We start from the raw sequence: 72089 nt of genomic DNA, 5'->3' as shown, positions 1-72089 counted from the left end.
GTGTTCTTGTGCATGCCTATGTACATGCTTGTGTCTGTACCTGTCTGTGTACCTGCTTGTGTGCGTGCCTGCCTGCGTGCAATTGTGTGTGCGTGCGTGCCTGTATGTGTCTGCATGCGTGCAAGTATGTGTCTGCGTGCGCGCCTGTGTGTGTCTGCGTCCATGCGTGCCTGTGTCTGCGTCCATGCCTTCGTGCATGTGTGTGCGTGCCTGTATGTATGCCTGTGTGTGCAAGTGTAACTGTGCATGCCTGTGTGCTTGCGTGCGTGCGTCCCTGTCTGCGTGCATGCCTGCCTGTATGCGTACCTGTGGGCATGCGTGCCTGTGCGTGTGTGTGGGCCTGTGTGTGTGCGCGTGCCAGTGTTCTTGTGTGCATGCCTGTGTACATGCGTGTGTCCGTACCTGTGTGTGTGCGTGCCTGCCTGCGTGCAATTGTGCGTGCGTGCGTGCCAGTATGTGTCTGCGTGCGTGCCTGCTTGTGTGCGTGCCTGTATGCGTGCTTCTGTGCTCGCCTGCCTGCCTGTCTGTCTGTGTGCATGCGTCCCAGGCTGTGTTTGTGCCTGTATGCATGCCTGTGTGCGTGCATGCGTGCCTGTCGTTGTACCTGTCCGTGTGCCTGTGTGTGTCTTCTCCGGAGAGTCGCCACCTTGTCGTGGTGGGGAGGCTTGCGTGTGCCAAAGATCCCGAGAGCGATACCGTCTGGAGCCACGCTCCTGGTAGGGTCACCCTTGGCGGTAAGGTTGAGGGGGAGGTGCCAGACAAAGTGCGACTCAAGAAAGACCTCAACAGCGGAGCAGGCGGAGGATTGTGTCCAGGCATGCAGGTGGATCACAACAACGGCTGTGAAGGTGGAAGAAGGCTGCAGCAGAGATGGACCTTCAGCTGTCTTGGAGTCCATGCCGTTGATAATAGGTTTGTCTCTGTCAAGGACCGTGTGGTGGCTGTTTATGCCCCAGTCTCCCCACATTAAAAGAAGCCACGCACCTGTTGGGATAAGGTTTGTGGTTCGAGAATTGGCCTCTTCAGCCATCTGAAGATCCACAATAAGGACCCCCCAGGTGGACCATCATACTCGATTCCGAGTGATCGCCGATAATGCTTGTGTGTCTCTGTGTGCATGCATGCCTGTATGCCTGCGTACGTGCGTGCCTGTGTGCATGAGTGCCTGCCTGTGTACGTGCGTACCTGTGTGCACCATTCACACCTATGGTCAACTTGGTAACTCCAATTAACCTCAGTATGTTCCCAGAGGTGGGTGGCACGGTGCTGCCTTCTACGGGATTCCGTACACCAATCATGATATGGCAGTCCTAAATCAAACATGCTCCGGCTCTTTGTCCGTCATGGCTGCTCTGCTGACTGCGTGCCTATTCACGGAACAGACGGTCTCTTAGTCGAACTGAGCAATGGTTTGTGGTTTATTCCATCCCTTGGTGTAGCAGACCTTCAGACAGAGGTGGCTGCCCTGCAGACTGCAGTTGAAAAAGTGATCAGTCAGACACTTGACACTGTAAAGACCGTTAAAGGTGAATTATCCACAGTGAAGCAGGTAGCTCTGCAAAACCATGAGGCAATGGATCTCCTATTAACTGAGAAAGGTGGTGTTTGTGCTATAGTGGGGAAAGAATGTTGCGCGTACATCCCTGATTCCTCTCAGGCTGTGCAGGATCTAGAGGACGCAGTGCACAAACAGCTGTCTGAGATGCATGAAGAGCATGGCCTGTTTGAGTACAGCTGGGACAATTGGTTCTCCTCACTGATTCCGGGTTTATCCGGGGTGATTAAACCATTAACTTTTAGTATATTGCTTTTGCTTGTAGTGTTGCTACTAATCATATTGCTAGTTCTGTCTTCCCAGGCAAAATCTCTTATGTTCCTGCGGGCTCCCTCTTTTCCATACGTGGATGATCCTCCCATTCCTGCCTGGCTCTACGGACCTCAGCCCCCGGTCGTCATCAATGTCACCAGCAACACCAACACCGCTGGTGACTCGTGTTCCATCCAACCGCCACCGGCCCGCTTCTGCCCGTTGCGCTTTCGTCCGGAGGACTACTACACCGTGGACTCTGATTATTTGTGAACAGCGCGGATCTCGCGTGTTCAAAAGGGGGGAGTGTAGAAGAAAAATTGGACATTGGTAGGCCCGGGAGGGGAGGCATATTGGGTCTGTTATGTCTTAGGCCTTAGGCAAGAAGAGATTGTTTTGAATACTGCTCTACGTTTGAGCTCCATTTTTTGGTATTTTGTGACCAATCAGGACTTACTGTAGAAGTCCTTATAGGGAATTGGGAGTTATGCTTTATCAACTGGTTGCTCTGTGTGCTCGGGGTACTTGGTACCGAGCGCCAGAGTGTGACGGGAGCGTTTGTTGGAATTGCTGGAATAAAAGAGATTTTCTTTACTCACCAAACTGAGAGGTCCAGACTTTTATTCTAGGTAACTCTCTGTGTTATCACACTGTATAAAAATCTGTAAATTTAGCCGTATATTTAGTCAGTGAATGAATTCTTTTAATGCATCATTATGTTCACTTTTCTACAGATGCATGTGAGCGCCAGGCTTAAAATGAAAAGGTCTCCAAAATCAGTGGCATTAAACAACGACAACCTTCAACCCTGTGATAATTTCATGAAACATGCATTAATCCATGTGAGGTTGGAACTTCCTTGGTCTCTAAGACCCCACCTTAACCCTTATCTGTCAGAGTCTCCCTTTCTTACGAACCCTCAGACAGATGTCACTTAGCAAAGGCTCTAAACAACAAAGCTCCATAGACTGGTCCAGTGTTATCGTTGTTTTTGTTGTGTACATGAAAACAAACCTTTTCAAAGGAAATGATTCATGTTGTTTTAAAAGGCTTTTAAAAAGATGTTTCTAAAAAGTAGTCTCTGTTGAATTGTTGCTTAGAAATTAAAAATGCTTTGAATTTTTGAGGATTCTGTGAATTTTGACAAATATTTAACAGAATTACAATTTTTGTGACTTTTGTTATGGTGAGTCAAATAAATGTTCTGCTTGGTTTATAGGCAAACCGAGGTAAGATAAGGAGCATTTACTGATTACAACGTACTGTAATCAGTGCACACTCCTTACCTTACCTTGGTTTATAGTGTCTGTTCAAATTACTGCATATTAATGCAAGTTACTGTAATGTAATTAAAAATAGTATATTTAATTACAGTAATAATCTATTCGGGGAATAAAGTGCTGTAAAATACATTTTATTTGGTAACTATTAACTGCTAAAATACAGGAAAAAGTACAAAAGTACATTAATATCCTGCATAACAGATTACAGCTAAGTACTGTAAGTTTTTATACACAGTAAAAACACTGTAATTAAACTGGTTTTTACTGGCAAAACTGCTGCCAGTATTTTACTGTAATTTTACATGCCTTTTTATAGTGTAGGTTGGGGAAATATGCGCCTCTTCTTACTTATGTCACCACTGTGTGGGTCTAGGGCTAATTAACACAATAAAATTCCTCCAAGTTAAATATAGCTGGGGGGGAGGCTAATATAAATTATAAATTTATAAATTTTATTATTTGATATTCAGAAAATCATCTTGCACCCCACAGTTTCAGAGTCACTAACCTGTACAGTGTTCCTGGGAAGATTTAATAAAGATCCATGGAATAAGTTTAGATATCGGTGTTCACAAGATGGTGGCTGCAGTCTACATTTTTGCTCTCAGCTGCCTTGAGGTGCCAGTTTACAGACCAGAGACTATGGGACTTGTATATTGACATTGGATGGGAAAAGAGACACAGGGGGCTGAGCAGGAAAGACCGCCATGGGCTTAGCTGTGGAATACACAGGTGGGCCAAGCAGCGGCGTGGCAAGAGCTGTCACGGACGGAACTGAAACAGTCGTAGACAGAACAGGGTTAACAGTAATCTAAAGTACAGTAAAAATAACAAATAGAGTGATCCTCAAAATTTGAAAAGGTTCAGATCTTCACCCTTAGAACCTTCAGATTGGAAGCATGCTAATATAACGCCCATATTCAAAAAAGGGGATAGAAGTAATCCAGCAAACTATAGGCCAATCAGTTTAACTAGCATTACTGGAAAAATAATGGAAGCTATTTTCCAAGTGAAAATGGTACAGTAGATTACCTGGATGCAAATTACATTCTTAGGGATAGTCAACATGGATTTAGGAGAGATAGATCCTGTTTAACGCATCTACTTGAGTTATTTGAGGAAGCTACAAGTGAAATTGATCACAAGAAGGCTTACAATGTGATCTACTTAAATTTCCAGAAGGCCTTTGATGTTGTCCCCCACAAACGGCTCTTGCTAAAGCTCAAAGCTGCAGGGATTTTAGGAACTGTAGCTGCTTGGATCAAAAACTGGTTAACTGACAGGAAGCAGCGAGTAGTTATTAGAGGCACAATGTCACAGTGGGCCTGCGTTCATAGTGGGGCACCGCAGGGTTCAATTTTAGGACCACTATTGTTCCTAATTTACATTAATGATATTAACACCAATACATACAGTAAACTGGTTAAATTTGCAGACGACACCAAGGTGGGTGGTGTAGCAGATACTGATCTAGCAGCAGAGAGGCTTCAACGGGATCTGGATTTAATTAGCGACTGGGCTGATACTTGGCAGATGAAATTTAACACAGATAAATGTAAGGTAATCCATGCAGGGAGCAGAAATATAAAGTACAGATATTTTATGGGTTCCACTGAAATAAAGGAAGCTGATTAGGAGAAAGATCTCAGTGTGTATGTTGATGCTTCCATGTCCCACTTTCGCCAGTGTGGGGAAGCAATAAAAAAGGCCAATAGAATGTTGGGTTACTGTATATCTCTAGGTGTGTGGAGTTTAAGTCAAGGGAGGTGATGTTACATTTATATAATTCCTTGGTAAGACCCCACCTAGAATATTTTGTGCAGGTTTGGTCACCATACCTTAAGAAGGACATTGCTGCCTTAGAAAAGGTGTAATGGAGGGCTACGAGAATGATTCCTGGTCTTAGAGGAATGTCTAACAATTTGTCCACTTTAGTTTCAGCAATGTCCCAATTAAAAGCATTCAGCTGGAATTCACTGTCTACAACTTCTATCTCCACATCCATAATTTCCAATTCAAATGCTGAATTAAAACCCCTCTCTGCAGTCTCCTCCAATTTGACTTCTCCAATTTCTATTCCTACAATTTCAAATTTACCATTACTTTGATTTACATCATCAAGCTTAAACTGGCAGAGGTATGCCAGTATGGCTCCTATTTTCAGCCTGTCTTGGTGGTCGTCTGCAGGCTTTATGGAGACTGTCCTTTCATTTAACACAAAGACCTCTAACCCATGCACGTCTAACCCCTTATCCTCCCCAGGCTGGTTGGTGGGTGGAGTTGCTGGGGAGCACTCTTTTGCTTCACCCCAGCAGATGATTTCATCCCATTTGTCCCAGGCCGCCCAATACACATCATCCGTCCAGCTAACTGCCTTGGCAATTGGCTTTCGGGTGTGTGAGACGATGGAACCGTCAGCCTGGTCAGAGGGTGATTCTGCTGCGGAGCACAGCTCTTCCTCTTCTCCCCAGTCAATCGCCTCTCCCCACTTGTCCCAAGTCGCCCAGTACTGGTCGTCGCTCCAGCTGACAGCTTTCGCCATTCGTCTAATTCTGAATGAGGAAAAACAACATACAGGCAATGCAATGGAGCTGTCAGTCACTCCAGACACATGGAATACAGGTCTGCACTCACCCACACCTTCACAATCAACAACCGCATTACCGCATAGGAAACTAGCTATCTTTCACATAAAATTTAAATATAATCAAAACAGAAGCCTGGAACAATATTTATTGTATTTAATAGCAATATACCAATTTTACTCACCAAAGTTTACCTGGTTCGCTGCACTGCCTTTATTTGTGTTTGTTGCAATAGATTTGCCCTCTCCTGGTCTGGTGGAATATCACTGCTGTAGGCAGCACCGACTGGTGTTCTGACGAGTTCAGCTACCTATCTAGACGTGTTATCCTGCATTTCTGTGCATGTGCAGTTCCACCGTTTTGGGATTAGGCTTAGGTTTTAGGGCAGGGGTGGCCAATCTTATCCGCAAAGGGCCGGTGTCTATGCAGGTTTTCGCTGCAACTCCCTAATTAGGTCACTAATTAGAGGACTGATTGGCTGAAGAGTCCTCACACCTGGGTTTGAACAGCTGACCTACAGGTTATCCCAAAAACCTGCATACACACCGTCCCTTTGCAGATAAGATTGGTCACCCCTGTTTTAGGGGTTAGGGTTAGGGTTAGGGTTAGGATTTTAGGGGTTTTTTTGGGGCTAGCGTTAGGGCTATCTATTAGCACTATCCTCCTGACTCCCGGGCTTTTGTTTGGTGTGCATGTTTTATTTCCTTTAGCTATTTGGGATTAGTAGGACCTCATAATCATAAAAACGAAACACTTTTTTGAACAATTAATAGTTTTAAACAAAAATGATGTCCTTATATGAGGACGTAGGGTCTCAGGAGGTTAAGGTAGCTTGACAAAGTAGCTCAACTCGACAGAACACCGGAACCATCCGCATCCACAGCCAAATGTAACATGAAAGTGCAGGAAAGCACGCGCGGAAAAGTTAAATATCAATAGGAAACTATAGCTAACTTGCACATAAAATTTTGATAGAATTAACACAGTAGCCTGAAACAGTAAACATATTTTAATATACATGCAAGTTTGATAGATACTAAATAATAAGATAATTTATACGATAATATGGGAGCAGAAACTTAACGTACCTCGCCATCTTGGTCCAGAAATGGAAGTGAGGCTGTGTGTTCCAAACTGGCAGCGTCCCCCGTGCCATATGATGCCTAATATGTAACCAAGCAAAGCGGCCATAATATGATTAAATAATAACATACCAATAATTTGCCTTCTTATGTAATAATAAGAACAGAATTCTATAACATGAATTTTAAAGATTAGTATACAACAGCATAAGCATGATGATGCTGAAAGGTTGATTAATCACACGATCAGCTCTGGATAACATCAAACAATGACTTAAAGAGATACGTGAAATGAACGCTATTGTCGGAGGGTGGCTCTCCCCAATGCGATATGCAACATAACTTCTTAAACACGGAAATTTAAAAAAATGACAGAATTTTAACACTTAAAATGTTGTATTGCCATACCGATATAAAGTGATATCGGTATGTCAAAACGTTATGTCACACACACTGCCCAACAATTCAAGAAGCTGTAGCTAGATTAAGGCCGTATTCACAATTTACCCATGTGCCTTTTACCGTAACTGAGCACGATTATCCCCGGCTGGTCTGCACTCTCTACATTGCACTTAATGATCCTGGCCTGAGCGATTTTTTGTGTTGAAGAAAACGAGCGAAGGGAAGTGCTGTGGCATAACTGACTGAAATTCATGATTAATGCCTTTATTTTGCGGCTTATCTGGAGTCGTTTTGAGCACGATGTCACACATAGATTAATTGACTATGCAATGCAGCGATTTTTATTTATTGACATTTACCAAAGAGTTTTTGCAGACTAGCTGCATTTTATACCGCTATTGAAACGGTACCATGCTACTGCATTTTTGAAAGCTCTTGTGTATTACATTTCATTAGTACCGGTGTTTTGACATTATAGCATACCTATCAGAATAGCACACTCTCAGTTAAAGCGCATGCGTAGAACAGAATTACATGTCCACTAGCCCATAAATTTAGCATATTGCTGCAAGAATTTTCGACAGAAAGTAAGCAATTATGTATTCCGGTTATTACGTGTAGTTACAGTTATAATAATAATTGATACTTTTATTGATCCCTGTGGGGAAATTGTCTTCTTTACACCTCCCTCAATTTGCTCTTTATAAGTCAAGCTCTATGTGAAAGGCAGTCACCTGTGTGGGCCCCCAGGAAGCTGGGTGTTAAGGGCCTTGCTAAAGGATGTGCTGAGGTTGGGTTTGAACTGGTGACCTTCTGATTACAGGCACAAGGACTTGAGCCCATGTACTGAGCCACACGCCCCCCCAATTGTGTATTAGTAGCATTTATGATGTTTCTCTAATGTGAGCTAGAACATAACCCAGCTAGTACCAACCGTTGCAACAATACTCTAGTTTTCTGTCATATTCATTGTTTTATTTTCTTGCATTGTCCATTTTTGTTCATAGTCTTTAATATTCCAAATAACGACAATTTCAGATAACTACTGGAACAATGAGTTCTGGAGGGGAGCAAGCTCCGTTACATGCTATAGATATGTTGATCTGATACCTTTCCTTATCAGATTGTTACCACTGTTAAAAACCACAGATATTTTATTCTGATTGTATGTATTTCCTTATTAGGGCACATTAGTTACTCCTGTTAAAAAATCAGTTTATTCTGACATTGTAAATTTCCTGAAGAGTTTACCCTCTTTAAAATGATGGAGTTCCACTTGTGCCAAAAATATGCCGATATGCATATGAGCTTTCCGTTTCTGCCAAAAATATGTAAACAGCACACAGTCCATGTCGGCTTGTGCTGACAAAACATTTGTCTGTGACGACTCTATTTTGTCAATGAGTTTGTCTGTGGAGCCCCTGAAGGAACCAAAAGGTGTCTGCTAATTAGATACCCAGGAATAAACTGTGTGTCCCTGCCCAAGCATTGCTGCCCAAACAGCAGTCTCCTCCTTATGCCGCCGAGGGAGGAGTAGCAACTGGTTCCCCTGCCACTTCCCCTCTCCCCCCTGCAGATGAGGATCATAACCATTCAGCGCCCGACTCCACCTCCTTCTCAGTGACGACGTGCCGCGGTCAAAAACTCAGGTAGCAGGACGAGGCAGAAAAAATTCTTGCCCCTATGTTGTTATTTACAAATCCTCAAGAGGGAGATAACTTTGGTCATCTGACACTGTAGATGAAGGAGTTGGACATCGCCAGTGACCTGCTGGATCCCAGGCAGAACAGACCTCGCTATGTGGCAGCCCTTCAGATACTGGTCGCCCCGCGCATGGACTGGATCATGATGCATCACTTTAAGCAGGAGCCTAGTAAATCCTGCGAGTGCTACACCGAACGACTGATGGCAGCTTTCTCCAACTACAGTGGGATGGACCGCCCAGCGAACCAAGAGTGTATGTGATGTAAAATACACTAAGAGAGCTTAGTTCCTTTAAAGAGAGGTACTTATAATACTCTGTATTAGTTTTCGTGAGCTGTCCTCTTAAAAAGTACAACACCAGTACTCCATATTCAAATTGTCCCATGAAAAACTACAACCTCCAAACATCAAACTACATGCTTCTATGTCACCTACACTTCAGACTTCATCCTCAAAATCAAAGCAGTATGAACACAAGCAACATCCATCACTTAAAGCCAATATTTTTTTTTAAATAAAGTCTGCTACAACTGGACTTATATCTAAGCAAAACAAACATTTTATGTTCAAGTTTTCTTAAAACTACTGAAACAAATAAATGGCTGCACTGCAGTTCCACTGTTTTGTTTGTCACCCTGAATTATGTCCTACATAGTGTGGAAAAAGCTGAAGGCTGAGGAATGTTACGTAACACAGCTAGAATGCAATAACTCTCTCTGGTGTAATTCACTGTGTAAAACCAATGGTCTTAAGTGTGGTGTCTTCTTCATAACACTCCCTAACTCTTGTATTCGTGACCATGAGATAGGGTGGGCTGCTTTACTTCCTTTCTTTGACTAGTATTCCTCCCTTTCCTCCCCAGGCTTGGTTGGTGGTTCAGGCAGCATCACCTTGTTTTAGTAGACCCAGGTGCCATACATTTTGAAAGTAGGCTCAAGTGCACAAAATGTTCTAGCAGAAGTCTTAGACAATCTCTGAATTACAAAGTAATCTGACTCCTTCTGAAGCTGTGAGAAATTGTTCATCTGTATTTGCTGCATTGTCACTTGTTGATCTGCGTGTGCCCTGCTCCAGCAGTAAAGGGGAGATCGCGTGCAGAGCTGGTTTTCTGTAGGTTCTTAGTCTGAGTAAAAATAAAATATCCTCTTCATACAAGAACAAAGTCTATGGCTGGAAATTTCTGCAACAGAGCCATTTAGTTATTTCTAGAAAAACATATAGAGCCAATGAAGAAACCTGATGTCATAGTAACGCAGGTCACTGTCCGTGGTGCTGAATTCTCTACTTGATGGGCTGGTGCTGAATGAATAGGACAGCTGGCCAACGTGTCTGTGTTCTTCCACTGACTGGCACCCTGACATATAATGGTTTTTAACAACGAGGGGGGAAAAGTTCATGCAGGAAATTAGTTAACTGTAATTAGTAATCACTTGTAATTCTCATTCTTAATGATGTAAAATTCAAAAACTTTTTTTAAGGATGAAGTGAAATCGCGATTTAATATAACCCTTCCGCTCTTAAAGTCGCAAATTATGTCTCACTATTATCAAATCAAAGTTTATCTATAAAGCACTTTTAAACAACCAATGTTGACCAAAGTGCTGTACAGTGTCACATCATTAAAATATATATATATATAAAAAATGAGAAACATAAAATGAGGAACAACAGACTTTTTATGCCAACTTATCCTAAATCAAATGCCATTGAGGAAAGATGTTTCTTAAGAGAAGATTTAAAAGTTTCGAGAGTGGAGGCAGATCTAACATGCCAAGGTAGGCTATTCCAAAGTCTAGGAGCAGCCACCCCAAAGGCTCGGTCGCCTCTGGTTTTCAGCCTGGTCTTAGGAACTCTTAGCAGAAGCTATTGAGACGACCTAAGTGCTTTGGCCGGAATTTAACAGTGTAGCAGTTCAGTGAGATATTCGGGTGCCAGCCTGTTCAGTGCTTTAACACTAGAAAGACTGACTGGGTCAATTGACCCAAATCAAACAAAATCACTGCTATTTCTCATTGAAGTTCTTGCTACAAAAATCTGAAAAAATCTGACTTTTATTTTTTTTATCATTCTTGAACAGAACATGGTAACACAAATGAAGTTGCTGGTGAAATTAGTATTTTACAGCAGTATATACCTAGAAAGACTGACTGGGTCAATTGACGTAATGTCATGCAAATGAATTAGATAACAAAGTCATAATAACAATAACATAATAGTCATAACACCATCACCGACAGGGCAACTTGAGAGAAGAGTCAGCTGTCAAGTCACGGTCGCTTGTAAACGCAACAAAACTGTCACTACCTGTGACAAGTGCAAGCGTCCTGTTTGCGGCAAATGCTTGGCCAAAATATGCATGAGCTGTCAAACGAAAGCTAACTGAAGCTAACTTTTTTCAGATTTTTGTAGCAAGAACTTCAATGAGAAATAGCAGTGATTTTGTTTGATTTGGGTCAATTGACCCAGTCAGTCTTTCTAGTGTTAAAAACAATCAGCAACAATTTAAACTCAATTCTAAACCTTACAGGTAGCCAGTGAAGCAAGGCCAATATAGGAGTAATATGGTCATGCTTACGCTTACCAATGAGGAGGCGACCTGCTGCGTTTTTCACTAATTGCAGATGATGAATTTGTGATTGATAAATTCCAAAATAAAGTGAATTGCAATAATCCAACCGGGAGGTTATAAAAGCATGGATAACCTTCTTGAAATCTTTAAGGGGGAGGTAACCTTTAACCTTAGCTAAGAGTCTCCTTTGATAAAAACTTGTTTTTATGACAGAGCTCACCTGATTATCAAATTTAAAAGCGCTGTCAAAGGTCACACCTAAGTTCTTGACAGATGAACGAATGTAAGGAGAAAGAGGGCCCAAAAGACCAGAGAAGCAATCAGTACACTTATGGCCAAATAGAATAATCTCGGTCTTACTATCATTTAGGCTTAAAAAACTACTGCTCATACAAGATTTGACCTCATTCAAACAATCGAACAATGGCTGAAATCAATCATTCCTGCTTAGACTTAGAGGCAGATAAATTTGTACATCATCTGCAAAACAGTGGAAGGCGATATTATTTTTTCTGAATATGGACCCCAGTGGCAATAAATACAGTGAAAAGAGTATAGGGCCCAGGACAGAGCCTTGTGGTACTCCAGAAGTATAAGTGGAGCTGTAGGTGAAGAGAATTCGCCTAAATGAACGGAAAAGCTTTGGCCAGTTAGAAAGGATTGAAACCATGAGAGGGGCGTGCCTTTGATGCTGACATAGTGCTCAAGGTGTGACAGCAAAATACTATGATACACAGTGTCAAAGGCAGCAGTAAGGTCAAGAAGGACCAGAACAGCAGAGCTACCCGAGTCAATTGTCAGCATGAGGTCATTGGTAACTCGCAGGAGGGCAGTTTCAGTACTGTAATGCGATTTAAAACCAGACTGAAACTTTTCATAGATTTCGTTCCCAATCAGGAATGATTGTAACTGATTTAAAACCACTTTCTCTAAGACCTTTGATAGGTAAGGCAGCTTAGAAATTGGTCTAAAGTTAGACAACACTGAAGGATCCAAATTTTTCTTCTTGAGAAGAGGGTGTACTGTAGCGTGTTTAAAAAAAAAGTGTTTATAAGGGATACGAGAGTGCCCGAGACGACCGAAGCCTGTGGATGTGGGTTTTGTGGATACGGACCATCTTGGTGAGTTGCTCTATGCTAATGTTGCTAACGGCAGTTGCCTCTGTCAGGGCTCTGAAGTGTCACGCATTGAGCGTGACAGTCACTCTTTTTAGTCTTTTGTCACGCACTCCCGCCACACATTGTATTTCTCACGCGGAAAAATAATTTGTAAGCTAATATGTCGCAGCGCACAATATTTCTCAGACCGCGGCATAGTAGCGCCTCACTATGAAACAAGCGTGTCTCCGCTGCAGTCTTAGAGCCTGTGACTTAGCAGCCAATCAAAAAAAAGGGCCTACACAATAGCCAATCAGAAAATAGCAGTATTGTATCTGGGTAAAATGCAACACAACAACCAATGAAATGGCATTCTGGAATTCTTCACGTGATTCTGCTGCTTGTAACGAAATCTTCCGAAAATTTCGTTGACCCCATCCATAGGAGCTCTGAGCATCACTTCAAGCACAGAGTAAGTCATCTTCTTTTTTAATGTTACAACAAATTCACAACTTGTTTGACACAAACAATGACAACTTGACTGCTGTTAGAGAATGTTGCCCAGATGATTAGCATCAGTTTTTCAATGCTGAGTGTCTGTAGCCTAAACTTAGCTAAGAGTTTTACAGCCTGTTCACTGACAACACTGGTTCAGAACAAGTAGTCTAGGTCATATTTTGTTATCACAGGATGACTGACATATTCTCACATTATAATCATCTCTCTCTCCAAATAGGCAAAAAAAAAATTATTGGCACTAAGTGTATTGCATCATGGATGCATCAATCATTGCATCTGTCTTTCAAAGATGTCAGGAAAAAAGCAATTAAGCATCCTCTTATTTGCCCTGAGTGGGAAGCACAAAAAGCTCAGGTTAGAGGATGCTGGCCCAGAGCAAGTGGCGAAAAGGGTTGGTCCATTAGCGGAGGAGACAGTGCAGGTGGATGAGACAGTGCAGGTGGAAGAGGAGGAGACGGTGGAGGAGATGGCTAGGGTGTCAGAAGAGGCCATCAAAACAAAAGGGAAAAAAGTACCAGGAGCAGCCACCTACAAGAGCTATTTTAATAATGAATGGACCTCTAAATGGCCATTTATTACCGTAGGAAGCACCAGCTACTATTACTGGTGCTCTGTCTGCCGCCAAGAGAACTCCTGTGCCCATCAAGGTGTGCGGGATGTGACAAGGCACATAGAAAGTAAGGGGCATCAGGCCAAACAGCAGGCACTGAAGTCAACCAGCACAGTCAATAACTTTTACATTCCAGTGACTGCAGAAATGAGTGTGCAAGAGGTCAAGGTACATAGCACATTAAATCCAAAAGCTTGATTACAATGTTCATGAATAAATTCTTCCTAAATAATACAACCAATTCTATGTTGATGGCATACATGAGACATTCATCGATGACATGGACAGAATACTACTGCAATGTATTTTTATTGTTACTGAAATTCATAGATTTTAATGGTCATATGGACATGGGTTAAATCAGTGTTAACATCAAATTTATATGAAGCATAGCTATATCTTTTTCATTTGTTTCTTTTGCAGACAAGGAGAGCCGAGGTGAAAGTTGCCGTAGCAATGGTTCAGCACAATGTCCCATTTGCTGTGGCTGACCATTTCAGCCCCTTGTACAGGGAATGCTTCAAAGACTCTCCCACAGCTCAAAGTTTCAAGAGTGCCAGCACTTCTTCCTCCACTCCACTGCAATCTGGGGATATTAAATATTTAGGTATTAATGTTTCACCTAGGCTGGCAGACTTAACTAAATTAAACCACATCCCACTTTTAAAGAAGGTAGAGGATGAGCTGGTTAGATGGAAATCCCTGCTCATATCACTCATGGGAAGGGTTCCATCAATAAAAATGATGGTGTTACCAAGAATTAATTATTTATTTGCAATGATTCCAAGTAAACCATCACCTGACTGGTTTAGATCTCTGGACTCCGCCATTTCTAAATTCCTTTGGAAAGATAAACCACCGCGTATTAGCCTAAAAACGCTGCAAAGGACCAAGGACAAAGGAGGACTAGATCTGCCTAACTTTCACCACTACTTCTTAGCCAACAGGCTTCAAAACATCTCAGGATGGCTAAAACATACCCTCTTAGATGAACCTTGGCTAGACGTAGAACAGGCTTTATGCAATAACATAGACATTTCGGATCTACCATTCATTAGCTCAAACATTAAACGACATGAATGCTTCAAAAGCATCAGTATCAGCTCTTCTCTGACAGCATGGTGGGAGTTTCTTAAAATGACTGAGTCTTCATTAATCCCATGCAAACGTACTCCCATCTGGAACAACCCTGACATACTACTAAACAATAATATGATAAATTTCCCGGATTGGAGTTGTAAAGGTATTAAATACTTGGAACATATATTCGAAGAAATAGACTTTATCCCCTTTGACTTATTAGTTAAAAGACATGGGATTAACAAGAATAGATTTTTAGAATATCAACAAGTTAAATCTATAGTAAAAAGGAAATTCAAGTCTAATCAAATCAAATTACAAATACCACCAAGGGTGGCAGAATTCCTTAATCTCAAAACCCCCAAATTACTGTCTAAAATATACAGGACACTTTCCAAAATGGATGATTCAATATCCCTTCCTGTTGCAAAATGGGAGGCAGATTTATCAATCAGCTGGAACCACAATTTCTGGTCTAAGACATGCTTAAAAACCTTTGAACTGATTAGAAGTCCCAATTTACAATTAATACAATACAAAATCCTGCATAGAGTGCACTATACAGGGCATCGGATGTTCAGGATGGGTTTTACATCTTCTAACAACTGCTCACACTGTCAAGGGGATACACCTGACAATTACATCCATGCTCTTTGGTTCTGTCCACCTGTTCAGATGTTTTGGCGCAGGATTTGTGAGGACTTATCAAAGTGTCTGAAATGTACCATTCCAGCCTCTCCTTCAGTCTGCTTGTTGGGTGACTTAGATGGTGTCACTACCGAGATTAACACAACCCACATGGCTTTCACCGCTTTATGCATTGCTAAGAAGACTGTCCTCATGAACTGGAAAAATAAAAATAACCTTAATATCAACCAATATAGAGAGAGTTTGCTGGACCATATTAGTCTTGATACAGCTTCTGCCGCCACATTAGACCAATCTCTCTGGGCTCCTTTGATCAGCTCCATCACCTTGTGGCGGTGGGGGGTCGCAGGTTTGTCCCGCTTCGGTCTTTGTTGTTGGTGTGGGGGGGGCCTATGGGCTTGGGGTGTCTGGGGGTTCCCTGGGGGGGGGGGGTTTCTGGGGGGGTTCGGCGCTGGGACTGCGGTCCTGGCCTGTATGGGGCTTTGGTGGCTCTTGGGTGGCGTCTTTCTGGCGGCTGCATGCAGCGCTGCTGGGGTAGCCTGTGCCGGCGGACGTAGGGTACCAGCCTGGCGGCCGTGCTGCTCCTGGGTGGGTCCGGGGCGGGCTTGGGGTTCTGGGGGCACTCTGCCTCCGGGCTGGGGTTCCGGCTGGGCTGGGGGGGCTTGGGTCCTGGTGGGTGGGTCGCCGGGGTGTGGGCTGGCGCGTGCACTGGGGCCCGGCCCCGGCGCGGGGACCTTCGGCGCATTGGAGGGGCTGGGGGCCTCTTTAGCTGGTGGGGAGGTTGTTACCATCTGTCCGCAGGTGGTCCCTGCCTTGGGGGTATCCACTCTGCGGGGGTGGGGGGGAATCCAATAGAGTAGGAGAATGGACCCAACCTGGGTGTCTGTTGTCTTATGTAGTCTGGGAGTTGACTGAATGGTGGGGTGGGTGTAGTTTTTCCCTCTGTGGTGGGGTCTGGTTGGCTGCCCCGGGCTCTGTGGTGCCCGGTGGTGCCGCTGCTCTGGGCCCCCGGATTGGATGGGCCTCGGCTCTCCCGCCCTGGGTGGATTTCGGGGAACGGGGGTGCTTATGAGGGTCAGCGGGGGGGCTGGCTCCAGAGGGGGGGTACTTTGCCCCCCCCGATCCTTTCCTCCCCATCCCTAAATGCTTCCCTCCTCCCGCTCTGTCACCCCAACACATATAGGGCTTTGAGGTGCAGGTGCGTCGCTGGGATGCAGGGGAGGTATTCCTCCTCTGTCCCCCCGTGACCACCTGTGTCTCAATCACACATCACAACTTAGACACTCTCATTACTTACTCTCTCATGACACATACATTTAGGGCCTTGGGGGTGGGCACAAGGAATGGCGTCCAGAGGGCGGTCTGTTCATTCAGCCTTACCTCTGGTGCCAGTGCCCACTTCTCAATTTTAAGTTGCACATAGACATTGAGGGTTCTGGGGAGGGGCCGAGCTGACACCAGCTGCTGATTGGCAGAGGGTGGTTAGCACCATGCCCTTCCCCTGTTTTAAAGCACCTTAGAACAACACGCACCAACACCACATATGAGAGGGCGGAGGGAAGCATGGGGTCTTTTCACACCCCCGTTCTCTGTTCACCATCTGGGGCCGGTGGCTGGGAGGAGCTGGCCGTCCGGTCGGGGTCTGGGCTGGTGGGCTTCTCGGCTGCTGTGGGGTCCGGGGTGGTCTTCTTGTCCCCATGCCAGAGGAAAAAAGGGATCCATCTCCGAGGTCTGGTGGCGGATTGCCCCTCTGGGGGCGGTGGTGCCTAGATCTCGGAGTATAGAGTATATATGGGGAGTGTGAATGTGCGTATGGCGTTCATTTCTGTGTCTTCATGTTGGGCGAATGGGTGAATATTTGTTTATGTGTGCATGAGGGTGGGAACGTATGCTTGTGTATGTGTACGCCTGTTTGTCTATACGTATGTGTCAGGTTGGGTCTTAGACTCCACCTGAAATAACATCTCAGGCTCTATTCCCCCCCGCCACACTCCCTGCTGGTGGATGAGGCCCCCGGCCGCCGATGCGTTGGTGGTTCTCGATGTCCGGGGCTGGATGCTCTGGTGTGTGCTGGCTCACGCTCGGCGGTTGCCTGCCGGGGCCTGGCCCTTCCGGCTCTGTCGGGGCCTTGGCTGGGGGGTGGGGGGGCCCTTGGATCTCTGGGCCCGGGGTCCGGTCTGCCCTGGTGTGGCCGGCCGCTGGCGGGGCCTGCGTGCTCGCTGCCACGGCCCCCTGGGGCTCCTGCGATGTGGCTGCCGGATGGCCCCCCTCCGGAGCGCTCCTCTGCCCTTTTCTCGGTGGGGGCTGCAATTGTCCCTGCGGTGGTTCTCCTGGGGTTCCCGTGCCTTGGGGGGCCTCTGGATATCTGGGGCCCGGGTCTCCTCCGTGTCGACTTCATGTCCTGGGTGGGCGGGGCTGTGGCTCCCCACACACACTACTAGACAATTACATGGAGAAACCTTAGGAACACCAGCGCGCTGACACACACAGGTGTGCACACAGGTGCTCACGGACACATGCTCACGGACACACACTGTCTTGATCGGCTGTTGTTTCTGGGCATGGGTTGTAAGGCTGGTTGTGTGTGCTGTTCAACAACATTTAACGTTTGATGGTCGTTGTGATTAGTACAGATGTTGTATGTTGTCTTTCTCTTTTCAGCAGACATGGAAGCAGATTATCTGTTTTGTTTTTTTCTTGTTTTTTTTTTTTTTTTTTCCTCTTTTGTTTTTTTTTTCTGTTTTCTTTCCATTCCTCTCTCTCCCTCTCTCTCTCTTCCCTCCTTCTCCTTTGTCCCCCCCCTCCCTCTCCTTCTTTTGAGGAAGTAAATAAAAATATAAAATAAAATAAAACATAAATTAATAAATAATAATAAAAATTAAATAAATTAATTAATAAATAAATAGATACAGATAAAGTAGTCCCCCGCAGAGGGGGGGTGGAGGAGGGAATATAAAAAAAAAATAAAAATAAAAAAAAAGAGTGCCAGCACAAAAATGGCGTGCATCATTAATGAAGTAGTTGCACCACATTATAGGAACGAGCTGGTGATGAAGATGAGGGAAAATCCCTTTACACTGCTCACAGATGGCTCAAATGACAAAGGTATACCTTTGACAGCTAAATCGCCAGTTTCCATTTCCTCATGTTCATGTCACACACACTGAAATAATACACATGCAGTACATGCTTGCAGAGTTACTTATGTACCATATTGTTACAGGACTAGAGAAGATGAATCCCTTAACTGTCAGGGTATTTGAGACCACCAAAGTTGTGCACAGATTTCTCGACATGTGCACCACAAGTGGAAGAAGCTGTGGCACAGCTGATGTCATATATTAAAAAATCAACGACGTCCTGATAGAGCATAACATACCATGGAAAAATTGTGTTGGCCTGTCAGTTGACAATGCCCCAGTTAATATTGGTGCCAAAAATTCAATTGCAGCAAAAATGCTTCAGGAAAATCCCAGCATTTACATTCATGGATGCCCCTGCCATATAATCCATAACACTGCCAAACACGCAGAACAGAGACTTTTGGAAGTAAGTCCCAACATGTTTGCTTTCCATTAAATATCTGTTAAGCTATAGGTGAAGTAAATAATTTACTGTAAAATGACATAAATTCTTTGTGCACATATCATGTTCTGCAGATATCTGGATTTGACACTGAGGACCTTGTGGTTGACGTTGGATACTGGTTTAAGGGCAGCACGAACCGTAAAGGTTACTTGAAAGGTTTGTAATTCAGTTAGCTCCACTGTTATACACCAAAAGTGAGGAAAAATAGGGCTAACTTTGTTTGTTTTTCTTACATATTTTACCAGAATTCTGTGAACTCCATGGCAGTGAGTACATGGAAATGCTGCTGCACATTTCTGTGAGGTGGCTGAATTTGGAGATGTGCATCACCCGCATTCTGCAGCAGTACAGTCCACTCAACAGCTACTTCAAATCTTTAAGCAAATCGCACATCATATTGACACTAGTTCAGGACAGTTATATGAGACACCCAATAATAATGACAACCTGTCTATCTGCAGATGAGAAACAACCAAGGTTCTGAAGGCTGGCGAAGGCGTTTTCCGATCCCCTGACGGAAGTCTACCTCCTGTTCCTTCAGGCCACATTGCCAGTGTTCTCTACACTGAACCTCCTTCTCCAGAGAGAAAAGGCATCCATATTCCAGCTGCATGAAGAGGTGAATGGGAGGGTTGGGGTGTGTTTGGCTATGTTGATGTCTCCTTTATAAAGTGCAACACCCCTCTGAAATATAGGTTGTGTTACTTTGTCAAAGACAATTAAGCTTTCTAAAGCTGTCTAATTTCCAAACATCTGAGATATTTGTTGATTCTGTACCCTACATACCTCTTTTGATAAATTACTTGTACAGAGTGAAAAATAACTTAATTATCTAAACTTAAGTCTACTCATAGTCATTGAACTGAGTAATAATTTAATTAATAATGCACTGGAATCTTTTATGACATGACATTTTGCAGATGAAGAAATTCATCAAGAAACTCTGTTCGAGGTTCATGAGACCAGCAGCACTACGAGGGGGAGAAGTTCATGACATCCCCTACAAGGACCCACTGCACCAACTGCCAGGTAATGCTTTGAAGTCCCATAGGGAGATAAACCTATAGTCTATGCTTTTTGACAACAAATACACTTTTTCTATGGATTTTTTAAAAAGTATGGATTAAACCCAGAGATATCGTATAAGATACCTGTGTATTTGACTTGCTTTCTCTATGTCTTCTGTCTCTCTAATAGGTGAAAAACTCAATGTGGGATTCACCACCAGAGCGACGCTCCTTAGGCTCCTGGAAGCTGGAGAGGTCACATCACAGAAGGCTCAGCAATTCCAGCAGGCAGCACTGGCCTTTCTGGTCAGAGCTGTGGAGTTTGCCATGGATAATCTCCCAATGAAAGATGCTCTCCTGAAGCATGCAAGATTTGTTGATGTGCAACTGAGGGCTGAGTGTGGAGTTGAAGATGCCCTATACTTTGTAGACAGGTAAGGGTTTTCATATACTATTTTTAAGTTTAATGGTCATGATCACAAAACAAATCTGACTCTCACTGTATTCTAATCAGTCATGTGCAAATTGTGCTGTTTTTAAGATTTCAGGAACTCCTTCCTTTTCACGACCCAAAAGAACAGGACCAAGTAAGTGAGGAGTTCATGGAGTACCAACTGATGGACATTGCCATGCCCCAGGACCCAACATCCTTTGATGTTGAGGAGTTTTGGGGAAGGATGACCTGAACAAAGAACAAGGTAAGAAATAGTTTGCACACAACATGACATGCTCATTATTAATTATGATAAAAGGAAAACTTTTGAGTAATAGAGGCCCATGGTTCCTTTTTTCAAAGGTGACTGGTTTGAACCAATTTGGGAGGCTATAAAAGATCGCAGCCTTGGTTTTAGTGCTCCCACATTCCAATGCTGATGCCGAGAGGGTTTTTTCAATGGTCGGTTTGAACAAAACAGCAACACGAAACAGCTTGGCACTAGACGGGACATTGTCCTCAATAATGACCGTGAAAATGGCTGGGCTTGAGCCAAGCTGTTTTAAATGGGAGCCTACACCAAAAATGATGAGAGTCCAAAAAGGCAACAAACACCTACAATAAAAAACATCAGTCATAATCTCTCTCTCTCTCTCTCTCTCTCTCACACACACACACACACACACACAAATTGAATAAAGACTTTGTATTTGGTTGAATTGTCTGTGCCATGTATCAAATCTTTTCTTCCACAAGTCTGAACAATTAATAACAACAACAACACTAATAATAAAATTATTAATGAAACGCCCCCATTCCTGCGGCCCATCCGACCCGCGCCCCCTTTGACCCCCTGACAATGGACGGGACGAGACGGGGCGGGGTGGGTTAGTGGAATGTCACTCTTGCCTGTCTTCAAAACTTGAGAGCCCTGCTCTGTTGTGCCGTCATTTAGCATGTGTGCTGTTAATGCTGCATGTGGGATATAGTAGCTATTGTCGTGAGGTAAAAGGTTATTTTTCATTAAAAGGGCACATACTTTAGTGTTAGCATGAAGAAAATTAAGGTAGAATGTGACTGTATTTTTATTTTGAGGTTAATTTGTTGAAATTCTTGTAAGTTTAACACCATTAAAAATCCTGGTAACTTTGAAAAAATGGTGTTCATCAAGATCGGGGAAAAAAAGTTTAAAATGTGTGAAACAACCTTTGACTAAGTTTAATTTCAGGGTAAGATATTAGAGAATATAATAGAACTTGAATGTGAAAACTCACGAGTTATAATCATAATTAATGGTTAAAAGGAAGAAAAAAAAACACAAATAATTAATTGAACATGGATTAAAGAAAAATACACTCCATAAAATGATGGGGGGAAAGATCCCTTATGAGATAGGAATTTCTGTTTTGAAAAACTAGATCTAATGTGAAATATGGCCATAAGTGATTAAAATGTTAAGCCTGAAACAATAAGGGTTTTATATATTGTTATGCAGGCTAGGTTTTTGAAACCCCTGGAAGTTCTTTGGACTCTGGAACTGAGAACTGGATTTTCTCCCTGACAAGGGAGATAGTGAGCCACTGGGAAACCTGATTTTTGGACTCTTCAGAAAGGGAACTCCTCCGTTCCTTTTCCCTTGCTCAAGTTCACCGGTGTGGTAGGATTTGCCCCATTTTCATCGGTATTGACTTACCTGGGTGCACCCAGAGACTGAAAAGACGTTTAACTGAAAGGACAAAAGACACCGACTAAACCTGGAACAACTATTTGACTTTACAGAATGCGAGTAAATATATTTTTATTCTTTTTATTTTTTGTTCTAAATACAAGGTGTTCAGTTTACTGTCATCCCTGGTTCTGTGTCTTCCCTTTCTGACTATTACACAGCACAACATTTACCTCCTTGAACCTAGACACTGGTTCACCACCCAATTAATTGATATAAGCTTACGTTGGATTTTCTAAAATCACAAGCAGGTCGGCAGGGTGTTTACACAGACGTCCAAAGAGACTTATCTAAGAAAACTGTTTCATGATAATTTGTACCATCATCGGGGGTCGGGGCGTGCAGTAGATGTCCCCTTTATTTTTTGTGCCTCTGCCCTTCAAACCGAGCAGGACTAAATTTGTAAGAGCAGCTGACGCCAAATCTCCTACTGAGCTGCTTCAGACAGAACTGTCCTCAATTCACCACTAGGGGGTGCCAACGCTACGGCTTCGTTCTATGGTTGATTTTTTTCTTTTTCTCTCTCCGCATAATCAACTTACTATGAAAGTACATTATTCAATTAATAGTTTAAATCCATGTTAATATTCTGAACAATGACTAGTAAAGGTTCTATGAGGTTGTCCCAGTTTCTGTGATATCAAACTTATAAGTCATGGATTGGATTTAAAATTTTTATCAAAGTGTTAAAACAATTTTCTGATGACAGATGCCAGTCCTATTTGCTTTTATTTCTAAGACGTTCTCACTGGTGTCTGCAATCAACATCTAGCTGTTATGTTAGCCACCACTAGCAGGGTAATAAAATGACTCAGGTGGGGAATTTATTAAAATCTAGATTTAGCACCTTGCCATTAGAGCGAAAATGAGAGATTAAAAGTTTGCCTGGATGAAAGATTGTTCTGCAACTTTTCTTTTCAAGCAGTGAACATCACTGGTTAGTCTATTTTACATTATTGCAAAGTTGTTTTGACTGTACGTTAAGGATCTTAAAGTAATGGGTTTCCCTGCTCTGAAATGTTCCTCTGTATGTGCTGTGATGATTTACTGCTTAAAGTTTGGATTTGTAATTCGATGCAGTATAACAGGGTAATATTTATATCAGATCTGTGAGCTCAGATGCTGTTATTGACAAAGCCACTCATATCTGTCTCCACATGCATTTACTCCTGCCCCTGTTACATTAATGTGTGCCTGTGATTTAAGTGCATTTGTATTAGGTTTCACTGAGCAAGTACTTTGCATGTTAGTGTTAATTGTGCCCCAGCAGGCTTTCTGTGCCGGAGATGCTACTGATGGTGTTTTTAAAGCAAGTGGGACTGGATGAGACCATGATCAGCTCAGATGGAAAATAAGAGGATCAGGAACAAGCAACCACTTTGCAGACGTCTGTTTGATCCTCTTGACAATAACTCTTTGGCATTTCTGGCTGATGAATATCCATCCATCCATCCATCCATCCATCCATCCCTCATCCAGCTGCATGCCTAAAAATTGTGTTATAGTATTAATTGTTAAAATGACAATTATTTAGAATTTCAGTCTAATTACTCAGACAAATCACCATTTAAACCAAAAACAATTTCTATAACTTTGATAGAATCATTAAATACTTTGACATACATATTGTAGCACCTATAGGGGCATGTCCCAGCATGCCCTGCGTGCAGTTGTAAATAGCCCATGTTGTGTTGTTCTTGTTAATGGTTGCATTTCCCTATTATTGCGTGTGTATTTGCCCATGTCTTGTGTGTACCCTGTCCGATCCTCGCATGTATTTAGCTTGCATAAATCTCCCACCATGTGTGCACCTTACAGTTCGGCGTTTGACAACCGTGTGTTTCCCATTTGTGTGTTTGGTTCGGTGTTCATTGGGTGCCTGTTGTAGTCCTTTTGAGAACTGCTATTAAAGAGCACTTTTTCCCTGGAAAGCAAGTCCCCTTGTCTCTCTCTGCTCCCGCGATGCCTCGCTCCGCCCCGTGCCACACTAGTGTCAGAAGTGGGATCCTGGAAGCGATCCCGTGGGTGCCTTGGTGGTCCTTGGTGGACCTCAAAGCAGCAGAGAAGCAATAGCACCCCATGAGAAATGCGAAGCTTATCACGGAAGGTCTCCTACATCACATTAGAGTCAGCCGTCGCACCCAAGTCTGCAAGTTCCTCACACAAACTGTGTGCAAACGCATCAGAAGCAGCTTGATCTTGGAGTCTGGCCAAGTCCAGCCTCATTCTCCTAGTAGGTGATAGCCTACTGGATCTAAGCTGAATCTTCAGAGTAGCAACAAGAAGTCTGTGGTCAGAATTCTCAAACTGGGCATTTCTGTAGATCCTACAGTTCAGCATCTGCCCACGAGCATGTGATCGATTGACCTTTGCTGCACCACCAGTATTAGAGTACCAAGTCCAACGATGCGGCCCAGGGAGTTGGAACCAGGATCCAGCGACCCGCAGCCCCTGGCCTTTCGCAAGGTCAAGCAACATGGAGCCACTTTCACCACGGTCTCCTGACCCATGGGCACCTGCACAATGCTCATAGCCAGCCCTGTCAGTACCAGTGGTCACATTTAAGTCACCCACGACCAGAGGAGTGTCACCTCATGGGCACCAAAGTTGCGAGGAAAATGTCTCCCTCAACAAAACATCGCTCATCGTGGTTGGAGCCTACACTGAGACAACAGACAAGACACCCAAGGAGTGCTTTAGCCTGAGTCTCATGATATGCTCGTTGAAAGGAGTAACATCAGACACCATCGGGAGGAGCCAATACACTATAGCAACAGCTACTCCCTGAGTATGGCAGCCATCAGACCGATTCAACCAAAAGTAGGTATACCCACCTACAGAGATCTGACCACTCCCCGGTCTGCGTACCTCAGAAAGTGCTGCCACCGAAATGCGGAGTTTACGAAGCTCCCCCGACAGCAGAGGAAGCTAGTCATCTTGCTGGAGAGACAAGATTTCCATACGCCTACCCAGATGGCCCACCTCAAACTGGGACCCAAGTGCTGCCTCATCACCACACCAGCCCCGACCCCCAACAGGCCTGACCCTATTAGCTCTCCAGCAGTTTTGACTCGTCTGAGGATAAGGCTCCCGAAGGCTTTCCCCCATACCCTTCATGGTGCGTGCAGCCTTCTTGTGGACAGCTGCAGCAGGGCTACTCCCACGGAGAGCAGAAGAGTATCGGGTCTGTTTATATCAAGCAGTTGTGAGTTGTTTTACGGTGACTGGAGTACCAATCCCACCACCAACCCCCAACATTTTTTTTTTATAATAATAGCAGTTTCACTGGATTGCCTGACTTGTTTTTGGCCATCACTTTAAAGCTCCTGATCACCATAACTGATCTGCATCTGAGTCCTTTTTGCCGCACCCCATCCTCACAATTGGCAGATTAGAATACTTACAAGATTTCAATTCTGCATTACAGTAGGCTTCACTGTCCTGGAGGCTATGGGTGTGAGGCAGGGAACAACCCAGGATGGGGCACCAAGCCAACGCAGGGCACACACACCATTCACACCTACAGGCAATTTGGTAACTCCAATTAGTCTCAGCATGTTTTTGGACTGTGGGGGAAAACCAGAGAACCTGGAGGAAACCCCTCGACAACACAGGGAGAACATGCAAACTTCACATGCATGGTGTTATGGCGGCGACTCAAACCCTGCTCCCAGAAGTGTGAGGCAATAGTGCTAACCACTGCACCACCATGCTGCACCATGAGTGGAAATCCAACAACTGATTCATTAGGGTCTCTAGGTAACAGACACCCAGAAAAATTAAAATGGAAATCACTGCAGTGCCATGCAAACCTGTGTGAACAGCCAATCAGATCAGCCTGCTCTGTAGCATGTACCTCCCTGTTTCCTGTCCTTTTGTCAGTTTCTCACTTAGCAGCGTACTGGTTCAAAACAAGCAGAACCACAACAATGTTCAAACTCTTTGATCTTCTCATTTTCATTAGTATGCTTCTGATCACCATAACCGATCTGCATTTGACACATTTTTCCCACACCCCATTCTCACAATAAGCTGATAATACTTGTAAGATTTCAACTCTGTATTAGAGTAGTTTAGTTTATTTATTTATTTGAACAGGAACAATGTACAAAATACATTAACCTCAAAAAAAAGGAGAGATGCTTTGTACCAGGTTATAGCATTATTGCTAATTCACACCTGTAGTCCCTGGACTTACTCTTTAAACGCCAGATGGCAGTGGTCACATACTGATGAATGGCTGGGTAGCCAAGTAGATTTAATGTGGCTAGAGAGCAAATAAACTGATTCACCATTTACTCTCATGTACACCTATTAAAATACTTGCTCTAAATGCAATTGTGTAAATGTAAGCAGTAAAGCTACAATTTCAGTTCTGTTTGCATGGTGGAAAGAATATTTAAACTGTCTTTTGAGTGCAATTATATGATCTAATACTTTAGAAAACTTAAGAACTGTGTGATATGAGAGACTGTCTAATACCAGATTGATAAAAGACTAAGACTGTGCTGAGCTTGTCTGAGAGAGATGATTAGCAAATGCCCTCCCACAGTGTCTCAGAACTCCGTACAAAGAACTTCATATGCTCAGTATCTGTTCCTCTTTATCTAATTGTTCTCATTTTAACTGGTAGTTAAGGAGTAAGTTAATACTGTAAGTGTAGACTAAAATCCCTTTTTACTATTACTTAAATTCCTGTGTGAACAGCCAATCAGATCAGCCTGATGTGTATCTTGTACCTCTCTGTTTCCTGCCCTTTCATTCCGACCACGACCATGACCTCTCACTTAGCAGCAGAGCAGTTTATTCTAAACAAGTGGAACCACAAAGATGTTCAGACTCTTTGGTCTTCTCATTTTCATTAGTAGGATCCTAAATTATAAATTATTTTTGGATTTTAATATTTTCATATATCCTGTATAATGTGATCAGTGTAATAAGTGGTCATTTAATCTCCATCATAGTTAATAGTTATTTTGCTTACTATTATGATATATGTCACGTTTATTTGTTGTTTTTCTGTTTTTCCAGACACTGCACTGGCTGAGGATGTTGATCAGCCCAGTCTCCTGATGAGGGTTCAACTTGGAGACAGTGTGACCCTGACATGCTTCTGTCCAGAAGAAAGAACTTCTGTTGCTTGGTTTAAGCAAACTGTTGGTCAGAAGCCCCAGCTCATGGCGAAAGCACTTCGCTACGTACCTGGTGAATTTTACAAGGAATATAAAAACATAAAACGTTACTCCTTACAAAATGCAGAGGGGAGTTTTAACCTCACTATTTCCAACGCGGAGCCATCAGATTCTGCAGTGTATTATTGTGCTGCTGAGTCCTATAATGAAATTCATTTTGGGAATGGAACCTTTGTCATAATCACAGGTAAATGAGACTCCAACTATTTTCATATTTGCTTTATTATACTGTCAGGAAGATTATTGTCTGTAAAATATGCTTGAGAGTTGCGTTTGCGTCAATATAAAATTAGCAAAGATACCTGATTGTCTGCATTGCTCCATAAATGTTTTTCTAAACAACATTCAACAAAAATCATAAAAAAATGTTTTGCTATTTAAATTGCAATATTTTTAGTGTTATTACAGAAAGAAATAGCTGAAATATGTAAAAATAAGTGTGCAAGAATAGGAGGCAAGTGTCATCTTACTTATGTGATGTGGATTTTAGTTATGAGTGTAATGTTAAATATAATAATTATTAAACATAAATATATGATATACAAACATATACAAAACCTAGAGAAGACTGCAGCATAAAGTGACATGTGCCTTTATTTATGAAAACACTGCACAGTAACTGTACTGATGAAACAGCGGGATCCTGGGGTTATGTCAGTGTCTGGCTCAGTGTGGTAACGGCCCTGGGAGAGAAGCTGTTCCCGCCATAAATAGTCCTGTAGCGCCTTCCTGATGGCAGCAGCGTATAGAGATGGTGGCGGGGCTGTGATGGACCCCTCCTGATGTTACATTGATACATTTATACATGAACATGCACTGCATCACATTATTACACAGTTTGTTACATCTTGCTTGCTGTCAGTAATCTTCAGCCAAAAGCGTAACCTTCTCTTTATACAGATGTTAATGTTACACATTGCAACCTCTTTAAAACAAGTGAAATAAAAATATTTGAGCTGCTATATATATGCAAAAATCTTAATCAACAAAAGAAAATTCTTTTTAGCGTTATTTATCTGAGCAGTCAGTGTATATTTGCTCAGAAAAAAAAAAACACGATTTAACATAAGAATTATGGATGTGCACCATTCAGATCTGATTCGAGAATGGCCCTTAAATTTCAGTTCATTTTGTTAATCTAAATTAAATTTGAGTTCCTTTTGCAATGTATATTTTTTATTTAATGTTAAAAAATAGACAAACTTAATCAGCAAACAGTAACAAGTAAAGAAAAAACATTTGGCTCTTGGGTCAAATCATGCAGGTACTACAGCAGAATCCTCAAAAATACTAATACACATCAACAGCTAAATATGCAAAAACAATAAATACCTTCCTGTGGAAAAGGGGCAACATAAACCAAACGTAAATTGACAGAGTCATGAATATCATGAAATTATAAAGTACCCTTTACACACTTAATTTCTTTTAATCGAAATTAATGAAATTCTACTTTCATACATTTTAATTACAAACATTATATGATTATACAATTATAATGTTTGTTATTAAATAATTTTTGTTATTAATGTATATTAAAGCTGTTGAGGTATGTTAGAATATTAAGGTATACTTACATGCCTCTTATGAATGTTATATGGATGCATTATAAATGTATTATGTAGGTGCAGTTAATGTAAAATGTCACCGAATATATACTAATAAACAGTAATACAAAATTTAAAAAAGGGACAAGAATTTCAACTGTTCTCCAAGTTACTGATTTGTTGGATGGCTAGAACACTTTGATTTCCAGCTCTCTCCAGAATTAATAAGAATAATCTGGTATTTTCCATTTTTTCTCTGTCATCATGAACATTTTGCTTTTCAGGTAAAGACTCCAACAGCAGGATTGTGGTACAGCAGCCTGTGTCTGACACAGTGCAGCCAGGAGACTCTGTGAGCCTGCAGTGTACAGTAGAGGCTGGGAGCTGTGCAGGAGAACACAGTGTTTACTGGTTCAGACATGGATCAGGAGAATCCCTTCCAGGAGTCATTTACAGCCACAGAAACAGGAGTGATGAGTGTGAGAAGAGCCCTGAGGCTGGATCTCCTACACAGAGCTGTGTCTACAGCCTCCCCAAGAGGAACCTCAGGCCCTCTGATGCTGGGACTTACTACTGCGCTGTGGCCATGTGTGGGGAGATGCTGTTTGGGAACGGCACACAGCTGCATATAAACGGTAAGCTATTAGTCGATGAAATCATTTTAAAATCCAAATGCAAAACAAATCCGACAGTCAGAAATTAGAGTGTAAATCCATTATTATCGTTGCAGTGTGACATCATCTCAATTTTATCATGCCAGTTACATTAGATGTTTTTTTCTCCAGGATTCCATTGTTCTTCAGAGATGATGGTGCTTAACTATCTCTCCATTATAAGAGCTGGACTTCTCCTCTGTGCTCTGCTGATATTCACCTTCTGCTATGGCGCAGTCAAGGTATCCTAGCCAATGTGTAATTTACAAATTACTTTGGCGGATTTTTTATTGAGCTTAAGCTGTTATCATAGAATCTGATACCTTGCAAAAGACAATCTTCACATTTACAAAAATTTTAAATCAATATGTTGTCTGAAAAAATTAGAGATGCACCGATCCAGACTTATTTGATGAATCGGGTATCGGCCATGCGTAACCGATCCACCTCCTATACTTACTTATTTAGTTTTTAGCTCCTATTTCATGTTAAATCTGTACAATCAATCGCACGGCAGCTCTTTCCCATTTTACATGTGTTTTTTGGGGCATTCAAATCGAACGCTAACGCTGCCCCTCGGTCTTTTCTGCTACTCAGTGGGTGTGAGTACAGTGACTTCCGCCTGCTGTGATGTCATGCGCATACCCTTCGCAGTACGAGGGCGTAAGATAAGATGTGACGACCTAGGAGTATTTTATGCTTTAAACAGAAACCAGTAGCACAGCGATTTGCAATCTTTGTAAAATACAGTTTTGGGAGGTGGGAATAGCGTTTAATTGACAATACCACTTAACAAGCGCACGTAACTGTGCGAGACAAAAAAAGCAATGGATGATTTGGGAGTCGCTAACTTGGGCTGTCCTGTGAACTCACTGCAGCTTGTGATACAACTGAGCTGTTGCCAATGGGAGAAAAAATGTGTTAAAATTTTAAGCATTCGCCACTTGTGTATACTTGCTTTGAATACATTCATATTTAACTGCAAATGCCTCAAAAACGCTTAAAACAAGACGTACAAACGATGTGCAACAGTACGTTATGTATGTTTGTAGTAGCCTTTTGTCATATATTTTTCCATCTGCATTTACTAGCTTAAAAAAAGTATAACAAAGTAAAAAGAGCTATTGTATCAGCATCTGTATCGGTATCGACAGTTGTGTATCGTAATCAGATCGGAACTGAAAAAATGTGGATCGGCCCATCCCTAGAAAAAAATAATTTGCATGATTTCTACCATCTGATATCTGCCATTTAACTAATTCTGTCATGTAGCAATAGATTGGAGTCTGTGATGTTTTATATGTTAATTTTTCACTTCTTACTTAGCAATGAAGAATGATACAAGTAGAAAGCTGTTGAGGAATGCCTTTTCCATCCGTTTTTAAGCCTGACAGCTCAATCAAAAAACGTGAAATGAATAAAAGTTGGTCAGACCATACTCAGAGAAAATTACTTTTATAATTCCGTTATTTAAATGCCCAGTTTTCCATTACTTAATGCAATATATACTGTGCAACATGTCCATTTAAATTTATACATTTTTCAATGTTAGGAAATAAATTGTAAATAGTGATATTTTCTAATGAAACAGCTTAATTTCGGAAGTATGGGTAAACTGGTAGAAATCATTCATTGCTTTGCATAATTGTGTGCAAAATTATATAGTTCAAAGAGAAAAAGGTTTTACAATCTGTAAGCTTATGGTTAAATTTTTGGAAGCAGCTACTCATTTTGTGTGTTTAGAGGGATGGTATTAAAAGAATATGAACTTTTGCTGTTTTAAGGTACAATTATTCTATTTCCTTGTAGCTATTCACAGGATCTGCATTTGTCATATATTATGCATTAAGTAGTGTAGAAGAGGGTATATTCATTTATATTGTTAAGTTGCATATATGTGCTGTTATACAACTCAAATCATGTGCTTATGTTCCTTATTATGGTATATATGTATGTATGCAAATAAAGATTTTTAGACTGATGGTGTGTGAGTGTAATTTCATTCCTCCATTAATTATAATTAATTTTCTGATTGTCTCAGTCAACGTTAATTACTGTATGGCAAGAATTTTTAATTTAGTTTTAGTCTTAGTCACTTACTAAAACTGAACTGTAGTTGAATTAAAGTCACATTTTAGTAATTTGTTTTTGTTTTGTTTTACTTAAGATTTAGTCAGTGGACCTCAGGTTTAATTTTCGTCCTTTTTTTTTTGTCATAATTTTCTCTGACAGGTTAATGATACTGAAATGGATTTTGCTGAAGGATATTTCTCCTTGATAAGCAAGCAGACCTTATACATAAGCAGACCTTATACTGTACATAAACAGATCTTATACATAAACAGACCTTATACGTAAGCAGACCCTAGGAGGCTTACTTATCTAGGCTGAGAATGTGTTACTGACTTAGCGTAATTTCATATATAAAAATGAATGCCTAATGTTTCTTAGACAAAGTGCAATACAATCATATTCCCTTCACAGGTCATATTTTTTTCTGCAAACATCAACAACACACACATTAATTTTCCTGTTTTATTTTTGTTCTTAGGGCATTAAAACACCCATCAAATTTAACTGTACGGCCATTTTATACTGTAATAATTTTGTTATTAGGGCATGAAAACACCTATCAGACACCAATTTAACTGTGCAAAACCTGTCTTCACAATTTACAATAACCCTTCTTCAAAAACAGAAAGTACATAATACAGTAAAACTGCTGAAACAACACAAACGGGACATTAGTGTGTCATTTAGGACTAAGCATTAAGATTCTGTGTGTTACTGTATATCTGTCAGGTTACTTATCTCGGTTAAGTTTCAGGAAGGTTCTTCTCTCCAAGATGACCTTTGCACACAGGTGTGTGTGTGTGCACGTGTGTGTGTGTGTGTATGTTTAAATTCCTCCCTCAGTTCTCACCTCACCCCGTGTCTCCTTGGCTGTGGCTCGTCGCCGCGCTCATTGTCAGTCACAGCACCTTTCACACCTACAGGATTTGGAGTCGCTGACAGGTCCAGATATTTAGCCCGCTAGATATATGACGTGCATCTGTGATACATCGGTGACTTCATCGGTTCGGTTGAATTTGAAAAACATCTTTGTAACAAAGGAGAAGGAAGGAATGGAAATGCTAATGAAGGAAGCTGACAGTGTGGTGGACTTAACACAAGCAGCAGTGGAGTACAATCATCCTGAAGAACAAGCAGGTCCCAAAAATTGAAAAACAAACTTGGGCAACCTCCTTTTAAGCATTAAAGTGAGAGAAGAGGGTCAGGTGTGGCAGGGAGGAATGGGAGCGATGCTGGGGGAGACCAAATGAAAGAGACACCTGATGAAAAACTTTCCCATGAAGTACAGACACAAGGGCGTGGCAGAGATTGCTGCCAGTGAAAACCCACTTGCCTGCTGGCAAATGCAGAATCACGTTTCCCCATTATCACATAGTTTGCCAAACACCACCTATGTATCCGTGTGTCAAGCACAACCACTGAGAGAGTCTTTAGCAGCTCTGGCCTTATCTGCAGTCACCAAAGGTGCAGACTGTCTGGTGAAGACTTGAATAAACTTGTGTCCAAAAATCTACATTGAGCAAAGAGCTGACAAAACATGTAAGACTTTACAGAGACAGACAAACTTTAACAGACTGGAGTGGAGAATATAGTTTGGTTGTGAAAGTTTAAGGAGCCTCCAAAATCTGATTGTGGACTAGGCTGTGATATTTATGATTTAATATATTGTTAATTTTTAAAAGTCTGAGGTACTTTCATTTATTATTTGTATTATTGTTTTGAAAAGTCTGAATGATTAATAACATACACATAAAACACCAGTTTTTTCACAATGAGACTTTTTATGTTTACTAATTTCATGAGTTTGTGTGAGTACTTATTTTTCTTATTGGTACTGAACTGGTATCTAGGTAGACATGCTGTCTCCTGTTTGTCAGGAGGTCTGTTATCCACCAGCAGATGGAGTCTGGCACAGCAAGCTGGGAGAGTTTAACCTGCAGCAAATCAGGAACAATGGCATTGAAGGCAGGGCTAAGGACCACAAACAGACCTCCGGTGCTGGTGTCTGGCCTGTTGGGATGCCGGAATATACCATGTCATATCACTCCATACCCAAACTGCACGGGGTTCAGCAGCCTGTGATCGTGCTCAGACAGACTAGGACCAGATGTTCAGACACATTCATGACCACAGCGGTCAGGTCAACTAGCCTGTAGTCATTAAGTCCTGGGGAATGGATGCCCTGGCAGATTCAGGGGGCTCTGCACTTTATAAGGGGCCCTGAATACAAACAATACATAATAACTCATGGGGACCCACAACCCCCCCCACAACTTTACAGACGCATTGTATCAGGGGGCCCAGGAATTCAAGCCACGCCCCTCCCGTGACCTTCGTGTTTTGGGGACTGGGATGGTGACGGACAATTTAAAGCAAGAGGGAACAGAGCAGATGTCCAGCAATCTATTAAAGATGCCAGTGATGGCTGGTGCACGTTGTTCCCTGCACTGCTACATGGTGGATGGACAGACCTGATCTGGGCCAGCAGCTTTTGTGACCTTCTGTCCTCTGAAAACCCTGCTGACTTCCTCCTCTCTGTAAGCAGGTGCAGGCTGGTGGAAATGGGAGTGTGCAAAGTGTAATAGCAAAAATATAAAGCAGTGCTGATGTAACAGGGGGCTCTGACCCCCCCGCCCCCCCCCCCAAAAAAAATGACTGGCTGTGTCCCCTGAAAAATAATCAGCCAATAATCAAAGTAATCTAATAATGGTTACTACCACCCCCCTGATGGACATCTGGAATCCTGGGCCCATCTGGTGCCGACACTGGAAAAGCAGGTCTGGTAGCCGAGGGGCCAAGTGAGTTCTTCCTATGTTCACCTAAGATAAATGTAAAATGAAATACTGATTTCTTTAAAACAAAGGAGGCAGCAGATATCACTGCTGATATCAGATTTCCTCAACATATTATAAATAAACCTCTATAAAAACATTAAGTCGTATAAAATAAAATCAGATAAGATAAGATAAGATAATCCTTTATAAATCCCACAAGTGGGAAATTTGCATCGTCACGGCAGAAAGTGAACAGTACAAGAATAGATTTCTTGCATTTGTGCAACATTTTCTTTGTGCTGCTGTTTAAATGTGTTGTTGATGCTGCAGTCAGTAATTTTCCACTAGCAGTCTCACCTCTGCATTTTACAGGAAGACTGACCGACTGAGAGCAGGGTGTTTGTGTCACACGTCTCAGTGAGAGAAAACCACACAATCACCAGGTCCTCACCTCAGTCCCTCTGCCTGACTAGAATAACCACAAAGGTTTTTTTTCTAAAGCGAGGTTTCACAGCACAACATCTCTTTCCTTTTTCACAATATAGTACTTACTACACAACCTTGAGGTGTTCTTAGGGTCATTGTTGGAAAACAAATGATTTTCAGTAGGAGTGTCCAGACTTCTGTTGGTACTGTATATTAAAAGGCCTACCACATTAAAGGTCACTCAGTGGTTCTCTGCAGCCTCAGCCCTCAAAAGATGGGGTTAGATTCCCAGTCCTTGGTCTGTGCATGTGGAGTTTGCCGGTTCTCTCCATGTTAGCATGGGGTTCCCCCTCCAGCCAAAAACATGCAGATCGTGAATTCAATTGTCTCCTGATCCTAGAAATTTATATACAACAAGGTGTGTGTATGTTCCTTAGAATATATAATCTAAGTCAGTATTGAAAGTGCTTCCTAAATATCCCACTTACAGCTTGTAACCACATGGTCTTCTTACATATTATAGAATCCATCTATCTTTCAACTGCATATCCAGTATTTGGTCATGGAGAGTCTGGTGCTTATTCCAGGAAGTGCATGGGAACACCCTGGATGGGATGTCAGACCATCACAAAACATTTAAATGCAACAAGTTTAACTATGTAAATATCCTTAACTTCAATTGAATTTTCAATCAAAGTATGGTTTGATCCATACATTTAGAAACATATACTCCCAATATACTGTCCTCGCTATTTCATTTACTGTATGTCCCTGCAAGGTTGCAGTAGGGCATGGGTGCCCTGGCAGATTCAGGGGGCCCAGCACTTTACAGGGGCCCTTCAATATGTAATATTATATGTAAAATGTAGCAGAGAGGCCCAGGGTGACATTTTGTCTGGGGCCCTGAATTTCTAGCTACGCCGCTGTGTTACTGTGTTTTTTTTTGTTCTCGCCACCAACAACTTTGAAGTTGCTATATCGCCACCTGGTGGTGAAGACATCAGCCAAAATATGTATACGTGTAACCAACAGGTTCTGAAATCAAAGTGCAGAGTTAGCAAGTTTACTGCTTTGTGGGAAGTGTGGTGCTCTTACACTGCCTAGGAGTTATACCTGAGGCTTGCTGACTGTCCCAGGGCCGTGCATATTTAATGGGCAGGGCTGGTGGCTGTCATCCAGGCTTCCCTTTTGCTGTGCGCTCCAGGCTGGCCAGAGGCCTCAGCTGTTTATATTTTGACATTTATGTTTCTTTGTATATCCTTGGTTCATTATGTATTTCTGTCATGGTTCCTTGGTTTGTACCTTTGTTTATTCTTGCTTGTGCCCAGACTTTAAATTTTCTTATCCTGGTATCTCCCAGTGTTTGACACTTTGAGTATTTGTAAGTAACCCTCACTTATGTCGTAAAGTATCCAGTCCTAGTGTGTGGCTAATTGTTATGGTCTGCACCTGGCCCTCATGTAGTCCTAGTTATTTGTGTATTTAAGTGGCTGCCCTAATTCTGGTCCTCAGCTGGTCGTTGTGTGGTTCATCCTCTTAGCCTCAGTTTGCTGAGTTTGCACCTGTGTAGATGTATGTGTTTGCTCCCTGCTTTGCTGTGTTTGTTCCTGTGCTGCTCCCTGCTTCAGTTCTTGTGTTCTACCTACCTGCCGTTGTTAGACCCCTCATTGTTTCTTCTCTTTTCTGAATTCAATAAAGTTCCTTGTGTTTTGTGAGCTGCACTATGGATCCTTTCACCATGCCAGTCCGTAACAACAACTGTTTTATAACGCTCAATCCCTTCCCTGGCGTCTGCTCAAAGAGGATACTGAAGCTTCTGGGGTCTGTACTCACTCTGGGGAGTGACCCTCAGTGGGGTGGCAGTCCTTACCAGTCCCACCTCACACTTATGCTTAGCCCACAAATGATCTGGAACCCCCTGTAGAACAGGATGCTAAGAATCAATTTCTGGGATGCTAGGAAGGATGACATGTGCTTGTCCACCCCTTATGTGCACTGCTCAGGAGGCACAAGCCAGGTAGGATTAGGGTTACCAATGTACCCCTCCTGCATGGGGACTGAATTTAATCCCAGTCCATTTACCCTGGGAATAACAAGCTTTTACACTTAAAAATCTGCCTGGGCCTCCCTGGCTAAGATGGGCTGTACAGTGCAGCTCAGTGGGGTAATGCACATCCCCAGTCCCTTTCCACCGCTCTAGGGCAAACTTCACAATATCCTAAGGAAGACAAGTACAATCCTGCAGAAAATTCCAAATATAGCAGTAATCTGGTGGGTCTGGATCTGCTAGGACTGTGCAGCATGATTCTCCTCCCGTTTCTACCTTTACTCCTTCAGTAGCACACATCAGCCTGATGTTGATGATGTGATTGCATTGCTGCTCAGTCGTGAGTCATCAGCGTTAACAGCAGTGGACTGAGCATACAGCCCTGGGGGGCTCCAGTGCTCAGTGTGGTGGTGCTGGAAGTGCTGCTCCTGAAACCACATTCCTCCCACTGGGGCAGGTCTGACAACACGTCCTTCCCATATTTCTCCAAATATTGTTGTAGAGAATTTCAGCTGGAGTTCTTTCCCAGAAGCAAGTCATTTCACTTTAGCTCCTGTTACCAGTAAAAGTCAAGTAAAGTAGGTCCTTAATGATGTAAAATTCAAAAACTTTTTTTAAGGATGAAGTGAAATCGTGTTTTAATATAACCCTTCTGCTCTTAAAGTCGCAAATTATGTCTCACTATTATCAAATCAAAGTTTATCTATAAAGCACTTTTAAACAACCAATGTTGACCAAAGTGCTGTACAGAGTCACATCATTAAAATATAAAAAAAACGAGAAACATAAAATGAGGAACAACAGACTCTGAGTATTTTTATGCCAACTCATCCTAAATCAAATGCCATTGAGGAAAGATGTTTCTTAAGAGAAGATTTAAAAGTTTCGAGAGTGGAGGCAGATCTAACATGCCAAGGTAGGCTATTCCAAAGTCTAGGAGCAGCCACCCCAAAGGCTCGGTCGCCTCTGGTCTTCAGCCTGGTCTTAGGAACTTTTAGCAGAAGCTATTGAGACGACCTAAGTGCTTTGGCCGGAATTTAACAGTGTAGCAGTTCAGTGAGATATTTGGGTGCCAGCCTGTTCAGTGCTTTAAAAACAATCAGCAACAATTTAAACTCAATTCTAAACCTTACAGGTAGCCAGTGAAGCGAGGCCAATATAGGAGTAATATGGTCATGCTTACGCTTACCAATGAGGAGGCGACCTGCTGCGTTTTTCACTAATTGCAGACGATGAATTTGTGATTGATAAATTCCAAAATAAAGTGAATTGCAATAATCCAACCGGGAGGTTATAAAAGCATGGATAACCTTCTTGAAATCTTTAAGGGGGAGGTAACCTTTAACCTTAGCTAAGAGTCTCCTTTGATAAAAACTTGTTTTTATGACAGAGCTCACCTGATTATCAAATTTAAAAGCGCTGTCAAAGGTCACACCTAAGTTCTTGACAGATGAACGAAGGTAAGGAGAAAGAGGGCCCAAAAGACCAGAGAAGCAATCAGTACACTTATGGCCAAATAGAATAATCTTACTATCATTTAGGCTTAAAAAACTACTGCTCATCCAAGATTTGACCTCATTCAAACAATCGAACAATGGCTGAAATCAATCATTCCTGCTTAGACTTAGAGGCAGATAAATTTGTACATCATCTGCAAAACAGTGGAAGGCGATATTATTTTTTCTGAATATGGACCCCAGTGGCAATAAATAAAGTGAAAAGAGTATAGGGCCCAGGACAGAGCCTTGTGGTACTCCAGAAGTATAAGTGGAAATGTAGGTGAAGAGAATTCGCCTAAATCAGGGGTCTCCAACTCCGGTCCTGGAGAGCTACTATCCAGTAGGCTTTCTGTCCCATTTGGCTTCTGATGAGCCACACCTGTTCCTGGTATTTACCTGAGAACAGGTGTGGCTCATCAGAAGCCGGGTAGGATAGAAAACCTACTGGACGGTAGCTCTCCAGGACCGGAGTTGGAGACCCCTGGCCTAAATGAACGGAAAAGCTTTGGCCAGTTAGATAGGAGTGAAACCATGAGAGGGGCGTGCCTTTGATGCTGACATAGTGCTCAAGGTGTGACAGCAAAATACTATGATACACAGTGTCAAAGGCAGCAGAAAGGTAAAGAAGGACCAGAACAGCAGAGCTACCCGAGTCAATTGTCAGCATGAGGTCATTGGTAACTCGCAGGAGGGCAGTTTCAGTACTGTGATGCGATTTAAAACCAGACGGAAACTTTTCATAGATTTCGTTCCCAATCAGGAATGATTGTAACTGATTTAAAACCACTTTCTCTAAGACCTTTGATAGGTAAGGCAGCTTAGAAATTAGTCTAAAGTTAGACAACACTGAAGGATCCAAATTTTTCTTCTTGAGAAGAGGGTGTACTGTAGTGTGTTTTAAAAAAAAAGTGTTTATAAGGGATACGAGAGTGCCCGAGACAACCGAAGCCTGTGGATGTGGGTTTTGTGGATACGGACCATCTTGGTGAGTTGCGCTATGCTAATGTTGCTAACGGCAGTTGCCTCTGTTGTGCCGCCATTTAGCATGTGTGCTGCTAATGCTGCATGTGGGATACAGTAGCTATTGTCGTGAGGTAAAAGGTTATTTTTCATTAAAAGGGGACATACTAAATTTAGTGTTAGCATGAAGAAAATTAAGGTAGAATGTGACTGTATTTTTATTTTGAGGTTAATTTGTTGAAATTCTTGTACGTTTAACACCATTAAAAATCCTGGTAACTTTGAAAAAATGGTGTTCATCAAGATCGGGGGAAAAAAGTTTAAAATGTGTGAAACAACCTTTGACTAAGTTTAATTTCAGGGTAAGATATTAGAGAATATAATAGAACTTGAATGTGAAAACTCTCGAGTTATAATCATAATTAATGCTTAAAAGGAAAAAAAAAAGACAAATAATTAGAGATGCACCGATTGCAAATGTCTTGGCCGATTCCGATTTTACAGTAAGTGTGATTGTAGTAAATACATTTTATTCTTTTTATTTTTTGTTCTAAATACAAGGTGTTCAGTTTACTGTCATCCCTGGTTCTGTGTCTTCCCTTTCTGACTATTACACAGCACAGCATTTACCTCCTTGAACCTAGACACTGGTCCACCACCCAATTAATTGATATAAGCTTACGTTGGGTTTTCCAAAATCACAAGCAGGTCGGCAGAGTGTTTACACAGACGTCCAAAAAGACTTATCTAAGAAAACTGTTTCATGATAATTTGTACCATCATCGGGGGTGGGGGCGTGCAGTAGATGTCCCCTTTATTTTTTGTGCCTCTGGCCTTCAAACCGAGCAGGACTAAGTTTGTAAGAGCAGCTGACGCCAAATCTCCTGCTGAGCTGCTTCAGACGGAACTGTCCTCAATTCACCACTAGGGGGCGCCAACGCTGCGGCTTTGTTATATGGTTGATCTTTTTCAAAGACAGTTCTTTTTCTCTCTCCGCATAATCAACTTACTATGAAAGTACATTATTCAATTAATAGTTTTAATCCATGTTAATCTTCTGAACAATGACTAGTAAAGGTTCTATGAGGTTGTCCCAGTTACTGTGATATCAAACTTATAAGTCATGGATTGGATTTAAAATTTTTATCAAAGTGTTAAAACTATTTTCTGATGACAGATGCCAGTCCTATTTGCTTTTATTTCTAAGACGTTCTCACTGGTGTCTGCAATCAACATCTAGCTGTTATGTTAGCCACCACTAGCAGGGTAATAAAATGACTCAGGTGGGGAATTTATTAAAATCTAGATTTAGCACCTTGCCATTAGAGCAAAAATGAGAGATTAAAAGTTTGCCTGGATGAAAGATTGTTGTGCAACTTTTCTTTTAAAGCAGTGAACGTCATTGGTGAGTCTATTTTACATTATTGCAAAGTTGTTTTGACTGTACGTTAAGGATCTTAAAGTAATGGGTTTCCCTGCTCTGAAATGTTCCTCTGTATGTGCTGTGATGATTTACTGCTTAAAGTTTGGATTTGTAATTTGATGCAGTATAACAGGGTAATATTTATATCAGATCTGTGAGCTCAGATGCTGTTATTGACAAAGCCACTCATATCTGTCTCCACATGCATTTACTCCTGCCCCTGTTACATTAATGTGTGCCTGTGATTTAAGTGCATTTGTATTAGGATTCACTGAGCAAGTACTTTGCATGTTAGTGTTAATTGTGCCCCAGCAGGCTTTCTGTGCCGGAGATGCTACTGATGGTGTTTTTAAAGCAAGTGCAGCGTGAAGTTGTAAATAGCCCATGTTGTGTTGTTCTTGTTAATGGCTGCATTTCCCTATTATTGCGTGTGTATTTGCCCATGTCTTGTGTGTACCCTGTCCGATCCTTGCATGTATTTAGCTTGCATAAATCTCCCACCATGTGTGCATCTTACAGTTTGACGTTTGACAACCATATGTTTCCCATTTGTGTGTTTGGTTCAGTGTTCATTGGGTGCCTGTTGTAGTCCTTTTGAGAACTGCTATTAAAGAGCACTTTTTCCCTGGAAAGCAAGTCCCCTTGTCTCTCTCTGCTCCCGCGATGCCTCGCTCCGCCCCGTGCCACACTAGTGTCAGAAGAGCGATCCTGGATATAATTTTATTTATAATTATAATTTTTATAATTTATATAATTTAATGTGATATAGGATATAATCCTATATCACATTAAAGTCAGCCGTCGCACCCTAGTCTGCAAGTTCCTCACACAAACTGTGTGCAAATGCATCAGAAGCAGCTTGATCTTGGAGTCTGGCCAAGTCCAGCCTCATTCTCCTAGTAGATGGTAGCCTACTGGATCTAAGCTGAATCTTCAGAGTAGCAACAAGAAGTCTGTGGTCAGAATTCTCAAACTGGGCATTTCTGTAGATCCTACAGTTCAGCATCTGCCCACGAGCATGTGATCGATCGATCTTCGCTGCACCACCAGTATTAGAGTACCAAGTCCAACGATGCGGCCCAGGGAATTGGAACCAGGATCCAGCGACCCGCAGCCTATGACCTTTCGCAAGGTCAAGCAACATGGAGCCACTTTCACCACGGTCTCCAGACGCATGGGGACCTACACAATGCTCATAGCCAGCCCTGTCAGTACCAGTGGTCGCATTTAAGTCACCCACGACCAGAGGAGTGTCACCTCATGGGCACCAAAGTTGCGAGGAAAATGTCTCCCTCAACAAAACATCGCTCATCGTGGTTGGAGCCTACACTGAAACAACAGACAAGACACCCAAGGAGTGCTTTAGCCTGAGTCTCATGATATGCTCGTTGAAAGGAGTAACATCAGACACCATCGGGAGGAGCCAATACACTATAGCAACAGCTACTCCCTGAGTATGGCAGCCATCAGACCGATTCAACCAAAAGTAGGTATACCCACCTACAGAGATCTGACCATTCCCCGGTCTGCGTACCTCAGAAAGTGCTGCCACTGAATGCGGAGTTTACGAAGCTCCCCCGACAGCAGAGGAAGCTAGTCATCTTGCTGGAGAGACAAGATTTCCATACGCCTACCCAGATGGCCCACCTCCAACTGGGACCCAAGTGCTGCCTCATCACCACACCAGCCCTGACCCCCAACAGGCCTGACCCTATTAGCTCTCCAGCCGTTTTGACTCGTCTGAGGATAAGGCTCCCGAAGGCTTTCCCCCATACCCTTCATGGTGCGTGCAGCCTTCCTGTGAACAGCTGCAGCAGGGCTACTCCCACGGAGAGCAGAAGACTATCGGGTCTGTTTATATCAAGCAGTTGTGAGTTGTTTTACGGTGACTGGAGTACCAATCCCACCACCAACCCCCAACATTTTTATTTTATAATAATAGCAGTTTCACTGGATTGCCTGACTTGTTTTTGGCCATCACTTTAAAGCTCCTGATCACCATAACTGATCTGCATCTGAGTCCTTTTTGCCGCACCCCATCCTCACAATTGGCAGATTAGAATACTTGCAAGATTTCAATTCTGCATTACAGTAGGCTACACTGTCCTGGAGGCTATGGGTGTGAGGCAGGGAACAACCCAGGATGGGGCACCAAGCCAACGCAGGGCACACACACCATTCACACCTACAGGCAATTTGGTAACTCCAATTAGTCTCAGCATGTTTTTGGACTGTGGGGGAAAACCAGAGAACCTGGAGGAAACCCCTCGCCAACACAGGGAGAACATTCAAACTTCACATGCATGGTATTATGGCCGCGACTCAAACCCTGCTCCCAGAAGTGTGAGGCAATAGTGCTAACCACTGCACCACCATGCTGCACCATGAGTGGAAATCCAACAACTGATTCATTGGGGTCTCTAGGTAACAGACACCCAGAAAAATTAAAATGGAAATCACTGCAGTGCCATGCAAACCTGTGTGAGCAGCCAATCAGATCAGCCTGCTCTGTAGCATGTACCTCCCTGTTTCCTGTCCTTTTGTCATTTTCTCACTTAGCAGCGTACTGGTTCAAAACAAGCAGAACCAGAACAATGTTCAAACTCTTTGATCGTCTCATTTTCATTAGTAAGCTTCTGATCACCGTAACCGATCTGCATTTGACACATTTTTTCCACACCCCATTCTCACAATAAGCTGATAATACTTGTAAGATTTCAACTCTGTATTAGAGTAGTTTATTTTATTTATTTATTTGAACAGGAACAATGTACAAAATACATTAACCTCAAAAAAAAAGGAGAGATGCTTTGTACCAGGTTATAGCATTATTGCTAATTCACACCTGTAGTCCCTGGACTTACTCTTTAAATGCCAGATGGCAGTGGTCACATACTGATGAATGGCTGGGTAGCCAAGTGGATTTAATGTGGCTAGAGAGCAAATAAACTGATTCACCATTTACTCTCATGTACACCTACAGTATTAAAATGCTTGCTCTAAATGCAATTGTGTAAATGTAAGCAGTAAAGCTACAATTTCAGTTCTGTTTGCATGGTGGAAAGAACATTTAGACTGTCTTTTGAGTGTAATTATATGATCTAATACTTTACAAAACTTAAGAACTGTGTGATATGAGAGACTGTCTAATACCAGATTGATAAAAGACTGAGACTGTGCTGAGCTTGTCTGAGAGAGATGATTAGCAAATGCTCTCCCACAGTGTCTCAGCATTCCATACAAAGAACTTCATATGCTCAATATCTGTTCCTCTTTATCTAATTGTTCTCATTTTAACTGGTAGTTAAGGAGTAAGTTAATACTGTAAGTGTAGACTAAAATCCCTTTTTACTATTATTTAAATTCCTGTGTGAACAGCCAATCAGATCAGCCTGATGTGTATCTTGTACCTCTCTGTTTCCTGCCCTTTCATCCCGACCACGACCATGACCTCTCACTTAGCAGCAGAGCAGTTTATTCTAAACAAGTGGAACCACAAAGATGTTCAGACTCTTTGCTCTTCTCATTTTCATTAGTAAAGTCCAAAAATGTAAAATAATATTTTTTTTATAATAAATATTTGGGAATGTAATCCTCATCATAGTTAATAGTTATTTTGCTTACCATTATGATGTATGTTATGTTTATTTGTTGTTTTTCTGTTTTTCCAGACACTGCACTGGCTGTGGATGTTGTTCAGCCCAGTCTCCTGATGAGGGTTCAGCTTGGAGACAGTGTGACCCTGACATGCTTCTGTCCAAAAGAAACAACTTTTGTTGCTTGGTTTAAGCAAACTGTTGGTCAGAAGCCCCAGCTCATGGCAAAAGCACTACTCTACGTACCTGGTGAATTATACAAGGAATATAAAAACATAAAACGTTACTCCTTACAGAATGCAAAGGGGAGTTTTAACCTCACTATTTCCAACGCGGAGCCGTCAGATTCTGCAGTGTATTATTGTGCTGCTGTGTTTCTTCATGAGGTCACCTTTGGGAATGGAACCTTTGTCATAATCACAGGTAAATGAGATTCCAGCTATTTTCATATTTGCTTTATTATACTGTCAGTAAGATTATTCCCTGTAAAATATTTTTGACAGTTGAGTTTTGTGTCAATATAAAATTAGCAAAGATACCTGATTGTCTGCTTTGCTTCATAAATGTTTTTCAAAGCAACATTAAACAAAATCTTTATTATTATTATAATTATTACACAGTTTTTTACATCTTGCTTGCTGTCAGTAATCTTCAGCCAAAAGCGTAACCTTCTCTTTATACAGATGTTAATGTTACACATCGCAGCCTCTTTAAAACAAGTGAAATAAAAAATGTTTGAGTTGCTATATATAGGACTGTGCAAAAATCTTAACCAACAAAAGAAAATTCTTTTTAGTGTTATTTATCTGAGCAGTCAGTGTATATTTGCTCAGAAAAAAAAAAACCATGATTTAACATAAGAATCAGGGATGTGCACCATTCAGATCTGATTCGAGAATGGCCCTTAAATTTCAGTTCATTTTGTTAATCTGAATTAAATTTGAGTTCCTTTTGCAATGTATATTTTTTTATTTAATGTTAAAAAATAGACAAACTTAATCAGCAAACAGTAACAAGTAAAGAAAATACATTTCATTCGAAATTAATGAAATTCTACTTTCTTACATTTCAATTACAAACATTATATGATTATACAATTATAATGTTTGTTATTAAATAATTTTTGTTATTAATGTATATTAAAGCTGTTGAGGTATGTTAGGATATTAAGGTATACTTACATGCCTCTTATGAATGGATGCATTATAAATGTATTATGTAGGTGCAGTTAATGTAAAATGTCACCGAATATATACTAATAAACAGTAATACAAAATTTAAAAAAGGGACAAGAATTTCTTCTGTTCTCCAAGTTACTGATTTGTTGGATGGCTAGAACACTTTGGTTTCCAGCTCTCTCCAGAATCAATAAGAATAATCTGGTATTTTCCATTTTTTCTCTGTCATCATGAACATTTTGCTTTTCAGGTAAAGACTCCAACAGCAGGACTGTGGTGCAGCAGCCTGTGTCTGACACAGTGCAGCCAGGAGACTCTGTGAGCCTGCAGTGTACAGTAGAGGCTGGGAGCTGTGCAGGAGAACACAGTGTTTACTGGTTCAGACATGGATCAGGAGAATCCCTTCCAGGAGTCATTTACAGCCATGGAAACAGGAGTGATGAGTGTGAGAAGAGCCCTGAGGCTGGATCTCCTACACAGAGCTGTGTCTACAGCCTCCCCAAGAGGAACATCAGCCTCTCTGATGCTGGGACTTACTACTGCGCTGTGGCCATGTGTGGGGAGATGCTGTTTGGGAACGGCACACAGCTGCATATAAACGGTAAGCTATTAGTCGATGAAATCATTTAAAAATCCAAATGCAAAACAAATCCGACAGTCAGAAATTAGAGTGTAAATCCATTATTATCGTTGCAGTGTGACATCATCTCAGTTTTATCATGCCAGTTACATTAGATGATTTTTTTCTCCAGGATTCAATTGTTCTTCAGAGATGATGGTGCTTAACTATCTCTCCATTATAAGAGCTGGACTTCTCCTATGTGCTCTGCTGATATTCACCCTCTGCTATGGCGCAGTCAAGGTATCCTAGCCAATGTGTAATTTACAAATTACTTTGGCGGATTTTAAATCAATATGTTGTCTGAAAAAATTAGAGATGCACCGATCCAGACTTATTTGATGAATCGGGTATCTCCCATGCGTAACCGATCCACCTCCTATACTTACTTATTTAGTTTTTAGCTCCTATTTCGTGTTAAATCTATTTGTACAATCAATCGCACGGCAGCTCTTCCCCATTTTACATGTGTTTTTTGGGGCATTCAAATCGAACGCTAACGCTGCCCCTCGGTCTTTTTTGCTACTCAGTGGGTGTGAGTACAGTGACTTCCGCCTGCTGTGATGTCATGCGCATACCCTTCGCAGTACGAGGGCGTAAGATAAGATGTGACGATCTAGGAGTATTTTATGCTTTTAACAGAAACCAGTAGCACAGCGATTTGCAATCTTTGTAAAATAAAGTTTTGGGAGCTGGGAATAGCGTTTAATTGACAATACCACTTAACAAAGCGCACGTAACTGTGCGAGACAAAAAAAGCAATGGATGATTTGGGAGTCGCTAACTTGGGCTGTCCTGTGAACTCGCTGCAGCTTGTGATACAACTGTGCTGTTGCCAATGGGAGAAAAAATGTGTTAAAATTTTAAGCATTCGCCACTTGTGTATACTTGCTTTGAATACATTCATATTTAACTGCAAATGCCTCAAAAACGCTTAAAACAAGACGTACAAACGATGTGCAACAGTACGTTAATGTTTGTAGTAGCCTTTTGTCATATATTTTTCCATCTGCATTTACTAGCTTAAAAAAATTATAAGTATAACAAAGTAAAAAGAGCTATTGTATCAGAATCTGTATCGGTATCGACAGTTGTGTATCATAATCGGATCGGAACTGAAAAAATGTGGATCGACCCATCCCTAGAAAAAAATAATTTGCATGATTTCTACCATCTGATAGGCTATCTGCCATTTAACTAATTCTGTCATGTAGCAATAGATTGGAGTCTGTGATGTTTTATACAGGTATGTTAATTTTTCACTTCTTACTTAGCAATGAAGAATGATACAAGTATCTTTCTGCATATAAGATGTTGAGGAATGCCTTTTCCATCCGTTTTTAAGCCTGACAGCTCAATCAAAAAACGTGAAATGAATAAAAGTTGGTCAGATCATACTCAGAGAAAATTACTTTTATAATTCCGTTATTTAAATTCTCAGTTTTCCATTACTTAATGCAATATATACTGTGCAACATGTCCATTTAAATTTATACATTTTTCAATGTTGGGAAATAAATTGTAAATAGTGATATTTTCTAATGAGACAGCTTAATTTCGGAAGTATGGGTAAACTGGTAGAAATCATTCATAGCTTTGCATAATTGTGTGCAAAATTATATAGTTCAAAGAGAAAAAGGTTTTACAATCTGTAAGCTTATGGTTAAATTTTTGGAAGCAGCTACTCATTTTGTGTGTTTAGAGGGATGGTATTAAAAGAATATGAACTTTTGCTGTTTTAAGGTACAATTATTCTATTTCCTTGTAGCTATTCACAGGATCTGCATTTGTCATATATTATGCATTAAGTAGTGTAGAAGAGGGTATATTCATTTATATTGTTAAGTTGCATATATGTGCTGTTATACGACTCAAATCATGTGTATATGTTCCTTATTATGGTATATATGTATGCATGCAAATAAAGATTTTTAGACTGATGGTGTGTGAGAGTAATTTCATTCCTCCATTAATTATAATTAATTTTCTGATTGTCTCAGGCAACGTTAATTATGGCAAGAATTTTTAATTTAGTTTTAGTCTTAGTCACTTACTAAAACTGAACTGTAGTTAAATTAAAGTCACATTTTAGTAATTTGTTTTTGTTTTGTTTTACTTAAGATTTAGTCAGTGGACCTCAGGTTTAATTTTCGTCCTTTTTTTTTTGTCATAATTTTCTCTGACAGGTTAATGATACTGAAATTGATTTTGCTGAAGTATATTTCTCCTTGATAAGCAAGCAGACCTTATACATAAGCAGACCTTATACATAAACAGATCTTATACATAAACAGACCTTATACGTAAGCAGACCCTAGGAGGCTTAGTTATTTAGGCTGAGAATGTGTTACTGACTTAGCGTAATTTCATATACAGTATAAAAATGAATGCCTAATGTTTCTTAGAGAAAGTGCAATACAATCATATTACCTTCACAGGTCATATTTTGTTCTGCAAACATCAACAACACACACATTCATTTTCCTGTTTTGTTTTTGTTCTTAGGGCATTAAAACACCCATCAAATTTAACTGTACGGCCATTTTATACTGTAATAATTTTGTTATTAGGGCATGAAAACACCTATCAGACACCAATTTAACTGTGTGCAAAACCTGTCTTCACAATTTACAATAACCCTTCTTCAAAAACAGAAAGTACATAATACAGTAAAACTGCTGAAACAACACAAACGGGACATTAGTGTGTCATTTAGGACTAAGCATTAAGATTCTGTGTGTTATATCTGTCAGGTTACTTATCTCGGTTAAGTTTCAGGAAGGTACTTCTCTCCAAGATGACCTTTGCACACAGGTGTGTGTGCGTGCGCGTGTGTGTGTGTGCATCTCTGAACACTAAGAACAGTTCCTAAACAAACTGAACTTTTAACGTCTTTGTAAATTCCTCCCCCAGTTCTCACCTCACCCCGTGTCTCCTTGGCTGTGGCTCCTCGCCGCGCTCATTGTCAGTCACAGCACCTTTCACACCTACAGGATTTGGAGTCGCTGACAGGTCCAGATATTTAGCCCGCTAGATATATGACGTGCGTCTGCAATACATCGGTGACTTCATCGGTTCCGTTGAGTTTCAAAAACATCTTTGTATCAAAGGAGAAGGAGGGAATGGAAATGCTAATGAAGGAAGCTGACAGTGTGCTGGACTTAACACAAGCACCAGTGGAGTACAGTCATCCTGAAGAACAAGCAGGTCCCAAAAAGCGAAAAACAAACTTGGGCAACCTCCTTTTAAGCATTAAAGTGAGAGAAAAGGGTCAGGTGTGGCAGGGAGGAATGGGAGTGACGCTGGGGGAGACCAAATGAAAGAGACACCTGATGAAAAACTTTCCCATGAAGTACAGAGACACAAGGGCATGGCAGAGATTGCTGCCAGTGAAAACCCACTTGCCTGCTGGCAAATGCAGAATCACATTTCCCCATTATCACATAGTTTGCCAAACACCACCTATGTATCCGTGTGTCAAGCACAGCCACTGAGAGAGTCTTTAGCAACTCTAGCCTTATCTGCAGTCACCAAAGGTCCAGACTGTCTGGTGAAGACTTGAATAAACTTGTGTCCAAAAATCTACATTGAGCAAAGAGCTGACAAAACATGTAAGACTTTACAGAGACAGACAAAATTTAACAGACTGGAGAATATGGTTTGGTTGTGAAAGTTTAAGGAGCCTCCAAAATCTGATTTTGGACTAGGCTGTGATATTTATGATTTAATCTATTGTTCATTTTGAAAAGTCTGAAGTACTTTCATTTATTATTTGTATTATTGTTTTGAAAAGTCTGAATGATTAATAACATACACATAAAACACCAGTTTTTTCAGAATGAGACTTTTTATGTTTACTAATTTCATGAGTTTGTGTGAGTACTTATTTTTCTTATTGGTACTGAACTGGTACCATTACCAATCTACCAGGTACCGCACCAAACCCAAAATTCTGGTACCAGACCAGCCCTATTACAAGATCCTGGAGGATATCATTTCCCACCGGGGATCCAGTTCCGAGCCTTCTGTTCCCGCCTGAATGTGTCTTTGAGTTTCTCTTCCAGTTACCATCCCCAGTCCAATGGAATGACAGAGCAGACAAACCAGGAGGTGACCAAGATGCCGAGGTTATTGTGCCAGTGCCGTCCTGTGGAGTGGGCCCGGTACCTTCCCTGGGCTGAGTACACCTGCAACTCCCTCAGAAATGAAGAAACTTAGCTGACACCCTTCCAGTGTGTCCTGGGGTATCAGCTGCCCTTGTTTCCCTGGAATTCCTCATCTAGCGCGGCCGCTGTAGTCGAGGAGTGATATCAGAGAAGTGAGGGGATCTGGATATGAGCCCACTGGCAGCCGCAAGCACAGGCACTCCGACAAAAACAGCAGACAGATTGCCGCCGCCGACCGGCCCCTACCTTCTGGCCAGACCAGCAGGTCTGGTTGTCCACCAAGAACATTAAGTTGCCTAACTGTCATAAACTGGCCCTGTGCTTCATAGGAACGGTCTGCATGGTGTGATGAGCCGGCTCCTCTGTCCTATTGCTTGCAGTTACCCAGCACTTATAGTGCATCTCTCCTACATTTTATGGTTCTCTCCTCAAGCCTATCTGGAATAGTCCTGTACATCCTCCAACAGACAGCACCATCTTCTCCCCCACCCGTGTCTCTCCTCGACTCCAGCATCTCGTGGGTTGGGAGGGTTATGGGCCTGAAAAACGCTCCTGGATCCTGGCTGCAGACGTCCCAGACCCATTCTTGATGTCGGCTTTCCATCATGGCCACCCTTCCAGGCCATTGCTGCGTCCCTGGCACTGGGTGTTCTGGTGCTGACCCTCCACCCACCACCACCACCTCTCACACCCCCCAGAGCACCAGAAAATGTTGTCAGTTCATTTACATTAAAAATTATTTCAGTAGCACAGGGAATCTGGCTGCTAACTAGCGAGCTCACATCTGTAATCAGAGGTATTTCTTCTATTTTTTTTCCACTTGCTGTTTTGCGTCCCTTAATCAAATGTCACTTTAGGTCATCGCCTGTGTCACCTATAGGCAGGGCCAGCCCTGTCCTCCACTCTGTGTGTCTGGAGTTAGAATCAGAAAGATATTAAATAAACAAGGAATTTGTCTTGATGGGTGAGTCTCCGGTGTGACATGCAACATGCAAGACAATTCAAGGCAATGAATAAGTATGTACAAATGAATGATTACACTGTTACCACTAGACTGTCTACCTGCAGTTTCCTAAGTAGACATGCTGTCTCCTGTTTGTCAGGAGGTCTGTTATCCACCAGCAGATGGAGTCTGGCACAGCAAGCTGGGAGAGTTTAACCTGCAGCAAATCAGGAACAATGGCATTGAAGGCAGGGCTAAGGGCCACAAACAGACCTCCGGTGCTGGTGTCTGGCCTGTTGGGAAGCCGGAATATACCATGTCATATCACTGCATACCCAAACTGCACGGGGTTCAGCAGTCTGTGATCGTGCTCAGACAGACTAGGACCAGATGTTCAGACACATTCATGACCACAGCGGTCAGGTCAACTAGCCTGTAGTCATTAAGTCCTGTGGAATGGATGCCCTAGCAGATTCAGGGGGCTCTGCACTTTATAGGTGACCCTGAATACAAAAAATACATACCGGTAATTACTCATGGGGACCCACAACTAGGGTGACCACCTAATCCATGTCAGGAGGGACACTATGAGCTACTTCAGCTTTTACGAACTACTTTAAAGCTGAAAGGGTTCTGTGCTCTGCTAAAATGTTTGGTTAGTTCCTAGATTGAAAGACGCATTCAGCTGTTTCGCATTAACATTACTGACACATATGCATGATTATAGGAGACTGACCAATCAGCATACGGCAAGAACCCAGTGCTTAAGTGAAATCCTGGTCCTTTTAATTGAAATGTATGAAATGGTAGTTTACAAATCCTGTTGTAGCTCATAGTGTCCCTCCTGACATGGATTAGGTGGTCACCCTACCCACAACTTTACAGACGCATTGTGTCAGGGGGCCCAGGAATTCAAGCTACGTCCCTCCCGTGTCCTTCGTGTTTTGGGGACTGGGATGGTGACGGATGATTTAAAGCAAGAGGGAACAGAGCAGATGTCCAGAAATCTATTAAAGATGCCAGTGAAGGCTGGTGCACGTTGTTCACTGCACTGCTACATGGTGGATGGACAGACCTGATCTGGGCCAGCAGCTTTTGTGACCTTCTGTGCTCTGAAAACCCTGCTGACTTCCTCCTCTCTGTAAGCAGGTGCAGGCTGGTGGAAATGGGAGTGTGCAAAGTGTAATAGCTAAAATATAAAGCAGTGCTGATGTGGCAGGGGGCTCTGACCACCCCCCCCCCAAAAAAAAAATGACTGGCTGTGTCCCCTGAAAAATAATCAGCCAATAATCAAAGTAATCTAATAGTCAATATTACTATATAAAAATGCCACCCTCTCTGGTTACTACCACCCCCCTGATGGACATCTGGAATCCTGGGCCCATCTGGTGCCGACACTGGAAAAGCAGGTCTGGTAGCCGAGGGGCCAAGTGAGTTCTTCCTATGTTCACTTAAGATAAATGTAAAATGAAATACTGATTTCTTTAAAACAAAGGAGGCAGCAGATATCACTGCTGATATCGGTTTTCCTCAACATATTATAAATAAACCTCTATAAAAACATTAAGTCGTATAAAATAAAATCAGATAAGATAAGATAAGATAATCCTTTATAAATCCCACAAGTGGGAAATTTGCATCGTCACGGCAGAAAGTGGACAGTACAAGAATAGATTTCTTGCATTTGTGGAACATTTTCTTTGTGCTGCTGTTTAAATGTGTTGTTGATGCTGCAGTCAGTAATTTTCCACTAGCAGTCTCACCTCTGCATTTTACAGGAAGACTGACCAACTGAAAGTAGGGTGTTTGTGTCACATGTCTCAGTGAGCGAAAACCACACAATCACCAGGTCCTCACCTCAGTCCCTCTGCCTGACTAGAATAACCACAAAGGTTTTTTTTTCTAAAGCGAGGTTTCACAGCACTACATCTCTTTCTTTTTTCACAATATAGTACTTACTACACAACCTTGAGGTGTTCTTAGGGTCATTGTTGGAAAACAAATGATTTTCAGTAGGAGTGTCCAGACTTCTGTTGGTACTGTATATTAAAAGGCCTGTCACATTAAAGGTCACTCAGTGGTTCTCTGCAGCCTCAGCCCTCAAAAGATGGGGTTAGATTCCCAGTCCTTGGTCTGTGCATGTGGAGTTTGCCGGTTCTCTCCATGTTAGCATGGGGTTCCCCCTCCAGCCAAAAACATGCAGATCGTGAATTCAATAGTCTCCTGATCCTAGAAATTTATATACAACAAGGTGTGTGTATGTTCCTTAGAATATATAATCTAAGTCAGTATTGAAAGTGCTTCCTAAATATCCCACTTACAGCTTGTAACCACATGGTCTTCTTACATATTATAGAATCCATCTATCTTTCAACAGCATATCCAGTATTTGGTCATGGAGAGTCTGGTGCTTATTCCAGGAAGTGCATGGGAACACCCTGGATGGGATGTCAGACCATCACAAAACATTTAAATTCAACAAGTTTAACTATGTAAATATCCTTAACTTCAATTGAATTTCCAATCAAAGTATGGTTTGATCCATACATTTAGAAACATATACTCCCAATATACTGTCCTCGCTATTTCATTTACTGTATGTCCCTGCAAGGGTGCAGTAGGGCATGGGTGCCCTGGCAGATTCAGGGGGCCCAGCACTTTACAGGGGCCCTTCAATATGTAATATTATATGTAAAATGTAGCAGAGAGGCCCAGGGTGACATTTTGTCTGGGGCCCTGAATTTATAGCTACGCCGCTGTGTTACTGTGTTTTTTTTTGTTCTCGCCACCAACAACTTTGAAGTTGCTATATCGCCACCTGGTGGTGAAGACATCGGCCAAAATATGTATACGTGTAACCAACAGGTTCTGAAATCAAAGTGCAGAGTTAGCAAGTTTACTGCTTTGTGGGAAGTGTGGTGCTCTTACACTGCCTAGGAGTTGCTGACTGTCCCAGGGCCGTGCATATTTAATGGGCAGGGCTGGCGGCTGTCATCCAGGCTTCCCTTTTGCTGTGCGCTCGAGGCTGGCCAGAGGCCTCAGCTGTTTATATTTTGACATTTATGTTTCTTTGTATATCCTTGGTTCATTATGTATTTCTGTCATGGTTCCTTGGTTTGTACCTTTGTTTATTCTTGCTTGTGCCCAGACTTTAAATTTTCTTATCCTGGTATCTCCCAGTGTTTGACACTTTGAGTATTTGTAAGTTACCCTCACTTATGTCGTAAAGTATCCAGTCCTAGTGTGTGGTTAATTGTTATGGTCCGCACCTGGCCCTCATGTAGTCCTAGTTATTTGTGTATTTAAGTGGCTGCCCTAATTCTGGTCCTCAGCTGGTCGTTGTGTGGTTCATCCTCTTAGCCTCAGTTTGCTGAGTTTGCACCTGTGTAGATGTATGTGTTGCTTTGTGTTTGCTCCCTGCTTTGCTGTGTTTGTTCCTGTGCTGCTCCCTGCTTCAGTTCTTGTGTTCTACCTACCTGCTGTTGTTAGACCCCTCATTGTTTCTTCTCTTTTCTGAATTCAATAAAGTTCCTTGTGTTTTGTGAGCTGCACTATAGATCCTTTCACCATGCCAGTCCGTAACAACAACTGTTTTATAACGCTCAGTCCCTTCCCTGGCGTCTGCTCAAAGAGGATACTGAAGCTTCTGGGGTCTGTACTCACTCTGGGGAGTGACCCTCAGTGGGGTGGCAGTCCTTACCAGTCCCACCTCACACTTATGCTTAGCCCACAAATGATCTGGAACCCCCGTAGAACAGGATGCTAAGAATCAATTTCTGGGATGCTAGGAAGGATGACATGTGCTTGTCCACCCCTTATGTGCACTGCTCAGGAGGCACAAGCCAGGTAGGATTAGGGTTACCAATGTACCCCTCCTGCATGGGAACTGAATTTAATCCCAGTCCATTTACCCTGGGAATAACAAGCTTTTACACGTAAAAATCTGCCTGGGCCTCCCTGGCTAAGATGGGCTGTACAGTGCAGCTCAGTGGGGTAATGCACATCCCCAGTCCCTTTCCACCGCTCTAGGGCAAACTTCACAATATCCTAAGGAAGACAAGTACAATCCTGCAGAAAATTCCAAATATAGCAGTAATCTGGTGGGTCTGGATCTGCTAGGACTGTGCAGCATGATTCTCCTCCCGTTTCTACCTTTACTCCTTCAGTAGCACACATCAGCCTGATGTTGATGATGTGATTGCATTGCTGCTCAGTCGTGAGTCATCAGAGTTAACAGCAGTGGACTGAGCATACAGCCCTGGGGGGCTCCAGTGCTCAGTGTGGTGGTGCTGGAAGTGCTGCTCCTGAAACCACATTCCTCCCACTGGGGCAGGTCTGACAACACGTCCTTCCCATATTTCTCCCAATATTGTTGTAGAGAATTTCAGCTGGAGTTCTTTCCCAGAAGCAAGTCATTTCACTTTAGCTCCTGTTACCAGTAAAAGTCAAGTAAAGTAGGTCCTTAATGTCATTTTTAACTTTACACAGTTGAGTACAGTACAGAGTTACAAAAGAAACAGTGTTTCTCTCGGACCAAGTTGCTACTTAAATTAACACAAGACTAACACATAACAACCTAGCAACATAAAATACATAATGAGCAAAAACTGTGCAAACATTGGAGGACAGTGCAAAAAGACAGGACAACTGACACCAACGAGTACAAACAGCAGAGTAAACCCAATACTGATAAGGTGCAGTTTGGTTGTGCAATGAGGTAGCAATAATAAATAAATAGAAGTAATTGTAAGCATGGGTACGATAAGATAAAAAATAGTAGTTAAATAATAAAGTGTGTTAATGAGTGGGGGGCTCCAGTGCTCAGCGTGGTGGTGCTGGAAGTGCTGCTCCCGATCGGACTGACGGAGGTCTCTCAATAAGGAAGTCCAGGATCCGATTTCAAAGAGAGGTGATCAGGCCCAACAGGCTCAGTTTCTTAGTCAGCTGCTGTGGAATTATTGTGTTGAATGCTGAACTGAAGCCTATGAACAGCATTTGAGCATAAGTGTCTGAGTGAAGGTATTTGTTAACCTGGAGATGCGCTTCTATGGGGTCACCTGTCTGTGTGGGACCATGTTGTTCATACTGCAGACAGTGAGTACATTACGCCTGCCTGTCCATGTTACATCGCAGGATTGACCTGATCAAACTTAGGCATCTTGGGTGTGAACTGGATCATTAGCACCTAATAGCTGTGCTTTTATTATAGGTGCTCCACATTTTATTAACATTTTAAAAATATTTCTCCTCTTTCCATATTTAGCTGTGAGGTCTTCGGCAATGCCACCCGTTTTGTGTCACACTGTTGGGTGTCAGCAGGAGCCAGCTGACTTTCTATTTACTTGTCTCACCTCGTCTCAGTGACCTCCCATCATCAGCAAGGAACGGGAGAGATATATGTTGTCAGCTGAGCTCTAGTCTCCTTCTTATGTTCCCCTTCTGTTCAGGTAATGACCAGCTCCTTTTTTGAAGCTTACTCCAGCCTGAGATTTGGTTAGTCTGTTGTTTGACTAAAGTGTTTTTAACTTCCACAGAACTCTGGGGGCTGGCCGGGGATGGTCAACTTCCTGTATGGGCACAAAGCAGGGAATAACCCAGGACGGGGTGCCAACCTCTTACAGGGCACACACACCATTCACAGACATGGGTAATCTGGCAACTCCAATTAACCTTGGCATATTTTTGGACTGTGGGGGGAAACCAGAAGAAACTCCATGACACCTGGAGAACAACTCCAACTTTCCTCCTAGATAAGTGAGACAACGGGCCTAACCATTGTGCAGCTCCTACGTGCAAATAGTGAAATTAAAGAATGTTGTTGATGTAGTTATGAAGACTGTAAAAATTAACAATGGTAAAAGTAATCTCCTTTCAATTACATATCTTCTGTGTATAACCTAAATATTTCATGTAATTAATATCTACCCATCTGTATTTATTGTCATATGTATGAAATACAGGATGTACCAAAAAACCATGAAATTCGTACTTGTGTGTCAACATCAATATTTTTAATCTATGTATCGTTTTTAAAATAATTCTAAGAAAATTACCTTTATGATTTCTAAAACGCTTCAATTCATTATAACAAAAATGTTTTCCATTAATTATATATATATATACACTCACCTAAAGGATTATTAGGAACACCATACTAATACGGTGTTTGACCCCCTTTCGCCTTCAGAACTGCCTTAATTCTACGTGGCATTGATTCAACAAGGTGCTGAAAGCATTCTTTAGAAATGTTGGCCCATATTGATAGGATAGCATCTTGCAGTTGATGGAGATTTGTGGGATGCACATCCAGGGCATGAAGCTCCCGTTCCACCACATCCCAAAGATGCTCTATTGGGTTGAGATCTGGTGACTGTGGGGGCCATTTTAGTACAGTGAACTCATTGTCATGTTCAAGAAACCAATTTGAAATGATTCGAGCTTTGTGACATGGTGCATTATCCTGCTGGAAGTAGCCATCAGAGGATGGGTACATGGTGGTCATAAAGGGATGGACATGGTCAGAAACAATGCTCAGGTAGGCCGTGGCATTTAAACGATGCCCAATTGGCACTAAGGGGCCTAAAGCGTGCCAAGAAAACATCCCCCACATCATTACACCACCACCACCAGCCTGCACAGTGGTAACAAGGCATGATGGATCCATGTTCTCATTCTGTTTACACCAAATTCTGACTCTACCATTTGAATGTCTCAACAGAAATCGAGACTCATCAGACCAGGTAACATTTTTCCAGTCTTCAACTGTCCAATTTTGGTGAGCTCGTGCAAATTGTAGCCTCTTTTACCTATTTGTAGTGGAGATGAGTGGTACCCGGTGGGGTCTTCTGCTGTTGTAGCCTATCCGCCTCAAGGTTGTGTGTGTTGTGGCTTCACAAATGCTTTGCTGCATACCTCGGTTGTAACGAGTGGTTATTTCAGTCAAAGTTGCTCTTCTATCAGCTTGAATCAGTCAGCCCATTCTCCTCTGACCTCTAGCATCAACAAGGCATTTTCGCCCACAGGACTGCCGCATACTGGATGTTTTTCCCTTTGCACACCATTCTTTGTAAACCCTAGAAATGGTTGTGCGTGAAAATCCCAGTAACTGAGCAGATTGTGAAATACTCAGACCGGCCCGTCTGGCACGAACAACCATGCCACGCTCAAAATTGCTTAAATCACACTTCTTTCCCATTCTGACATTCAGTTTGGAGTTCAGGAGATTGTCTTGACCAGGACCACACCCCTAAATGCATTGAAGCAACTGCCATGTGATTGGTTGATTAGATAATTGCATTAATGAGAAATTGAACAGGTGTTCCTAATAATCCTTTAGGTGAGTGTATATACACACACACACACACACACACACACACACACACACACACACACACACTGCCCGGCCAAAAAAAAAGTCGCCATTTGAATTTTTTGTTGGGCCGCCTTTAGCTTTGATTATGGCTCATATTTCTCATGGCATTGTTTCCACAAGCTTATGCAACATCTCATCCTTTATTTTCATCCAGATTTGCATTAATTTCTCACCAAGATTCTGTATTGACAAGTGAGTTGAACCACTCCATAAAGCCTCCTTCATCACATCCCAAAGACTTTCAATGAGGTTAAGGTCACAACTCTGTGGTGACCAAGTCACGCGTGAAAATGACTTCTCATGCTCCATGAACCACTCTTTGACAATTTGAACTCATTGAATCTTGGCATTCTTGTCCTGGAATATGCCCATGCCAACAGGGAAGAAAAAATCTATTTATGATGAATGGAGGTGTAACCTGGCCATTCAGTATATTCAGGTACTCAGCTGACTTTACTCTATTGCTGCATAACGTTGCAGGACTGTAATAATGATCTAGTCATTGGCTTTTAAGTATTTGCTGATATAAATTCAAATGGTGACCTTTTTTTGGCCAGGCAGTGTGTGTGTGTGTATATACTGTGTATATATATATATATATATATATATATATATATATATATATATATATATATATCCATCCATCCATCCATCCATCATCTGCCGCTTGTCCGGGGTTCGGGTCGCGGGGGCAGCAGCTTCAGGAGAGGCCACCAGACCTCCCTCTCCCCAGCTACCTCCACCAGCTCCTCGGGGGGGACACCGAGGCGATCCCAGGCCAGCCGAGAGATATAATCCCTCCAGCGAGTCCTGTGCCTGCCCCGGGGCCTCCTCCCTGTAGGACATGCACGGAAAACCTCTCCGGGTAGCCGCCCAGGAGGCATCCGCACCAGATGTCCAAACCACCTCAACTGGCTCCTTTCGACGTGAAGAAGCAGCGGTTCTACTCTGAGGCCCTCCCGGATATCCGAACTTCTCACCCTATCCCTAAGGGAGAGCCCAGACACCCTGCGGAGAAACCTCATTTCGGCCGCTTGTATTCGCGATCTTGTTCTTTCGGTCATTACCCATAGCTCATGACCATAGGTGAGGGTAGGGACAAAGATGGACCAATAGATCGAGAGCTTGGCTTTTTGGCTCAGTTCTTTCTTAGCCACGACGGACCGGTTAAGCGCCTGCAGAACTGTAGACACCGCTCCGATCCGTCTATCCAGCTCCCGATCTCGCCTACCCTCACTCGTGAACAAGACCCCAAGATACTTAAACTCCTCCACTTGAGGCAGTACGTCTTCCCCAACCTGAAGAAGGCAAACCACCCGTTTCCGGCTGAGAACCATGGTCTCGGACTTGGAGGTGCTAATCCTCATCCCTGCCGCTTCACACTCGGCTGCGAACCGCCCCAGTGCATGCTGGAGATCCCCAGCAGATGAAGCCAACAGGACGACATCGTCTGCAAAAAGCAGCGAGGCAATCCTGAGGTCACCAAACTGGACACCCTCAACACCCTGGCTGCGCCTAGAAATCCTGTCCATAAATATTATAAACAGGACCGATGACAAAGGGCAGCCCTGGCGGAGCCCAACACGCACCTGGAACACGGCCGACTTATTACCGGCAATGCGGACCAAGCTTCTGCTCCGTTCGTACAGGGACCGGATCGCCCACAACAGCGGACCCCGGACCCCATACTCTCGAAGCACCCCCCACAGAGCACCTCGGGGAACCCGGTCGTAAGACTTTTCCAAATCCACAAAACACATGTAGACTGGATAGGCAAACTCCCAGGCCCCCTCCAGTACCCTTGCAAGGGTATAAAGCTGGTCCAATGTTCCACGGCCAGGACGAAAACCGCATTGTTCCACCTGAATCCGAGATTCGACTATCGGTCTCACCCTCCTCTCCAGTACCCCGGAATAGACTTTCCCAGGGAGGCTGAGAAGTGTGATCCCCCTGTAGTTGGAACACACCCTCCGGTCCCCTTTCTTAAATAAGGGGACCACCACCCCGTTCTGCCAATCCAGCGGCACCGTCCCTGACCTCCAGGCACTGTTGAGAAGGCGTGTCAGCCACGACAGCCCCACAACATCCAGAGCCTTCAGATACTCCGGGTGGATCTCGTCCACCCCCAGGGCCCGGCCACCACGGAGCTCTTTAACCACCCTGGCCACCTCAGCCCCAGTGATGTGCAAGCCCCCCCCAGCATCCTCGGGCTCTGTGCCCTCAGATGTCTCAAAGGCAGTGTGCGTAGATGTATTTGAGGCAGGGTTGAGGAGGTCCTCAAAGTACTCCTTCCACCTCCGGGTGATGTCCCCAGGTGAGGTCAACAGCACCCCCCCCCCCCCACTATAAATAGTAGGAACCAGGAGCTGCTTCCCCCTCCTGATACTCCGGATGGTTTGCCAGAACCTCTTTGAGGCCGACCGAAAGTCACTTTCCATGGCCTCACCGAACTCCTCCCACGCCCGGGTTTTTGCATCTGCGACCGCCCGAGCTGCGTTCCGCCTGGCCCGCTGGTACCCGTCAGCTGCCTCCAGAGACCCCCGGGCTAATAATTCCCGGTAAGCCTCCTTCTTCAGCTTCACGGCCCCCCTCACCTCAGGTGTCCACCATCGGGTACGGGGGTTACCGCCACGACTGGCACCGACCACCCTGCAGCCACAGCTCCGTACGGCCACTTCCACAATGGAGGTCCGGCACAGGGTCCATTCAGACTCAATGTCCCCAACCTCCCCCGGCATGCAGTTGGAATTCTGCCGGAGGCACGAGTTAAAGCTCCAGCGAACAGGAGCCTCTGCCAGATGTTCCCAGCACACCCTCACTATGCGCTTGGGTCTACCAGGTCTGACCGGCTTCCTCCCCCGCCACCTGAGCCAACTCATCAACAGGTGGTGATCAGTTGACAGCTCTGCCCCTCTCTTTACCCGAGTGTCCAAGACGGAAGACCGCAGATCAGATGATACGATTATAAAATCGATCATCGACCTGTAGCCCCGGGCATGTTCGTACCATGTCCACTTATGGACACCCTTATGCTCGAACATGGTGTTCGTTATGGACAAACCATGCATTGCACAGAAGTCCAATAACAGAACACCACTCGGGTTCAGATCAGGGAGGCCGTTCCTCCCAATCACCCCCTTCCAGGTCACACTGTCATTGCCCACATGAGCGTTGAAGTCCCCCAGCAAAACGATGGAATCCCCCCGCGGCACGCCAAATAGCATACCGCTAAGGGAATCCAAGAAGGCCGGGTACTCCGAACTGACATTCGGCGCATAAGCGCAGATGACAGTCAGAGACCTATCCCCGACCCGAAGGCGCAGAGAGACAGCCCTCTCGTTCACCGGGGTAAACTCCGTTGTTAATGCACCGAGCTGTGGGGCCACCAATAGCCCCACCCCATCCCGGCGTCGCTCACCCGCCGCAACTCCAGAGTAAAAGAGCGTCCAGCCCCTCTCCAGGAGATTGGTTCCAGAACCCAAGCCATGTGTTGAGGTGAGCCCGACTATATCTAGTCGATACCTCTCAACCTCACGCACAAGCACTTCGGGCGCCTTCGATATGACAGAATGACCGGACTGCGCAAAAAGACGCCTCCCCTCACAGAAGCAGAATACCTCCAAGCCATTGACGAGGTCATTTACTGGCTTACCCAGCCGGAAGTGAAGAGGAACCCTGCGGCTAGAACCCTCACTCTCAGGTGGAGGGAGATCATCGAGCAGATCTCCCCGCCTGATAAGTCGCATTTTGCAACGGAGGTACGAGCCAACCTACAGCAGTTGAGGGAAGGAGTAGTGGAGGCGATGATCAGGCAAGTTCACCTGGATAGTGGACTGCCTCTCCCCCCAGCACCCAGGCAGCCCGAACTCTCCTGCTGTGCCTGCTTGTAGGAAGAAGCGGAAGACTCACAGAGGGGCGGAACCCTTGGGGAATTCCCCTCATCCTGACGCAGGTCCGGCTTACTTCCCCGTGGCCCTTAAAGGGGCATACCCCACAATGCTTGACCCTGCAGTGTTTGTTGTGCCCAAGTCGCCAGCTTCCCAGTCCAGCGAGCCGGCTCCCGAAGTGCCTACTCTCACTGTGCAGGTTCCTGAGATGCCCCCCCTCCTCCTGCTTGTGCCAGAGGAGAACCTCCACAAGAAGGGGGCGTTTGCTCCAAGCCCTGTGGTTCCCGCACCCAGGGCTCGCCTGCCTGCAGCTTCGCCTGCTCCTGAAACCCTGGCTAGACGGTTTATCACCCTCTAAGGTCTGTACTGGTGGGTAATGGGGGAGCCAGTGGTGCAAGGTTCCCCAGGGGCTGCCAAGCTCCTGGAACACCCCAGCAGCTGGAAAAGGTGGTGGAGGAGAACCTGAAGAAGCTGCTCTGCTTGAGGACAGAGCTGGCTTCCCCAGCAGGGGATACCGTGCCTGCACATGAGGCGCACTCCCCTGCTCTGCCCCCGGTGGTTCCCACGGCACCCCCAGTGGTTCCTGTTCTTATGTAGTTCAACCTGCGTTGTTTCCTGTTCCTTCATGTCTGCTCCAATTAAACCCTGTATTTTCCCCCCCGACTCCTGGCGTCCTGCGCTTTTGTCTGTGCTCCGGGCGCCTTCTGATGTGAGTTATTCTCGGGTAAGTAATTGTTAATTTGGTTATTTTAAAAGTTTAAGGTTGTTATCTCTGACCCTTTCGGGTACTGTAAAAAGTTCTGTTTTAAACGCAAGTCTTATGTAGGATCACACATGCACATATCACAGGGCCTAAATTCCAGGTGGCCTGAGACAAGGCCGAGCCTGGTACGAGAGGCACCAAAGGGGGGTTACACACATGAACACACACACACAGATAATAAGGGAGGCCAGTACTCCAACTTTTATTGCCCTTGACTTGGCACACAACCCCCCTCCACATACACTCTGCCTTACATCTCACTCACCCAACAGACGAACACCCTAAAGGAAATTTCATTTAAGTTTGGCTGTTGTATACCCTGTATATTGATTTACTCACGACTACTAGTCTCAATATACAGATACATTATGTTTGTATGTGTCCTTAGACAATCTTAGTGTTTTGTGTGCCACCCTTATAACCATGTTCACGGAGTATCACTTATTTCACCCCTTTGCACTTGAACACATATAAATTTAAATAAATAGATAGGTATAGCTACCATTGTATGTATGTTCTCATGGTATACCAGAAGAATCTGGAAAGTGAGTGTAACCAATGTGTCCTAACTTTTAGAGAGTCTTCTTTGTTAAAACCCCCCCTTCTCTTCCTACATTCCTTTTCGGCTCTTATCTGATCTTGGTGGACCGTTACAAAGTTTCTTTGTTCTACCATGCTATATTAAAAAGAACCGAATTAAGGTGTACATTATCCATTTTGGAGAAGATTAATTAGAATAAGCCACACCAACCAAGATATGTTGTGTCCAGATGTGCAACTAATATTGATATTACCACAAACTAATGACCACGCCTATCTATGTATAAGATGTGCTGTTTGTAATATGAATATTTGATGTAATGTCTGCACAAAGTGTAACATCTGTTGAGGTGCAACCCAAAACACCTGTATCCCATACTGATGTGAATGAGTCACATAGATAAAATTATTAATTGTTTAATCAATTAATGCAGATGGTATGAGGTATGTACCTATGAAGCTGGTATGGCATATTTGGTGTCAAACTGATGGAAAATCACTCCTGATTCCAAATCTGTGTCAGTGATTACCATAAAAGTGGATGTATCAAAAGTTATAACAACTTAATGAAAACCATCAGTAAAGGGAGAATCAGTCGGGCCATAAATCCCAAAAGGACTGATACAGACCCCCTTCCGAAAGCCCGCCAAATGGATGGCCAGCCATTGGGCCAGGAGTCGAATTCCTGGTCATCCCTATTCATGAACTTTAGACCATAAAACCCTGGACCTCAGAACAAAGCAGCGTAGAGAACACCCAGCAGCCGTACAGAAAAGACCATCAGCCCGGGAGACGAGAAGCCCACAAGAAACCCTCCGGTGAAGGCCCAGCTGAACAGAGAACAGCACCCAAGACAAAGCTTCACCAGGAGAGAGAATCCAAAGGGGCTCCACTCCACTACTTCAAACGCCGCGCCTTCCTGAGTGCCATCGACTCAGCAGCTCTGCCATCAACTGCCAAGACCCCCCCCCCCCCCCCCTCTTCAACCAACTTCCTTTCATTCTAACAACTTAAGCTGTTCTGTTAACCTGCTATAAGACTTTAGGGTCGTGTTTCCACAAACTGTGATTGCTTTGCAGAACAGTATTTCCCATTTAAGGTTACTCATTTAAATCCGGTCATTGCATTTTCATAATTACATTGTTTGTTTTATTCCGTTATTTCGTGTTTGTTGTTTGTGTTAGGTGTAATGTCTGTCTTATGTTAGTTGTAGTGTTAGCTAGGAATAAATGCATGTCTTTTACACAACTTTAGCCTCCGTAATTGTGTGTCTCATAATAAGTTCCTGCCTTTGTGCGATCTTGCTACACGCTCTGAACCTCAAACTCGCCTGAAACATCGCGAGACTCTCTCTCATTGGCCGTGAGGGGGGCTCCGCTACCAATTGTTTACATTACCTGGTGACGCAGCTCGGTGGACGAGCCTTCTAACCCAGGTTACTAAGTGATATTGGTAATTAGTGAATCCCATTTAAGTCTCACATTAACAGACTCATGGGGATAACGCAATCGAGTTTGGAGGAGCCGACCATTCGGCATAACAATTGATTAATAATCAGCATTAAATAATAATTAATTAAACTTTAATTAATTCAAACATATTGGTGGAGATATTAAAATTTACCTGAGCTAATAATTCCTACACTTAATTTAGTGTTTTATTGTACTCGGCACTTTATTATATTAACTATACGTTAATTAAATCAAGTAAAAGTTAAATGCGCTATATACTATAAATAAGTGGTAGTAGGGGATTCAGTTCTTAGAGGTGTAGAAAGTTATGTGTACACCCGTGATAGAGGGTCCCGTACAGTGTCTTTACTGCCTGGTGCCCAGGTAGGGGACCTTCCTAATCATGTGCACAGGCTTTTGGCCGCAGCCGGGGTGGATCCAGTGGTCGTGGTGCATGTTGGTACCAATGTCATAGGAAAGGGCAGGAGGGCTGTTCTGCAGGATAAATTTATAAAAGTCGCGGATAAGCTTAGAAGCAGAACATCCACGGTGGTATTCTCTGGAATACTTCCCGTGCCACGTGCAAGCCAGGCTAAGTTAGCTGAGATAAGAAGATGAAATGTATGGCTAAAAGGGTGGTGTAGGAAAGAGGGGTTTAGGTTTATGGGGCACTGGAAGACCTGGAACAGATGGGACCTGTTCAAGCCAGATGGGTTGAATCTGAACCAAAGGGGAACCAGTGTATTGGGGAGGCGTATGTGTAGAGAAGTTGAGGAATGTTAGTTTTGAATATACTCAGGGTTCGAAATTAACACCCGCCAACCCGCCAAATGCGGGTTAAAAATAATTTTGGCGGGTATTGATAAAAACTTACCAGCCAGTTTGGCCGGTGATGCATGAACCAATCATGCAAATCATGTCAGAGACGCTCTGGGTCGTTTGTCCCCTCCGTCCTACATTTCACATGAACACTACGCTACGGGTGATGTTTTAGATACCTTTGGCAGCAGCGCGCAGATACTGTACGCTTCGGTTTGTGGGTCCAATCAACGATGAGAGCGCGAAAATACAAACAAGAAATAGGAAATATCGGATGAGCAAAAAAAAAAAAAGAGGACTGAGCTGGACAGCGAAATAAGCTAAAATCAAAATGCTGCGGTGGTTAGGACAGACGTCAGGATCAGGAAGAGGTGAGAAGAGGAAGGAGGCAGGAGATGAAAATGTTGACAGAGCGTGCGAAACAAAGAGAAGGAAGTTTAATTGTAAATGGCAGACAGGTCGTCATTGGCTAGTGTTTGATAGTAAAAATGTGGTCATGTTTTGTCAGATTTGCCGTGAGTACACGAAAGAAAAAAATTAAACTAACAGTTTCGTGGTGGGGACCAGTAATTTTAAAATCGAGGCAGTAAAGGACCACGAGAAAGCTCGAAGTCACCAGGAGAGCCTTCAAATAAAAACCGCTAACACAGTTCCTGTTGAAGACAGTGTTGCGGGGAGAAGCCTCACTTCACTGAAGACTTTGGAGTTGGAGAAGATGCAGCTTCTTTTTAGAAATGCCCAGGCCATCGCAAAAAAGGGCAGACCTTTTACCGACTTCGCATGGATGTGTGAGTAAGTGAATCGACCATTTTATTTACATGTTCAGAATCAGTGCATTTAAAATGATAGAGTCACGTACATGCTATGACAGAGGAAATGTTAGGTTTGATTTTTTATTTTATTTTAAAAACCTCACTGAAAAGTAAATATACTCTGTAGGCAGTAACATTGGCGTTATTCACATGATAATTAATTTAGGGTGGACAGGAAGAAAGGCTTGAAGATAGGACAGACATACAAATGACCACCAAGCAAAAGAGTTCATACACTACATAGCAGAGGATGAGAGGAGAAAGATGAAGGCAAGATTATCAGACGGCAAGTTCATCTCAGTCATGTCAGATGGATCCCTGGACAGTGCAGTGATGGAAGAAGAAATGGTTTATGTCAGGAGTGCTAGTGAGGGAAAAGTCAAAGTTGATTTTGTTGGGGTTAAAGCTGTCTCAAAGCCAGATGCTGCAAATATAGCGAAGCTGTGTGCAGTATAATGGACAGTGATGTCAGCACTGATTGGAAGAACAAGCTGGTTGCCATCACCACAGATGGAGCATCTGTAATGACAGGAGTAAACAATGGTGTAGTTACAAAACTGCGTGGAGACAGATCAAATGTGCTTGGGATCCACTGCATGGCCCATAAGCATGAACTCGCTTTTTCAGACGGAATAAGGAAGAATGTGATGGTCAGGAAAGTTGAGGACCTGTTGAGTGGACTCTACACCTTATATCATAATTCATGATTTAGAGGCCTTAATTTCATCAGACACTTATGACATTATAGGAATAACAGAAACATGGATGAGTGACGATGATGGAGAAGAATATAATATGGATGGTTACACGTTGTTCCATAGAGAGCAAATAGGCAAGAAGGGAGGTGGTGTTGCAGTATATGTAAAAGAAAGCTTGCAGGCAAGGGAGCTCACTGATAAAAATAAAGGTACAGATGCTGTATGGGTAAAACTAGATGCTAAAAACTCAAATGGCCTAATTGTCGGGGTTTGTTATAGAGCACCTAATGTAGCTGCAGAGGAAAGCAGAATGATATCAGGATTATGAGTAATAAAAATGATCTGGTTATGGGTGATTTTCATTTACCTGGGATACAGTGGGACACAGTCTCTGGCTCTTCTGTAAATGAACTTGAGATGGTGGAATTAGGACAGGATTGGTTTTTTTACTCGATTTAATGGCCCTACCAGGGGAGAAGCCCTTCTTGATCTTGTTTTCTCTATCAACCAGGATAGGATTGGAAAATTAGAGGTTTTAGATCCACTGGACGGTAGTGATCACAACATGATTAAATTTGAGGTTAATTTGAGTGTCCGAACAGCAAAGTTTAAAACAAAAATATACAATATTATGAAGGCTAACTTTAATGGAATGAGACTGAAACCAGAAACTGTAAACTGGAACAAAACTGTGAAGAGGCATGGGAATTTTTTAAAAGTGCAAAAGGACTTCATACCTGTTTCCAGCAAAACTAAATCTAGGAAACTGCAGCCAAGGTGACTTACTATGGAAATTAAGAATAAAGTCAGGAGGGAAAGGGCTCTGTTCCACAAATGGACATTAACTAACAATTTCAAAATAAAGCAGGAGTATCTAAGTCTACAGGTTGAGTTAAAAAATAACATTAGACTCGCTAAGAGGAATGTAGAAAGGAAGATTTCATTGGAGGCTATTGATGACATTGAAAGTTTCTTCCCATATTTTAACTCCAAAAGAGCTCTAGAAGCTGAAATCAATAATCTGCAGGATAGTAGGGGTCTTATAATTGAAAATTAAATTGATATAGTAAAAGAGTTTAATGATTCTTACATGGGTGTTCACAGTAGAGGACACAAGTAACTTGCCACCATTTAGTGCAAATACAGTGTCGTCTATGACCAATATATGTATAACTGAGGCTGATGTGGTACTAAGCCTAGCTAAACTCAAAATAAATAAATCGCAGGGCCCTGATGGCATCTTACCTATAGTTTTAAAAAGTATGAGGGATATTATTAGCTAACCTTTAACTTCACTATTTCAGAAATCCTTATCTACTGGTGTGGTACCTTCTGATTGGAAGCATGCTAATATAACCCCCATATTCAAAAAAGGGGATAGAAGTAATCTAGCAAACTATAGGCCAATCAGTTTAAATGACATAACTGGAAAAGTAATGGAAGCTACAATCCAAGGGAAAATGTTAGATTACCTGATTTCAAATAACATTCTGAGGGATAGCCAACATGTATTTAGGAGAGGTAGATCCTGTTTAACTAATTTACTTGAGTTCATTGAGGAAGCTACAAGAGAAATTGATCACACAAAGGCCTACAACATGATCTACTTAGATTTCCAGAAGGCCTTTAATGTTGTCCCCTACAAACGGCTCTTGCTTAAGCTCAAAGCTACAGGAGTTTTAGGAACTGTGGCAGCTTGGATCGAAAACTGGTTAACAAACAGGAAGCAACGGGTAGTTATTAGAGGCAGAATGTTGGGCCTGCGTTCATAGTGGGGTACTGCAGGGTTCAATTTTTGGACCACTACTGTTCCTAATTTACATTAATGATATTGACACCAATACATACAGTAAACTGGTTAAATTTGCAGATGACACCAAATGTGGGTGGTGTAGCAGATACTAAACTAGCAGCATAGAGGCTACAATGAGATCTTGATTTAATTAGTGACTGGGCTGATACCTGGCAGATGAAATTTAACATAGATAAATATAAGGTAATCCATGCAGGGAGCAGAAATATATAGTACAGCTATTTTATGGGTTCCACTGAAATAAAGGTAGCTGATTAGGAGAAAGATCTCAGTGTGTATGTTGATGCTTCCATGTCTCACTCTCGCCAGTGTCGGGAAGCAATTAAAAAGGCCAATAGGATGTTGGGTTATATCTCTAGGTGTGTGGAGTTTAAGTCAATGGAGGTGATGCTACAATTATACAATTCCTTGGTAAGACCCCACCTAGAATATTGTGTCCAAGTTTGATCACCATACCTTAAAAAGGACATTGCTGCTTTGGAAAGGGTGCAACGCAGAGCTACAAGAATGACTTCTGGTCTTAGAGGAATGTCTTATGAGGAGAGGTTAGCTGAGCTGAATCTGTTCAGTCTCGCGCAAAGGAGATTAAGGGGGGACATGATCCAGGTATATAAGATTCTAACAGATCTGGATGCCGTTCAGCCAAATGGCTACTTCAATATTAGTTTAAATTAGGGCTGTCAAAATTAACGGGTTAACACAGATTAATCCATCATCATGATTAATCTGATTAAAATTTTTAACGCAATTAACCCATCTGCAGTGCAGAATGACTCAAAATCCCTGAAATGTCTTTAACCCATTTCGGGCAGTTTTGGTGCGTTCCATTTGCCCTCGGAACTTGTATTCCAAGTCGGATTCCGAGTTTTTGAAGCCGGAAGTAACGACATGCGTGCTCCCGTTTCTCAGAGATCCGAGAATTCTCGGAGCAGCACAGAGGATCCCGAGTTCAGAATCCAAGATGGCTGCACCCTTTTTTATCAACAGAAGGGAAAGTTGTAGTTTTATACCGTTTAAGCACTACTTCTCATTTGTGGCTTATTAAATCGGTCGCACACACTATACCGTTCATCTTATCTGTGAACGTGTTGCTATGGAGTTTTATACGTAATGTGTTATCAAGTGATATTGCTAACAATGGCTACCAATTAACCGGGCTAGAATTGGATTTCATGATTAGTCTGATTATTTGTCGGATTTACGGTAGTTCGGGCTAATTGTAAGTGAACAAAGATAAAGGCCATTTAAACTGAGGTATGTTAAATCCGACAAGTTGTCCGGCTAAGCAAAAAATCTTGATTTTTCATATGGGTCCATGGTATTGCTACTTCTGTGGCAAATGGAACGCATCCGACTCGGGTTTTCCCGAGTTTTTAGCAGATGTGACGTAATATCGGAATCCGAAAATCTGATCCCGAGGCAAATGGAATGTGTGAATATTCCCTTTTTTCTTGAGTCTGTTTGCTCATGCAGAATGAATTGTAATTAATATAGATTAAAAATGAATGATATTTTTTTTAGCAACCCTGTGATTAATCTGATTAAAAATTTAAATCATTTGACAGCACTAGTTTAAATACTAGAACTCGTGGCCATAGGTGGAAATTAGCGGGAGAACATGTTAAACTGAATTTAAGAAAACACTTCTTTATATAGCGTGTAGTTAGAGTATGGAATAGTCTTCCTGCTAGTGTAGTGCAGGCTAAAACCCTGGGTCCCGATAAATCAGAGCTAGATAAGATTTTAACAACTCTGAGCTATTAGTTAAATTTTCCCCAAATGAGCTTGATGGGCCGAATGGCCTCCTCTCGTTTGTAAATTTCTTATGTTCTTATGTAGTTCAAATTATCTCAAAACAAAAAGGTGGTTTTGCACTGTGCAAAGTTTCGATGGCATACCACACAGCACTAGTGCTATACAAGAGCACCTGAAGGGAAAACACACAGGCACTATTTTGAATGATGGACCGCCAGAATAGGCAAAACTCTACCATATGCATTGTCCATTTATGTTTATTAAATTACCATTAATACGGAGAGGTTTGTAATATCTTTTTTCATTGTAGTTGCTAAATACACTCATTAAAGCCATGAAGTTGTCTGCTTGCTACATTACAATCTCCATTGAATAAGCTTTTGAAAAAACGTTTAGGTTAAAATCTGGGCTTATTCTACATTAATTGACAGTACCAGTGTGTGTGTGTGTGTCTGTGAGTTTGTGCGCATTGGGCTTGTTTGGGACCAGTGTTATTACCATAAAATAAAACTGAAAGGATGATGGAAACTAACAAAAAAATTAACTGAACTAAAAGTGAAAACTATATTTACCAAATAAATGTGTCAGACTTTAATCAATAAAATGTACCATCACTCCACCGTCTTTTTACCTAAAGCCTTGCAATTACACATAGTTTGTTGTTGTCAAAATAATATAAAAAAGTCAATTTGATTTTCTGGAGGAAATTTAATGATTTAAATGAATCAACCAATGGGTAAAAGAGTCAATAGATTAATTCATAGAAAAATAGTCAGTAGTGGCAGCCCTAATGTCAAAAGTATAAACAGAGAGCACCAGTGATAAAATATAAATAAAATTAAAGTAATGGCAACAGCATAGACAGACACAGCAATGGTACAGCATGAGGTAATAGTGGCAGTATGAGGAAATTTTAGTGTCACTGGCTGGTTAACAGCAATGG

General features: G+C 42.6%; 2 protein-coding genes and 1 long non-coding RNA gene across 4 annotated transcripts in view; all 3 read left to right on the top strand.

The window, feature by feature from the left end:
- LOC140593231 (uncharacterized) overlaps positions 1-2931 on the top strand; it is a 6476-nt gene extending 3545 nt beyond the window's left edge. The window contains exons 2-3 of one of the 2 annotated variants that reach the window (XR_011993488.1): positions 1-2436; positions 2542-2931. The exon at positions 1-2436 is cut by the window's left edge and continues 1973 nt beyond it. This is a non-coding gene — a long non-coding RNA (uncharacterized lncRNA). The other variant, XR_011993487.1, reaches the window with a different exon arrangement.
- Positions 2932-26941: 24010 nt separating this feature from the next.
- LOC140593224 (immunoglobulin superfamily member 3-like) lies at positions 26942-29783 on the top strand. The gene is made up of 4 exons (XM_072717159.1): positions 26942-27004; positions 27172-27519; positions 29164-29514; positions 29665-29783. The coding sequence occupies exons 1-4, from the start codon at positions 26971-26973 to the stop codon at positions 29781-29783; spliced, it is 852 nt and encodes a 283-aa protein (XP_072573260.1). The 5' UTR covers positions 26942-26970.
- A 12023-nt stretch (positions 29784-41806) lies between these two features.
- Positions 41807-48067, top strand: LOC140593223 (uncharacterized). The gene is made up of 5 exons (XM_072717158.1): positions 41807-41941; positions 42274-42517; positions 44499-44753; positions 45759-46109; positions 46261-48067. Exons 1-5 carry the CDS (start codon positions 41807-41809, stop codon positions 46377-46379), a joined length of 1104 nt encoding a protein of 367 aa, XP_072573259.1. The 3' UTR covers positions 46380-48067.
- The last annotated feature ends 24022 nt before the right edge of the window (positions 48068-72089 follow it).

This window comes from Paramormyrops kingsleyae, chromosome 10, assembly GCF_048594095.1.
Source record: "Paramormyrops kingsleyae isolate MSU_618 chromosome 10, PKINGS_0.4, whole genome shotgun sequence".
In the NCBI taxonomy this organism is placed as follows: Eukaryota; Metazoa; Chordata; class Actinopteri; order Osteoglossiformes; family Mormyridae; genus Paramormyrops; species Paramormyrops kingsleyae.
This window is presented reverse-complemented; position numbering and strand designations above follow the sequence as displayed.

What these genes read in the sequence shown, in the direction of transcription:
- LOC140593224 (XM_072717159.1), top strand. Translation starts at nt 26,971, where the DNA reads ATGTTCAGACTCTTTGGTCTTCTCATTTTCATTA. An exon ending in AACCTTTGTCATAATCACAG is followed by an intron (nt 27,520 to 29,163) that starts GTAAATGAGACT and finishes TTTGCTTTTCAG; the next exon opens with GTAAAGACTCCAACAGCAGG. An exon ending in CACACAGCTGCATATAAACG is followed by an intron (nt 29,515 to 29,664) that starts GTAAGCTATTAG and finishes TTTTTTCTCCAG; the next exon opens with GATTCCATTGTTCTTCAGAG.
- LOC140593223 (XM_072717158.1), top strand. Translation starts at nt 41,807, where the DNA reads ATGCGGCCCAGGGAATTGGAACCAGGATCCAGCGACCCGCAGCCTATG. An exon ending in TTTCCCCCATACCCTTCATG is followed by an intron (nt 42,518 to 44,498) that starts GTGCGTGCAGCC and finishes TCTGTCCAAAAG; the next exon opens with AAACAACTTTTGTTGCTTGG. An exon ending in AACCTTTGTCATAATCACAG is followed by an intron (nt 44,754 to 45,758) that starts GTAAATGAGATT and finishes TTTGCTTTTCAG; the next exon opens with GTAAAGACTCCAACAGCAGG.